Raw genomic sequence first — 57,435 nt, forward strand, 5'->3', positions numbered from 1 at the left:
CGACACTCCCAAGAAGGAAAGGTGGTCTTGACGCGGGAGATACGTCAAGATCATCCCACCCGGCTTTACTTCACTAACTGGCCTGGAGAACCCAGATAATTAAGTTTTTTTTCAGCGAAGAGGTATGGCAATGTGCCTACCCTTCCCTTTTTCAAGAGCACTTCACACAGTCCTCCCTTCACCTTTTCTGTCTTAGTGAAACTCCATCTGCGCCGTCGCTGATTGGTGCATTCAAAGGCGGTGCGCGTCTACGGCGCGCTGTTGTCGTTTTCCACTCACACAAGCCTATTTGTACGTCGAGACAGAATTCACCACCACCATAGGCACGAACGCTGGTTACACAGTGGCAATAGCAACCAGTTTGTCATTGTCGCACTCTCGCCCTCTCTCCAGCTCTGTATATCTCACTTTTGACGTCTGTCACAGCTCCTGCCACCTGCGCCACCAATTTTTGCCGTGGTAAGTGTGGTTTTCTCGCACCTTGGCAGTTCTTTATTCCTGCCAAAATGTGTTTTCATCAAAATAAATTGTAAGGAGGTACCGACACCATCTCCTTGTTATTAGAAATTATACTGACAGGTTGTCACAGAAGCCTTGATGGATTTTGTGGCCCTTCCTTCAACACGAAGGTGTCCGACTTTTGATCATGACTGAGACTATGCTTACCTGATTACTCCAGAAGGTTTCGTTTCTACCTCTCGGGCGGTCAAATTTCCTGAGGCCACTTCGAATGCTTACTCTCAGTCAAATTTGTTGCTTGAGAGAACGAGAGCCTTAGTGTGGGTTCAAAAACAAAGTTTTGCCATTTTAAAATATTTTTTGAATAAGGTTTGTCGGAATTAGTACGCCTCTAGCATTGATTGAGGAGTGAAGAGCGGGATGGGTGTCAGGTCTTCGACAAAGCAGCAGTGACTGAAATGAATTGGATTGCTTTTAGGTACTCGCCTTAACCCTATTACCACCGAATGACAAGAATACGTGCCTAGTTTTGGAGAGAAAATTCTCCGTACCCCCAATTTTGCCTCTTTTCTCTAACTCCAACCTCACCATTCTCTGTCCCTTTACGGTTGTAGACATGAAGTCGTTCCACTGTACCGAATGTGGCCGATTATTTTCACGGAAAAGGAATCTTCCAGTCCACGTGGACTCAGTTCACAAGGGTAAACCACACAAAAAATATTTTTTTCTTATTCATTTAAAGCTGCGGTAAACTGTCATGCCAGTTGTCAGACGGTTGTCATATCGATTCTTCAAAGTGAAGTTATACCGGCGATACAAGGTGGGGGTAGGGGGGAGATTACGGGTTGCTTGCATTGTCGTGAGTATTCTTCTTCTTCTTCACCTTCAGGCAAGAAGCCGTTTGCATGTGATAGATGTGGCAAGTTTTTCACACAAAAAAGCAATCTGAAGAGCCATTTGAAGGCGGTTCACGAGAGTAAGTCTCCTGCTGCTTGCCAATCAAAGTTGTTTAAAGCCCTGAGCCGCTAAGACCCCTCCCAAGACCCCAACTGTCGCTTCTATAGTGCTCTCATGAAAATCAAAAGGCTAGTAGATTTCTCATGCATTTACAATAGCGTTGAGGGTCGTTCATGACAGGAGGTAATCACCACCTTCTGTTTAGGGGTAGTAGCTCCCTCCACCTAATTTTCCGACCAAGCGGAATCACATCACGCTGCCTTTAAAGCACAATTCGATGACACCCTAAAGTAACTTTTTTTAGAGGTAAAGTTTCTCTTGTTTTCCTTCTTCAAAACAGTAAAAAATATCCCCAACATTTCTCTTGCAGACATGAAACCGTTTTTCTGTAGTGAATGTGGCAAGTCCTTCTCCCGGAAGCCGCATTTGGTCACCCACCTGGAATCCGTGCATATGGGTAAAGTGAAAACTGTCCTTAAATCTCCCAATCGAACTGAATGCCTTTACTTTTTGCCCTTTTGCATGCTTTGTTTTAGAAGGCATTCTCAAGCAACTTTAGAATTTGATCTTATACGTAGAAGGAGCAGAAGTGAATCCCCCTCCTCTCTTTCCATCTTTGAAATGACTGAGGTAGAAAATGCATCGTTCCCTTTTTTTATCCAGCAAATATTGACTTCATTGTTTCAGGCAAGAAGCCATTCGCTTGTGAGATATGCTGCAAGACATTCACACAGAAGAGCAACTTAAGGAGCCATCTTAAGGCGATTCATGAGAGTAGGTTATCAACTCCCCAAGTTTCCTCCCCTTCCCTTTTCTCCTACTAATTTACCCTCTCTCTGTCCCTCCCTCCTAGTAAATCGACGAGGCAGTCCTGCGAACGCTGATTCTGTGTCACCAACTGAAGTGGAGAAACCCCCCTTGATTGCATCGAAACGAGAAAGAGTAGATCAAAGGCCAGCCCTTGTAGCTAAGCAGGATCAAGCCCCACAAGGCGACACCCAGAAGGCATAACCCTTGTGACATTGGGGGCGACTTGGAGTGGAGGAAGCACAAAGCTATTTTACCATCATCACCAGGAAAAAGAATATTACTTAAAATTTTATGAACTTAATCTTTTAAGGCTATTCGAGAGAACACAGTATTTCTCATGAAATACATAAAGCAAGGTTATCATCCACTGATGCGCTTAACATATTGGTGTCATTGGTAAACTAAGTACAACATTGGCAACAATGCATTTGAATCTGGAGTAAGAAGATCACGTTTTTGGCGATTTGACTTAGTAAAAAGAACTTTTGAAACTCAATTGTGTTATATTTTAATAAACAATTTTGTAGAGAAGTTTTTATGGTGCAATGATAAAGACGGTGAGCGACATGGTTGGAGTAGATGGTTTGAATTAGCCAATCAGGGGGCGACTTGGAGCGGCTGTGTGAACGAAAACAGCTTCCTCGGTATGAATATCTCTAACTGTCTTGACATCTATTCACCATTTTTATGACACTCCTCTCAGCGATGACAAGTGTACGACTCCCTAGACTTCGTCTTCATCCCTGTCGCATGGAAATACTGGTCTTGCGGCCCTTCTGTGGGCCTTTAATACTAACGCGTTCGTTAAGGCCTTGACAAAATTGGATGGATCGGTTTAACACTGGAAAATGACCTCTTTTAGGGCTGCCCAGGCCCATGGTGACCGAAGAATCTGCGGAACTACTTCATTAATGCCTTGTTTAAGTCATTGTCGAAAGGCGAAGTTAGTTTTCCCTTAGAAGGAAGTCGATTTGGTTTCATCATCTTATTTAGGAAATAGAGCTAACAGCTCCTCGGGACATATGCATACAGGCTACATCTTAAGGTGGATTTCCCCGTCAGATATTAGTGCCGCTGTGGTAGACATTTGCTCAGGTGACGTAGTTACCCACGTGGGTTTTACCGGTCCCCATAAGTTTACAGGTGCCTTGCCAGTGGGTAGAGTCTTCCGACTTTTCTGACTGCTGATACCAGGCACGGCGAAATTCTACATTTGGGTTTAGCCAAATTTACAGGAACGTACGAGGTCAAAAACCATTTTGACGCAGCGGGTTATTTGGTTGTTGCTTGTTTTCACAGCCGTGGGGGGACCTGGAACTTAAAACTTCAAAGCGGTTGGTACATGCAGTAACATTGTAGGAGTCTAGGAGCAATTGTGTCTAGGGCTATTGTTGACCTTTGTAGGGGGGTGCATACATTCTATAAGCCCACAGAAACGGCTGTGAATAGGAGCTTGTACCACGGTAACAGTAAAGCGGGCATATCGCACAGCCAAGTGCAGACAAGTAATTTAAACCAACCAATAGTGATGAGGGAAGTCGGATTTCTAAGTTTCGACATGTGCGCGTAGTGGGATTTTGCAGTTCCGCCTATCGAATCAATATCGAGACAAACTGAGTCCAGTACGAAAGTGCTCGATTGTAAGATAAGGCATTATTACACTGTATCTGATTAATATCGACATCTGCAAACATGTTCCAAATTTAATCCCATTAGCAGTAGGCAGTCTCACCCAAAACAGTTCAACGAAGGGCAATGATGGAGCAAAACCTCAGTGCAACTTATTAGCCTTTCCACCCATCTCGAACACTTATTTGTATCTAGGCAAACATTTTTAAGTTGGCTACTTGACCATAAATTCTTTGACCTGATCTTGATGGCCAGAATCGTACAGAAACCTAAATTGCACAATTGTACACAATGCACTTGTTTTTGTGGCTTTTAGCCTACAAAAATAACATACTTTTTTATTAATAATTTGAAGACGATTTGTACATTTCCCCCCGTTATAATTTTGTTTTAGCAATCCATCATGATACATGGTCAACTGTGATCTAGTAGGTGACACCTTCGGTTCGGTGTACGTAAGTGCTCTGAGAATGTGTGCGTTCACCCTTTGTATATTATGGGCCCTTTTCTGTAACGTCGAATTTGCACATACTTTCGGACGGAATGTGCGTGCAAAGTTATTACTTATTACAGCTGAATACATTCCATTGAGCATTTTTGAATCCCCAGAAGCCAACTTTACTGCATTCCAAACGTTGATGGACGAAGGATGCCTTATTCCGGACATTTCCGTCAAAAACTTTACATCATCGGCAGGTATACACTCAGTTTTGTTATCCGGTGGTTTGTATCATGGTTCTCATAAAAACAAGTCTCTCGTGCCGGCGTGTGACAAGTTTCTCTTTTCGAAAATTTTGCCGCATTTTGAGCCACTATGGTTAACAAATCAGCGCCATGGAATGCGAAGCGCCTCCTTTTTCTGGCCCGATGACTACGTGGCTGTGAACAACTCTCGACCCTTCGTCACTGCTGGTATCAACCCAACCGCTCGTGGCGCCTATTTCGGTATCGATCGAATTCACCAATGGCTTGTCAATCCATTTATCACCTTCATGAGCATATTCATCCCTTCCCCATTTCACGAAAAGGATACGAACTTCTTTTCCAGCTATGTTGGGTACGCTGACGCATTCCTCTCTTCTCTTCTCTCACACATCAGAAACTCGCCTAAATTGAGCTCTTCTGTCAGCATTTTGTTTATTGGTGGTACGGCTGCTGTTGATGCCAAGTCTTCCAATGAAGTTGTGTCCATTCGAAAGTACTTTGGTTCCTGGCCGACCTCCGCCTTCGGCAATCACTTCAATCGTGGTAGATTTCTCGAATTCTGGCCCACTCCTGGTACGTCAAAAGTTCCTATGTAATCCCAATGCTGTTCACACCCCTCTTAGGAGTAGTTTAATTTTAGACGAAGAAGACGAGACTCTCTTGAGACTGCTTACGGAGGAAAATGCTGACTTTTCTGTCTGCGGTACTGCGGACTTTCGAAGGCGATTTTCCAGGTTTAATATGGGACTATTGCCGCCATATTATCTCATCGCGAAACCGGGAAAAGTGCTCCAAAGTGAGTTTATTCCATCTCTTTTGCGTTTCTAATGTTTTTTACTGCTTTTAACTTAGCAAGCTCTAAAGTCTTGAATCGCTTAACTCATTACCTCGGGCTTGATGAGTCTCCGGTCGTTCTCATTCATGCAAAACATATGGGAAGAGAAGATGGCTATTTCGTCCTGCCTAAGCTACGCTTGTACGTGATGCGATTGCTGCTACCTCAACTTACTCTCAACATTCGGTGGCACTTTCAACTAAATCTGGTTCTTTAGGCTTCTATTTCACTTTGATTCCGCAATTTACTATCCGCCAGCCATTGATATGACAAATCTGTTCTCTTGATACAGTTAGATCATTTTCCATACACTAGTCCCTCTGCTTTCCCACTTTAAGTAGTTGGATTACAAAGCCCGCATCTTAGCTATTTTAACCAACTTGAAAAGAGCTGTCTTTACGGACAGAAACTATTGTCGCATTATGTCTTCTTGAGGAGTTTAAGAGTCATTTTAACATCCTAATTCGCGCAATTTACCGTTATAGCGGGAAATATCGATGATTTATTCATTTACCGTTGAGAGATAATGAATCCTTTTATTTCACGTCCTTTTGGTTCAGGTCTATCCCATCTATTTTAGCCCCCAGATGCCACCATTGAGCTTTGTCCTTCTAATTACGGAAACACTGGGTTAATCAATAATAAGAGTGAAGTGCTTTCCTTAGAATGTGTTTATTGTAGTTCTCTATCAACCTAAGAGTTTATAAATAAGCAAATATATTGCTTTTTTCTTTCTTTATCACACACGTGCAACGTTCTGATCTTCCGGCCTGAGCTGAGCATCACAAAATTGTGTGGCACGTGTTCCCCATCTGTTGGCGATAAGTGCGGTGGCACGAAGAGCGTCTTCTGCGAAAGTCACTGATTAATTTTCAAACAATAAAATGGGCATGAAGTGGTGCTATTGGTCTGAACTTTATAGGAAAAGTAAATGGTGACAAATGGCTTACCGTCTTAGAGTAGTAGAAATCTGGTCTATTGTGGTGATCGATTGTCCTCTAAGATGCCTTATCGTCCAGATTTTAGAGAAGATGGTCATCTTTTGCATTTTTTTTACCACAGAATGGGGGAGGGATTCATTGTGCGTAGAGTGGTTTCTCATTTCTTCCATTTCGCTCGGAAGGAATTCTGCATCACCACACAAACCTACTGATTCCCTATCTGTGAATTTGCTTCTGGCAGCACCACCAGCGATTATTAAGTGTTTCAAATGCCAATCTCGACCCCTTTTTGCTATAGAACAATCGGTTTGCCTTGTGTTTCACTTTTGTTTTGCTCATTTATTTTTTCACCATGGTTTTGGTAACTGCCGGTCCGGCTTCAAAAAACCAATCAAACATCCTCCTTGACCGGCTTGACCAGATTTACCCTATCCGTATTATCAAAGGTCTGTGTGTGGAGGATAGTTTGTCGATTAGTCTAAGTTTGAGGTACACACGATTGTTGAAGTATCGAAAGCACACATCTTTTCAGAACCAATGATCACTAAACCACCTTCATGGTCTTCAAAGTTGCATAGCATACCAAGGAGTTTTTCGACTATCGAGTGGATTGTTGTCATCTTGTACGTTATCGCGGGAAGGCTTTTGACAGTCTTTCCACTGTCCTTAGACGTTGCTAGATACCACTTTCAGTCGATTTAAGCTGCTAACTGCTGGAGGGTCACCCCCTATGTGCCTTGTTGGCCCTCATCGCATATGCCTTTGTTAAACTGTTCAGCTGTCTAACTAGACGCGAATTTTGACTCTTTAAATATGGACTCTGCCGCATCAGTAACCTTGTCGCAGACTACCTTAAATGGCCCGGTTGCAAAGGTCAGTGCATTTTTCATCTCCTCTTTTGTTAGGTCGAGTTTTTATTCCTGCTACGGCTGTGACCTTCAAGTCTCCCCCTAAGATGCTGCATAATGTATCATACTGTAATTAACCGGATCAGGGTAACTTGGGCCCTTGCTTGGTTGAGGCTGAAGTGGTGTCGTACCAGACTGCCTACTTGGCGTTAAGTTTATTGTAGCTGCATTTTCTGATGCGGAGAACTGAACCTGAGACAAGAAGTCAGGTTTTTTTTCTCATTAAAGCGCCAGCACACTGCTGATAACGGAATGAATGAACGAAAGATCAACTAGAGGCGGGGGAGGGGTTAGCCGGGTAGGCGGATGAATAGGTAAGGGGACTAGTGAAGATATTTGTAAGTATACTTAAAGCCATCGCAGTTAATCCGCTATCACTGCGAAAAGTTTTAAACGCATCGGCGTGGCGAAAGGCAGGCGTAGACATCACCACTCTGCTTTGTGATCTTGCTTGTGTGTGTGTGTGTGTACGCTTGTGTACTTTAGCATCACGCTTCTCTCGCCCTCTGATGCGCAAGTGATCACTAGCTCAGCTGAAGGTATTTTTACTTTTGTTAATTATCTCACCTCCAGATTATCACAAAAGGCAGTGAGGGGATGTGTCTTGCCATCCACATTGTTAAACTTGACAAACCCCATTGATACCATCAAACAGCGGCTTGTTTCGACATCTCCTTGCTTTTTAGTAACAGGCGAATAATTGTGTCGTTTCTTAAAAGTAAATTTTTATTTTTATTTCCCTATTTCATACATTGGCGAATCTCGGGGGCAACTGAATGGCAGTGATTGTTCGGTTGATTGGATCACTCAATTGAGACTCTGCAAAGGGCTACTCTAGCTGGACAGTAACCTGTAAAAGAGGCAGTGTTTAACTTTTCCAGTAAATAACTAATTTCAAAGGGTATTCGAGCACTTTATGCAAGTTGAGTGAAACCCTGGTGCTGTCGAAAGCCTCCACCTTCTGTGCTGTAATATCAAGGCTGGAGGGCAGTGCTCAAAGTGATTGACGTCCCCTCTGCCACCCATCAATTTCATTCATTTAATGACCTGTCTCTTCTGCGGTTCAAGGAGGATGTATCCTTTCCCACTAGAACTACTTCCGGGTATCATTCCACTCGCATAATACATTGTCCATCTTTAAATGTGAGATCGCCATTTGTGTTGAAAACTGGTGTAGCTCCATCATGCAGCCTGCTCACATTCGAAAGTGACGCAAAGTTTATTACTCATGATTTGATGAGGCTTCTGTTAAAGCTGCAGAGGTGATACCCACGATTAAAAACACCAAGATATTTAAATAATAATTCATTTGAAGGCCAGGATTGCTCTATGCGAATTGGTGTAGTGAAGCCTGTTTTGTATTTCATCCTCCATCACAACTACCACATTAACATCCACCGTCACGTATATGTGGCACCTCCATTTTTTAAAACCTGACCCTGGCGTCAAATGTGTTACTCACAATCGTCAGTTTATGACAAGTGGTTGCATTGACTTGTGCTACAAACAAGTTGATGGGGCAATTTACGTTAGTCAAGATGTGGAGGTGGCGTTTTGGAAGATGACAACTTTATTATAGGCAACATCTGACACTGACAACGAACCAACGTCAGCCTCTAGAGTCATCGTCATTTTGAAATCCTCGTGTAAAAGTCAGCTTACAAATCGGTCTGCTCTCCCTCCGCCCAATAATCCGAAGTGACCACGAGAACTGACGGCTGAGCGCCTCATTTTCTGTGGCTCTATTGCTTAAGCATTGGCTGAAGGGTAAACAAATAAGTTTGTGCCGTTTTTAAAGCAGTTAGCATTGCCCTGTGTACAATCCTCTGCTGAAGAGACCAGCTTGCTGTACACACCACCTTTACAGCGAACACTTCCTCTCCAAAAGCCAGAAATTTAGCCCAATTACTTCCTTATTTCCCTACTGTCTACGCTCTTTCAGATGTCATTGGATGACAACGTAATGTCCAAAAAGTGAGAATGTGGAGGTCCCACTTTGTCTCCCTTTGAATGATTCAGCACCAGAATTAGATTTTGGACGATTTCTTCTGCTCCCCCACCTCTTGGATTAAATTTGATTTGTAAGGCAGGCCATTCCGAATCGCGTCGGTTTTAATTAATACTTTCTGAGGGTTGAAATGGTAGAGGGCAAAGTGAGGGGTTCTGGATCGAGAGACTGGCGTGTACCTATGCTTTATACTACGTGCACATCAACAGTCGTCTACACGTTCCAGGCAGTCATAGCAATGAGTTACACGAATCTTTTATGCCACCTGATGGTGGGGATATTTAGTAGCTGTTTCACGGAGGCGTCAAGCATTAAATTAATCAACTGTTATCAGTTTGGGTAAGATGAGAGGTTTAACAATCTGGTAGAGTAGTGAAAACTGTGTCTAGGCGGCCTTATTTTGGAAGTAAATATTTTTTCCCAAGATTTGGGACCTACTATTGCCCCCTGTTTGTTATTTCAAGAGGGGTCATCCACTTTTCCCAACTGTATAAGCACTCTCCTTATCTGGGAGAGTACAACGGTCCTGTAATTCCTTGCTTCATATTTAGCAAACGCTGAATGGTAAATCTTTTTTTGGCTCTGTGGATCCACTACTTATTATGCATGATGATCGTGCGCTCGCAAAATATGCAAATGGACCTTTTGATGTGTTAATCACCTGCTTCTAAGCAAGTGCCTTCTTAGATGTGCCATTACCGTGAATCACGGTCGCATATTAACTTGATGGAAGGTGGAAGGTGTGAGTGGTAGTAATAGGAATTCCCTTCCTACTGACACTTCGTCTTCCTGACACTTATCTACCGTCTGTTGAAAGACTGTTCCAGAGGAAAATGGACCGCTGCAACGCCTTGGATTGTTTGCTACTCTTGTCTGGTGAACTATTTGTCATAATTCCTTTCCTGTCCAATTTTATTACCGTTTGAGGACTAATGGGATGTGATTTTACTCTCTTCGGATCAAATGCATCACTACTATCCCTATTCCATTGATATGAACCTAACCACTACCTTTTTCATCCTACGGCTTGGTGTCATCACAAGTTTCACAGATTGCTAGAGGATGTGTACCACCCATACGTGCAAATCCTAGCAGCGATGTGTTAACAAGCTTTGAAAGGCATTTTTTTGTGTGCATGGATGGGTGAATTCATCGCCTAATATCAAAACCTTTTTAAGAGACATTTTTGCGAGTGAAATGCAATGTCGCCTGTTCCATACATAGCAATGAAGCGCTCCCACCAATAGTTACGATAGCATCTGTGCTACGGTTGATTTATGGACTGCAGTTTAATTCCACCAAAACTTAATCCAATGCTCATCTATAGAGCCCACGAGTGTGGAGGAAGTCGAACTAATAGCATAAGAAGGGCCTAGGCGTAGTTCAACACCGCCTATGCAAGCCCCACCGAATTGGGATGGCAGTGGGCACTGTAATAGCCGTACAGGTATACATGCCTTGCTTCGCTTAGAACACTTTTGGCGCTGTTAGTGAAGAAACCGTCACCACAACATCCGGGTGACTTGAAATTGACCACTTTCCCTGCGTAGATCCATTTAAAGGATGGATGGTGTTCTCCATGGAAGCGCCTCCATCACCCCAATAGCTTTTTGGAGAGACAGCTCTTTTAGTAAATGCGGTACCCCGTATTCCTGTCCCTACTCCAACTCTACCGCCACCCTAATGGTGCCTTGCCACGTATCTGAGAGGTTTCTAGCTTCTTGCAACATTTGAGAGTGACGTCTCTCACATTTACTGGTCAAATTGGTTTCAAACTCGCCCTGGCACATTTTCGGCCATCGTGCTAAACTTGAGATCGGGGTAGCTATCGAATACCAGGATACCCTCGAGAGCTCGCGCTGTAAATGTGCACAGGCCTACCTACCTAGCATTAGTAGCCAGTCACTGAAATCATGAATAATGCCGTTCTCGAAGTTGCTTCACCAAAGCTTCTGTCAAGGTGGTAAGAGGTCCGAGAAAGCAGAAGCCTGATTGGGACTATCAGGCCTCTACTCCACAGGCGGGGCGACTGCAAAGGATGAAAACCTGCTGAGGAACGGGTTTTCTCGACTGTTTGTCATGGGCAAAGCTTCTTAGTCGGGGTAGATCCATTTACATTCAGAGATGAACGCCTTCCTGGTTTGGATTATTACCTCTCTTTCCTCACTGGTTACGCCAGAGAATTTGAGAATAGTCGTATGGATGCACCCTCTTTGTGTAAAAGATACTCTCTCTCTCCCTCTCTCGGTGTCCATTAATCCTTCCTTATTCCAACATAAAATCTGCTCTCCTTTGTTTAGCATCAATTTCTTCCTTTCAATAGTTAGCGATACGAAGGGCCCAGAAGCGTCAAAAGACGCGCATCAGCTGTCGGCTTTTGCTCTTCTCTGGGGCAGTGCTTTCATTTCCAGCGACTCGTCGGATATCTGTGGCGGCAGGAATCAGTCCAAGGCAGCACTCCAACTCACTGACGTATATCCACTGGTGTGCTGGGTTCTGCGCATACCTAATCCATGGCTCCACTGGGGTCGCTTGGCACGAGTTACCCACCTCCTTCGCCAACCGCCCTTCCCCTCCCAGGTGGAGGAGTTTGAGAAGCGGTCAAGAGCATGGAGCACTTTGGCAGTTGGTGTCGGGGGTAGATTTGGAGTCTCGAAGGGAACTTTTCTTGCTGGTGAGTGGATACAGAAGTGGCACTTTAATAAGAGATGCTGTGGAGGTACTACGCGCATTGGCGAATGGCTTGCCTTGGTACTCTTGGCCAATCTAAGCACCATTTGTCGAGGTGGCAGTCAATAGGGGTAATGAGATCTAAAGGTTAAGACAACTTTAACTTCCTTTAACCCAGGTGGCCTCATATGCGCCTTCGTGGTGGTTTTCGGCATCCTTTTTGTGGTTTGCGCAATCAAGGTGAATCGACGCTACCGACGCATGCCCAGTGCCGGCGACAGTTTCGGTGGGGCACGCTACCACAGACGTCGTGTTCCTCGCGTCTGGCCTGCCTCCTCTGCCTACACCTATGCCACGCGCGACCAACGGCTCCTTAGCGGTGCTAATGGAGGTCAGGACACCGAGACGACGGAGGAGGAGGAGGTGTTGATAAATAACGACGTCCTCACTCGAAGCTGTCGTCTTGGTGACGCTGAGGCCTTCATTCAAATGCTTCACAGTCCCTCCGCGAGTCCTATACCGCGGACGATGCCGGCACTGAGTAGAGCATAATTTGGTCACAGATGGTGTTGACTTGTGCTTTCCTTTGTCTTGCATTCTTTCTTTTCTTTCACTTCTTTCTCATTCCCTCCTCTTGTGTGCTTTTTGCTATCGCTGTGATATGCCTTTTGTGGTTATTTTCTGACTTATTGGATGCTTTTGAGGCTTTGACAAGTTGTCAAACATCGTGTCTACTGTCTGTGGAGGTGCTTGCGTGTAGGCGATTTTCTAGGCCTTTGGTTTGGGGTGATACTCTTCAGACGGTCGTCTATTGGCCAGTCGGACTCACCTTGCCAGGCGCTCTGTTCTACACTTCGAATTACTAGTAGTTTGAAGAAAGCTGCTCTGAAGTACAGTCCATTTAAGAGGCGGTGCCTATAGGTCGTAACTTATGTCAAGAATGTTGACAATGAGGGTAAGGAGTAGGGATGGTTGACGTGAAGCATCAGAACGGTGAAGAGTTCGGAATAGAGCAGCCTAGTTTGACACACTGTTGCGGTCTTCCAGAATCTTCTCAGCAGTTTCAGTGGTTTTGACTGTTGCGTGAATGTGTGCATGATTGACATGAGCAGGACTGAGAGGCCTCGGCGTCCCGCCTAGGGGAGTGAGGTCTATGGAGGTCGGATAGCTCAGGTGGTTGAACTCTCAATTAAGCAGTTAATAGTACGCACTTTAAAATCATCAGGCAATACTGAATGGGTCTCACCAGAATTTCGTTACATATCTTCAGAAGCTAGAATCATCTGTCAACAGGGAATTCAGCACTAAAGTAGGCGGTCATCTCACATCCGCATGGGTTGGCCGATCTGCAGGCCGCTGAATACTTTGTCAGTAGTTTGACAGCAAAATGATACGCTTCATTCATGATCCTTAAAAACACTGAACTTCTTACCGTCTAGGCCTTTTAAGGGTTACATAGCAAATTTTAAGTGGTTGAAAGAACTGCCAACAGATAATTTGTTACTATAGTGAGTTGTTATCCCATATTGTCCTCAGTGGCTGCCCTCCTCCATGCCACTGAATTCTTTGTCAGTAGTTCGACGACGAGATGGAATATTTCATTAATAATCCCTCAAATACTGCAAAGTAGTGGGAGCTTTTTTACTACCCAGTAATAACGAAGAGTCACAGGGTAGGGACTGTGGCAGTGGCATTCCCACAAAAGGTGTGCCTAACGCATGCATCAGACGCATTCTCAACCACCGTCACGAAAGTGAGACATGCCAAGTGGAATCATGGATGAATTAAAAAAAACAGTTGAGAACCACTATTCCCCTTAATTCTATATTGATTCTACAATTCTGCTAACGAGTTTTACGTACATTTTTTAGTTGGGACATTCTTTTTACACACTAATGCTAATTTACATTTGGAGCCGTCTACCCGAAAGACATCAGTTGTATATCATCACCAACTTCAAATAAAATACTAGGAGCCAAAACTAACTATCTTTTCTAAGTAAAAGATTTTCATGCAATTATCCACTTTACGACGTTTGCAAGGCATGCTAGATCATTTGAAAATCTGGAGGGGTGGATCACATGATAAGTGGGGGAAGGGGCATCATTGATTAGGCATTCAAACTTCGGAACCCGGAAGTCAAGTCCACAGACGGTGGTCTTCCCCTCTCCCAATTCGCTTACCTCAACAATTCGAATCAAGAATGAACATGCCACAGTCCTCGAGTACCAACCAATGTAACGGGCAGCCGTGCTGCGGTCAGTCGCGGTGTCCCACCTCCTTCTGCTCGCCCCAAGTCACAACCGGGTGCACGCCTCCTCGAAATGTTACTGGAATACTGATGCCAACAATCGCAGGAGGCAGGCATATGTGTCTAAAACCTAGCCTCTCCTGCGGTGTCTACGGTAATCCTCAACCCTGCCAGTCGGAGAAACTGGAGGAGTGCCAGGTAGAGGAGAAGAAACCGGCAAAAAAGGAGTCCCCACCTCCACCCCCACCGGTAAAAGACCCATGTGCACCTGCAAAGCGTCTGGATCCCTGTCCCCCCAAGTATCCTGGGCTGGAAAAATGTGGGGCCAATCGACCTCCACAGACGCAGCAGAAGGCTTCACCCTCCAGGAAGGAGTGTCCTCCACCCAAGCCTGCCGCAGCCTCAAGAGAAAGGTGTCCCCCTGCTCAGCCTATGCAACCGGTAGCCAGAGACAATTGCGCACCCCAGAAGAGTACTGCGAGTTACAACTGTTCTCCTCAACGCAATGCTGCAAAAGGAGGAAAACGAAACGTCGGTGCACTAAGAGAATGCGCCACACCCGAACGCGCATCCCCGACTCGTTCATCGATTGCGGAATCCCCTATTAGCCCAATGAACCGCGTCTGTTCCCCTCCCAACTATCAGGTTTGTGCCCCACCACAAGCCGAAGATCCGAGGGTGAATAAGACCTGCCCCCCCACCACTTACGTGCCCCAAATGGACTACTGTGCTGACAACACGAGGGATAATCGGCAGAGTCCAATGAATTCGGAGTGTATGATCGCTACACCGCCACCTCCGGATATGCGGTGTATCACGGAGGAAGTGAATAGGAGGATAATGCAGTTGGGAAAGGAGTGTTCGGCAAACTCGGGAATGCCAAAAACCCCTGTGAATAAGCCACAACACGCCTGCGAAGCGTATGCGTCGGGAGCTGCTGCGTGTTCGGAGCCTCAGCCTGCACCTCGAATGTGCCAGCAGATGGCGGAGAGACAGACGCCAACCAACAACCAATGCCAATCGCAACCACCAGCCAACTGTGCCCCGCAGCGACCACAGCCGCCGAACCAGTGGGGGATGGACAATTGTTCACCCCAACGAACACCCAATCGGAGTCCCCCATCAAGAACTAACAATAACATACAGCACGAGGACGATAACGGCGTGATGGATAACTCGTACTGCCAGAATTAGGGAGCGTCGCTTAGCATCGCGCATTCTCAATGATGGCTATTATTTATGGTTTAATCAACTCGGTTGTGAAGTTAAGCCAAAAATAGGAGCTAATTCATTTAAAAGGAAATATCTCCATCATCTTAAAATTTTGTGTTGAGTGCCTATTTAATGAATACATATTATTTCTTACCCTTTATAGTCCGCCTCTTGTGTTGGGAAAGACCACTAGTAATCCTTGTGATGGGGCACAACCGCCTACTTATAGTTAATAAGTAGGATGGACCAAGAGCCAATAGTGGGAATCAGTGTGCGGTTGGTAATAAAGGTTGAGATCCTAGCCTCACGTTCTAGTTCGTTTTAAAATATCGGACATAATTTCTACTAATAAAAATGCATGTTTTGCTGAGGGATGGCCCGGGGGACCACAGTTGATGAGTAGCACGTGTCCGCACATCCTCCCATAATCGCGTTACTAGAGGGCCAGAAATAACCGGAATCCCAATCGATCAACTTCTAGCCATTGCTTCTCCATGACCCATAAACAGTCGCCTCACTTTAGATCGTAAGACTGTTGAATCACAGTCACACAGTGATCCCATGAGACCAACAAATCCCACCAGTGGAAAAAGACGCACAGCACATCGACATCTGGGTACCTTCCCTCGCAACTCAAGGACCCGTCAATCCGGGAAAGTAGAAGCGACACACCACCACCATGGAGAGGTGGGACAGGGCATCCAAGGAACCCATTGGAGAGGGGAGAGATATAAGAACACCAAATGGCTGCACAACGCACCAAGCCTAAGAACTGAGTTGAGGACCGATAAAATAAGCCTCTCTCCTGCGCATCCCTCCCGAATGGGCAAGTAGGAATTCCTAGAGCACACGCACACATTCCAAACATTTCTTCAGAAAAGGCAGTGACAGCATTCCAGTGCGCAATACATATTTCAAATCATGGTTTTCAACAATTTGTTGATGTAGTTTTCCCGGTTACCAAAATCACCACCCTCAACAAAGTGTTTACCCTTCTTGCGGAAGCCACCCGTCGGATTGTTCAGCTTGAAACGCCAAAGGAAGGAAGAGGCCGTTTTGAAGTTGGGACCGACCGTGTAAATCTCGTGCACCAGGTCCTCCACACACAGAATTCCGAAACGGCCGAGCCTATGTTGGATGCGCTCGTTGGTAAGTGGCAGCCTCTGGCCACGAACTTTACAGAAACCGCGCTTATAAATGAGCCGTCGGACGGTTCTTAGAGAAGGATAACCCCAGGCGATGTAGGGGTCGATCAAGCGGAGCATGTTCAGCGTAGCCTAAACGATAGATGCACAAAGCACTCATACCTTGTTTAGGCGAACGAAAACACCATTGTTGATCTGCAAAAGGCGCATCAACTGAAGAGTCTTTCTAGGTTTGGGGTGAATCCCATTGATACCCCGAATCCTCACGACGAATGCAAGCTTGGGCTCGGCGGGAACATAGAAGTTTCCAGCCTTCTGGGCACTACGCATAAGATTAATCTCACGCTTGGCAGCACGTCTGTACTCCTAGAAACAATACAAAAAACGAAACAGAAAGCTTACAATCAAGTGCTTCTGAGCGTGTTTGATGTAAATTTTCTTCAGACGAAGATACTTAAGACGTTTGATAACTTTTTTCTTGGCCTCAGATCTTATTCTGCGAGCGCGAATCATCTGCTTGTATTTAAGTTTCTCGGGCTTTTTTGGAACTTTCTTTTCACCAGCAGAAGACTTTTTCCCCTTTTCTTCTTCACCCAGCTTTCCAATATCAGTTTTAGCAGATCCCTCAATCTCAACTGTAACTGACAGTGTGGTCTTAGCAGCACCGAGTTCTTCAACCTTAGCTGCAGGAGACTTCTCAGCCTTAGGGTGAGTAGGCTTTTTAAGCTTCGAAATACACTTGGAAGAAACAGGCTTCGTAGCGGCAACAGGGGGGCCACTCTCTGCCGCCTCAGTCTTAAGGGCATCTTCTGCTTTTCTTGTTTCACTAAATTTCGAAAAAAATCACGTAATCCATTTAACAATTAAGCTTAGCCATGGACACCATCACTCACCTCATTCTGCAACCAAACGTGTCCCTTCAAAACATACACATGCAAGAAAAGGGTCGGTTGAAACAATGCACTGCGTAATCAAATATAGGCAGTCACTTTGAGGCTTTTAAATAGATAATTAGTTCCTTTATACAAATGTTTTGTTGCTTTTTTCAATAGCGAAGCCTTTTAATTATTTTTAGGTCAGAAAGAAAAGGCTAAGGCAATTTTTTAAAATAAAACTCACATTAAAAAGCAAGCATTTTATTTGCAAAATCTTTTACGTTAAAGGAGTTTCAAGTGCATTTTTAACCTTTAGCAATAAAATTTGCAATTTATAGGGACCCTAAAAACAAATATACGAAATTTGATATTATTATTTATTTTATAGTGCTTGATCTTTTATTTGAGATAGAGTTTGTAGATAATCAACAAGCAGTGCTTTTGAAACGATGACACGGTGCCTAGGCAGGATTTACATAGTCAGCATACAGTTGTGTAGGGCGAGACTCATCGGTCTCCACTTCCATGTTCCTAGCGTTCTTAGACGAGCCCGGTTGATTCATTTTGGACATATTTACTGAAGAGGAAAAGATGAAGAGGGAAAGTACAACGTTTAAGAAGGGGGAAAATTGCAGTCACTAGGTACGGGGGAGGACGATCCGGTCACGAGATTCGTATTTCCTGATTGCCTCCTCCCTGGAAGGTGCATTAAAACAACATAAGTATTTCAGTTGGATCCAGTTAATCAGTTTTCTTCAAGGGTCAGCCCACCCGGCGAAGATTTAGTGCCTAAGACACAAAGTGTTTCTTTACTACAACCTAAAACCATGCAAATGACACATATCACACAGCTCTTTTCTCTTCTTAGCGTCATTTCCGGCTCTTCTTGTGGCCAACCTCCTGTCAGCCAACAAAACTTAATGGGTTTTAAAAGAATATTTTCACGAGCCAACCATGCCAGTAGTCGAATTTTCGTGCACCTAAGGAGACACTTGTTCGCAACACCGCTGATAACCCTCACCAATTCTACTAAACCAGTGGTTTCGTTCAGTATGTGAATTAGATTAGGGGGTGAGGAATTGTGCTGTCCATCACACATGTCCATAGATAGACATGGCCACACTGGCCTAAAAGCAGATTTATATAGGGAAGGATGAGATGGGACATTTTCATGAAGGAAGGGTTTTGCCTCTGCATCTCCTTGTCACTTTGTTCAAGCGTTAGAGCTACCCAGTTATATCCAATTGGATAGTAGAGAAGTGGAGGAGGCATCCCTCATTTTTATTGTCGATATCTTTATGCACATATGTTAGGCAACTCATAGCAAGACTTTTTGAACTAGTTTGCCACCAACATTTCATCAGATGTTAATCGCTTTCCTGAAGAAAAAGGGACTAAGGCAGTTGCCGAGGGTAGACGCCGTTTTTAGCTCCTTTATTTGAAGTCATTGCTGACTCTCCCACCTATAGCATATGTACTTTTTCCGCCCCACTGTGGTTGATCATATAACAGCATAGATCCAGATACGTCCTTTAAAATGGGGTTCGTTTACTGCTACCACCGATGTAGCTCCTCAAGACTTCACCGAAGGTGAAAGAAGACATAATACTCAGACAGAATATGCGTATTTGACATGGAGTTGGGTTTGGAGCTACTGGCATACCCCTGGAACAGCTAACTCGGTGGGGGTACAATAGCCATGACAGAAAGTGGCGCTTTACCAAAACTGAGGTCCAAATAACCAAAGCATTACACAACCGTAATGGCCCGGAGGCCTTCCCATCCGGTGAAGGCACCACTGCGGAGTACCTAAGTGACCCCACAACTAAAACTAAGAGTTAAGCAAAATGCCAAAGCGTTGTAACTTTAAGGTTAAATTAAGCATAGCTGACCCGTTTTAGCACACTGCTTATGCGTTTCAAGTCAAGACAATGAAAGTTGAGAAGAGGCAGTAATTTTCCGCCAGTTTATTGGCATGCATGTTTATTAGTATTGTGAAAGCCTCTACAGACAACATTGTAGCTTGTAGTAGTTCCTCAAAGCACGTTTTTATCATTCTTTTACCATTTAAAATGCATCTTTTAAATGGCCATTTAAGTGATCTTCTAATTATAAGTAGCAACCATACTTTCACACTTGGCAGACAACTCAGACAGCTGACACGCGAATTCGCGCAAATCGATGTGGATTTTGAATTTCATCTGTGCCAGACCTTGGTCACATTGTCGCCATATTTCGCTTTTTACTTCCCATCAACAGAATGGAGTTTTTGGGTCACTTTGGCGGTAGCTGCTATATGCCCGCCTCACGTCACCAACAAATCACTGCCAGACTGCCCACTTTGGCCACCCTGCCCCCTCTAAATCCCACGCTACCAGACGCTTGTCCGCGACCTTATCCTCACCGCCGGTCACTAGCGGCGCTCGCCTATCGTCCCGCTAACTACTACAGTGCAGCAAAAGTCTCCCCAACCTATCCTCTTACTGCTTCCCAAGTAGATTCTACGAATGCAGACACTCAGCTCAACGAGGTTTGTGGCATTCGGGTCCCCTCGCTCTATTCAGCAGCTCGTACAGCTCTCTACACTCGCTACACTCCGAGGAACTGGTTCGACAGCTATAACCGCCTTTTGCAAGCAAATGACCTAGCACAAAAGAACTCGGATTGCCTAGCTCACGACTCGAAGAGGTTGGAGGAGGAACTGGCGGACAGAGCTAAGACCAATCAAAATGTATCAACACGGAGGTTGGGCGATCGGATCTGTGATACGGCCTTTTGGCAGAGTGAAGTGGACTCCGAAATAGCAAAGATGAAACAGGAGATTGACGATCAAATTCGCGCCCGTCGAGTGACAGAGAAGCTATTGGCAGAGACGGAGAATCATCTGCATGTGACACAGGAGTGCTTGTACAATAGAGAGAAGAGGCAGTGCACAGATTTGGTTCATGATGACGTGGAAAAGAGACTCATTGAGGTAAGTGAGACAATTTTCCATAAACTGTTTAGGTTAGTAGGGTCTAAAAAGGATTAGTTGAAAAAATAAAATCTTATCCCCTGATGCATCTCTCATTAAACCACAAGAACTAGAACAAACCCCTTCAATTTTTCAAAGGCATTTAAATGTGCCCAGACTTGTCATCGAGGCAAATATATTGTTTTTATTATTGACTCCCACGCTCAACAAAACCAACAAATTTAGCGTCAGGCTTTTAATTTTTTAAAACTACTTTAATCAGCAGTTCTGAAAAAAAAAACCAGTTGGATCCATGGCATCCCACTTGATTTGCATTTTAATGAGCTCATATTCGCAGCAGTTCTTGGACAGGGGTTGGTGGGAGTGGCCTTGATACAAGGCAAAGACATTATGAGTTGCGAAATACACATTTTTAGGAAGTCAACACGGTTAGGTGTATCCAGGATGAACTTCGAAGTCTTATTGACGACGCAAAAACCCAGGAACAGTACGTCGGGGAAGTGTTTTTTAATGTCACTCTAAAAATAAGGTGTTTTTTTTTCAAAATACAACAGACCCCCGTATTCCTCACAACAAAGTTTTTTTTATACGCTCAGTTCCTTTACAATTGTTTCCAGTCGTGGTTTTCGTTAATTCTCCCAATCAAATGACATCCACACCGTTAAATAAGTTGTATGGGTCCCTAAGAATTTCCTCCTCTTTACGCAGACTGAACAGGGCTGCGTTGCACGACTTAGAGGTGGACAAAGCTAGGAAATTTAGGGCCATTCAGTTGGACGAGAGCGCCCATTCAATGCACAACAGTTCGGCTCATATCAGCTACTACGAGGGTGTGGAGTGCATCGACCAAACGTAAGTTCTACTTAATATTCTGCGATCGGAGCTGTCATATTTGCCAATTTTTGGAAGCATTAAATCGGCATTTGAATGGCACAAGTACCCGTCTTGGTGGAACCACTTCATGTCTTTCTCTCGATGAAGCCTGCCTGCGCAGTGTAATAGACTGGGTAACTAGCTCAGGTACTTTTTGTCAGCCAGTGTGTTAAGCAGTAGTGAAGTAGTTGCACACCATAACTGGTAGAATTCCCCACCAATTTTAATGTCTATGTTTTCTAGGAGCATTTACGCATCCCGGTTTCGCTCATTCTTCTGATCAACTACTTGTTCGCTTATGCCAAAAGTCAGTCCTGTTAAGTTAGAATAACACCATAGTAGTACCTCTTTATGCTCAATGACTGTGCTTAAGAGACCTTACAGTCACGTTAGCCGCTTATCATTGGACGCTCTATCGATTTTAATCGTAATAGAGGGCAAATAGGCAAGAAGTTCATCTTAGGTGGTGTTGTGGTGTAAAATGGAAGTTGCGCCTTTTCAACTCGGCAAAACAACTGTCTTGCCACAGTCATTAAAATTCGGGATTTAATTCCGGCACTTCTACAATAACCACTCCAGCCAATCAGTGCCGGAGACATGGAACAAGCAAGTGTCTGATCTCATACAGCGCAGCCAGTCAGAACGTGCAGCAAGTCGAATGCTGCGTGAACGCATCGCAAAGGGGATCGCACACGCCAGCAAGACCCTATCGGACATCTGGGAGGTTGTTAACGCTGCATTTGCTCAACGTATCCGAGAATTCACTGATGCTCGTAATCAGCTGCAGGCTTCGCTTGGGAAGGTAAACTGGATTGCCTTTCAGCCAGTCTGAACAAGCTAATTTCATAGCTTCACGGCTGATGGTTTGCGATGAAAGAGAAGCCAATTTGAAGCAGTTTCTACTTAAAAGCTAAATTTTTGTGCCCATTTAAACAACTTAAATTACAAATTGGAAATAATGGAGGGAAAATTGTTCTTGGGCTAAAAGTAAGCGACTCATCGAAATACCATTGAGTATGTCTGTTGTATACTCTGGCCACAATTCCAGACACTGCAAGCAATCTTTGACACGGAAAAGGAGATTGAGGACCTGAAGAAGGCCATCAAGGATAAAGAGGAGTACCTTAAGACGGCGACGTCTCGTCTGAACACGCGTCTACTGAGACCCGGGGTGGAGAATTGTCGTGATCCGGCGATGGTACAGTGAGTTGGTAGCAGTTCATCTTCTGTTGACTTCCAAAAGCCACCCTTAAGGTAACGTCCCGCCCAGACTCACCCGGAAAAGATGTCTAAGAATAACCGGTACTCCAAGTTTAGAGGTTTTGGGGGCACGATTATGACAACGAACCGCTAACATGATGCAACGCTCCAGTTAGCCCGAAAGATGTCAAAATGAGTTGCGGGACCGAATATAGCTTGATAATAGGCGTTCGGATTGATTGAGGGACTAGTAGCACAGGTGACATTAAGGGACAAAAGTACACCTCGTATAGTAGGTGGTAGAAAGATAGGTATATAAGTGGGTGGATGGGTGAATTTATCCATCCATAGATGAACATTGAGAATGTATCCCCTTTTTGTGCTACTACTATGCAGAGTTCGAGGTATGACCATGAAATTTTGGCGTCTGTCTACACAGGATACAAGTAAGGAACGCTTATCCTCTTCTTCCCTCATTCCAGTCTAATTTGTGAGGTGAAGCAGCTAAAGGCGGCCATCGAAGAGCTGACAAAACAGTTGCGACGAGCTGAGGGTGTGCTTCAGGAGCTTCTGCATTTGAGGACTGCAAAGGAGGGCGAACTGGCCTGCAAGAACAACAGCCTCTTCATCGACCGGGAGTGTTGCCTTGCCCTGCGCACACAGTGGCCGGGTGGACCGACAGCGGGCGCAGCGAACGCCATTCCCTGTCCTGGCAACATTGTCTCCTCGGTGCAAGTTTGCACTTGCAAGTGATGCCGACGCTTCTAGGCGGGTAGAAGTAAGAAGGTGGAAGTAGCAAGGAAGCTGCTCCCATTTGGACTTTGATGTTTAGTGTATTTCAGGCTAAAAATAAAGGAGAAGGTGGTTTATAATCTAGTATGTGTGTGCGTGTCTGTGCACTTTGCATGCTGTAGTACTGTAACTAACCTAGTGTAATGTTGTAGTTTGGCATTTGAGCATCGCGTAGCGATTGCCTTTCATTGGAAGGGGGTTTGCCTTCCCTGGTGCCTGCTTCCTTCCTTGAGCTCGTTATAGGGTTCATAAGTCTAAATAGATATCGAGATAGAATTTTAGGCAGCAGACGAAGGGGAGCTGTTTGTGCTACCTTGGAACGTATAGTGTAATTTGAGATCCCAGTTTATCTCGCAAGGAGTAGTGCCTCTGGTACGAAATGGGGAGATATCGCGCTTTTGAGGGGTAGCAATTTTTCAGCAGCTAAAAAGCAAGATCCACGGGTGTTGAGTGTTTGAGATCATTATGCACGCATTCGGGGGTACTGGTTCATGAATGTCAACTAGGTACCAGAAGCTGGGCGTTGTTCAAATTGTCGCGGTTTCTTGCTTTTGTTCGGTGCGCTCTCGCAATGTAAAACAGGCTTATGCGCAGGCGCAGCTAAGTATTATCTAATTCTTATGAGTATCCAGGCAATTATTTAATCAATTTAGTGTTCTTGAAAAACGTATCTTGATCCATAACATACCAGTTTCAAGTGTTAGCTTTTCCTTGCCTTCTCTGAGTTTCCTTAGTCCCCAAATTAAATTATAAAAATTTTAAAATGTTTTCAAAACTTAAGCTGATAATTATGCACATAGGCATAATCTTGGTACAGCCTTAATGCGTTTAACATTACTGATGATAATTGCAGTTTTAGTATTTTAATTGGCGTATTTTATTCAGCTATCAGAACTCGTGTGTGGTGTGCCACGTCGACGTGTGTATCATTCCAACTCCTACAATGATTATAACAAAAAAGACGGGTAAAGAGGGCTCCAAGAGCCAAAAAACAATCCACTTTGATAATTTGTGTACAATTGGATTCTACAGGAATATCATCTTGGGTGTTACGGTGAGATACATTGGCGGTCCTCTTTCATACCTTGATTCAGTCGCACTTTTGTCCTTTGCAGCATTGATCTCAAATTTGCCTAGTAATCATTCTTTTTTGCTTGTGATAGCTACTTACTAGGCGGTTGCTTTTAGCCCAACCTTCGTTTGACCCATTCTTAAGCTTTGTCCATCTTAATCCCACAGAGTTTATACTTCCTCATTACGTACCTCTTTTTCTGGGATCGTTTCACGGCGCGTTACATTGTTCTCTCCTCTCTTTGCTTCATCGCAAACCTCTCTGCCTACCAATTCATGTCGTACCTCGCCACACCCCGCTATGAAAATGACGAACGCGGGAATAGTCGATTAGTTGATGCCGGTTTTGACTTGAACATTGGCCCCGGTAGCCTTGCTGAGTGAGTTTTGCTAAAAATCTCCCCCTCAAAATCGCTTACAGGTATACGTTTGATTAATACCTTTCCTATACCTCCTTCAGGCATGCGAAAGACCTCATCCTGACCTGCTCCTTGGTACAGGGCTTAACCCTTCTTCACAACGGCTTTTGGTTTCTACTTCTTTCCGTGAGTTATTGGCCAAATCCCGCTCTTAATATCGTTATATTTGCTGTGTACGGTGTTAATACGTTCATTGCCAGCGTCATCTAGAATATATCGCCTCAATTAACTTATGCTACCTCGTATGGTTTTTCGTATGCAACGGATTTATCGGGAAGAAAGTTGGTTACGATTTAGCCGATAAAAAATGGGAGTAGTTGGTGGAACAAGAACGGTAGAGCTCCTAGGTTCTGATGGTTCATTTTCCTCCAGGACAGTGGCATTATAATGAAGCTAGGTCATTGATGTGTTTAAAATCTGCTCTGATTGATAGATGATGTGTAGTGGCACGTGGTGGTCTCGTTCGCCTTATAGATTCCTGGTCGCGTGTGCTACCTCTTCTGGGCGCACATCCTAGCCCCGTGGATATTCGATCCCAACCAGTCGCCGCAGATAAGTGAGAAGAAGCAGAAAAAACAGGAACGTCGGTTGAAGCGAATGCAGAATGCGGGACGATGAGTTCGTCCTTTTCACACAAATTTCAGCCTCCCAGACGCACATGCGCAGACCCTCAGATGGGGTGCGTTTCTTCATTTTTTCCTTACCAAACACTGGCCTTTCCTTTATGTGTATTTATGTTGCCCCCAGACCTCGCTACTTGTGCCTGTGCGCGGTTTTAAGCTCAGCCACCTTTTCTGTGGAAAAGTGAGGAAAGGAAGGGTAGACTGTGCGTGCAGGATGTGCGCTGAGTTGGATAAAGTCTTGCTGTTAATGTCGTACTAGCTGGATCCTGTAGTTGTCTAGATTAATTGAAAGAAAAAGTGAATGAAGCTACTCTGCTTTGGGTTTGCCACCGAATTGATTACGCTAGCTGAATTCTGGGACTGGTTGGATTTTTCATTCAGGTCGTGCCGATTCGTCTTTGGGTCAGAATGCCCTCGGGGACCCGTGATGAGTCGGAAAGGTGACCTCCTCTCATTTTTTATGTGTCTACTGGAATCAGGAGCCCTATGGACATATTTTGCTGAGAAACTCACCATTCAATATGTGATCCTTGTTGGATATTATGTCAAGGCCTGACAGATGGAAGGTGTCCCTTGTAAATAGACTGGTCTGTGAAGACTTGAGACTGAAGGGCTCGTGAAATATGGTCTACTCTTAACTGTTAGTCTGAAGTTCTGCATAACCACTAGTGGGGTGACCGAGAGCTCCCAAGTAAGGTTTCTGAGACGCGATGCTTCTCAGTGCCTTGGCTGCTTTGTAACGACATTGAAAGGCTACTTCCACTTCTAGTGGGTTGCTTCTGCTCGTCTTCGTTTTCAATCAAGAAGTAAAGTCTGCTTGGTAATGAATGCATTTTGATCAAGATCATATATGATAAAACATGATACAGCTTGTTAGCCTCTTCTCTTCCCATTTATCAGGCCGGAGGCACAGTAATCAATCCGGCTGGTGCCTTGCCAAGTTGCAACTTCCCACCATTGATTAGTACATTTTTTACCACTTGGAAGCCCAAATTTTCCGGTCTGATGCCATAGTCTTCCAGCTGACGCTTGAACACGTCCAGTAGATCATTGTAGGCCTAAAACAACCCAAAAGAAGTTGCTTGTCAAATAATTTGGGATTTTTATTTATCCATCCATTCTTTCAAAAGTCGGCTAGACGCCTCATGATCCACAATCTGTGTGGAGTAGGGCATGGAAGTCGTCATAATCATCCAAAACTGGCTTGGTTAAATTATTGAAGCACGAGTGCTACTCGGTGCGCTGAGTTGAAACTTTCATCTACACCATTGATCAGCAGACTTATCACGAGGCGACGGAGTTGTGATACTTTTATTCTTATGGCGAATGGGTATATCCTAGTGTTTTTCACGAGGCTTTTTAAAGATTTGGTGTCAGTCATGAACCGTTTGTCTTTTTTTCATGCTCTGGTATCGTATCACAGTGTAACTCATGGCTTTACACCATCACATTCACGGCTCCACAGATGCCGAAACGTTATGCAAGCACTGGAGAGACCTGAAGTTAGTTTCTTTTAGTCCCATTTTCGTCCAGAATTCGCATTTTGAAACGACATGGTTGACGTCTCGAAATGTGGGTAGTCTTGCTTGTAGCCTAGAGATTTTACTCCGTTTCCTCGTTTTTATGATTAGATCGGAGAAAGGTCAAGTTGGTATGAGAGACGGACTCACCTTACACACCCTGGCAAGTTCGTAGTTGAGGTTTTTGATTTGATCATCCTTGAAGGCAAGGGTCCCCTAGGGGAGGGTAAAGTCTTCATTTAGATTATAGAAAGGTACCGCGTGGGCAGTTGATTTTCTTGGTACCCGAAGGTAACCCATATTGTACGATTACAGATTGATTTGACATCTGACACCCTCATTGTGTCGTTTTTTTTTCAAAAGTAGGTTTTTTTCACTACTAAGCTCTTTCTTGAGGCAAAAGAGGTTCTATTATCGACATCTGGTCCTCTTGACCTATCTGGCGTAGTTCATTTAGCTGATGGGGCTGATAAATGCCATCTTAGTGGAAACACGACCACTCTCTCAGTGTAATACGATTTCACTGGCTAACCATCGCTCCTTTTACCTACTACTGATGTTGGGATCCGTTACTTCAGAGCGAGAATGTTTCCGGTACTCGGCGAAGCATGCGATGAATCAAATTGTCTGCGAGTATGAACTTCCACTCCCGTAGTACCACCAGCAAATAGGTATTTGTAGATTTGAGCGTTTTTTTACCTCTTTGTGGGTAATCCAAATGCTGTCGCACGCTCATTACGTCCCTTAACCCGCGGATTATTTCCATAGCGTCCGGAATAAGTAAAATTCCTCTCCTGAGCTGCGTAAAAGTTTAAGCCTCGTTTTTGGGAAGCCACACCCAATAGGCAGAACGTACTGAGGCCATTGAATGACGTTTCCCAGTGAGAGCACAACCTGCCTGCGACAGCTACGCTGCACTATTAACGGGTGGATAAGTACCACGAATCAAAGGCTTGACTGCCCTCCCTTTTGAAGCTGTGATCGAGGGCCGGATCATAATTTTCCCTCAAGAATTGCCTATGCTTAGATAATGCCTTGTAGGGATGCATAAGCCTCATCTAAGGTGCTCGAAAAGTAATTTTGAGTCGCTTCTTTCAAGGTGTGGTCAAATGGTTGACGCATTTAGATAGGGTGATAAAGAATTTACTACGTAGACTAGTCCCTGAAAGAAGGATAAAGTGGAGGCGAAAAAGCCTTTGCTTACCGAACCAATGGCAGCCAAGGATTTTGGTGTAAATGAACAATCAATTAACCAATTTGCATTGACAGAGTGGAGGTGTAAAGTGTTATTCTTTCTGTGTGCCGTGTTCAGCAGCCCCTCCTCATCTCGGGTATTTAAGACCGACCGTAGTACTTTTTGACGTCATTTTATCCTTTTTTAGGGAAATGTCTGCCAATTGCGACAAATTTTAGCATCTAATACTCCTTACGTGACACGATGAATAACTTCAAAGTTCGAACTATTTTCGGATAGGCACGAATTTGTCATGGAAGTGTTCAGCGAGGGGTTGAGTAGATAATCCCCCGCAGCCAGACCATCCATTAGAAGAGATTTGGTATGTAGAGAAGGGAAACCATGCTTAGACGCCATCTTACGGTTAAGGAGGACCTATGTCTAATGGATGAGTGTTTTTTTTTCCTAATTCCCCTTGACGATGCGCCTCAGGAGGTGACCCAGCAAAGAGTGATCCTCAGAGTTACTGGAGCCAGTAGTAGGGCGCTAATTACAAAAGGTCCGACTACTTGGCAGTTCGAGTCGGTCCAGGCTGCAAAGTGGTGGTTACCATACATGACTCTACTTAATAGAGGGGTACTGATAGCGCTTGACATTACCTCAAGTTCTTCTGCAGCCATTCTTCCCTCCTCGCTGTCTCCTACTTTTGCAAGTCTGAGTAATTCCGCCCTCTCCAACTCCCTACCCAAACACGTCATCCGACGCTCCAGCAGGGCATTTTTCAGCCCACAGCTCTCCTTCACCTTCGCCACTGCAGTGTTGAACCGATCGTACAGTTCATCGCGTTCGCTTTCCGCCTAAAAGACAAATTTGAAGATGCGCTGTCACTTTCTGGGGAGGCGGTGACCTTGGTGTTGAACCGATCTGGTTGGTTGAAACAACAGCCGTTTACTGGATTATAGTGCAGCACGAAGTAAAGTCACTCATAATGTGTGGGACATTCTGAACTTGAACTATTTAGCCTTGGACTAATTTATTCCGATTCAGTCAACTCATAATTTACTACACGTCTTTATCCTACATAAAATCAAGATGAACGGCAGTTTTTTCTTCGCTTGTACAAAAACCAGTAAACTGTTAACGCAAATACTTAAACTGGCTTGACTACTTTTTGCAGACCTAAACAAAAATATAGAAGCCTAGGTTATATTAAAATTTCACCGTGTGTTAAATCTCAGGAGTATGAGTGAACCACTCAAGGATGAGGAATTTCAACCGGCATCCATGGGCCAGTTTTGATGACATACAATCTCCGCAGCTGAAAAAGTAGGATTAACAGTATTTTGCAGGAAGCCATATCGTCACAGAAAGCATACTGACTGCATCGGATAGAAGGCCTTCACGAATTGAAGATCTTTTGGGAGCGAACTGTTACTTACGAGTTTCAAGCGCTGAAGCAGTGCTTCATTGTCCAATTTCGTATCCGACAAGGTCTTTTTGAACTCTTTGAGTTGCACTCTTGCGTTCTACAATACCATTGGAAGCGGATAAAAAATGGAGGCAAGTTTCTGCTGACTAATTAAAATGTTCGGATGACTGACTTTCAATGCTTTCACATCTCGTTCGTGATTCTCCAGTGCCCGCTTTAAGTCATTGCACGCCTTTTGAGATTGGGAGAGATCAGTCTCGAGGGTACGGTTACGGGTCACCAACGCACTGTTCTCTTTGACAATGCGATTCTCGTTTTTCTGCAGCTCCTCGAGTTGACTCTGAGGAGGAAAAAAAGAGGTACACTAAGTAGCAGAGGGTGTTAGAAGCATGCTCACGATCGTTGAGAGGTTGTAGCACAGTAGCACGTTTTTAGGGCAATCATTGCGGATTTCTGGTAAGAGCTGGTGGTCGAAGAGACGTTTCAAAGTAAATTTACATGCGAAAAAGGAAATTTTTGGCTTCCGTACCGAAAGGTGTAGTGTTGAAGGGGTGAGGGGAGATGGATCAGTAGTGCCTTGCTCTACTATTCTAACTAATGCTTGAATCTTCTTAAGGACATTTTTATGGTGTCCTGGCTGACTCATTAGCATTGGTAGTTTCTCAGTCAGGAGACTTTCTTCGCACACCTTCGACTTGTGTCGAATTGGGTAGTAGCAAGTAAATTGCATCCTCGACTTGTTTGGCCTTCAGCAAGCAGTCTGTTTTGTCTATAGTCCACCGACACACGCAGAGCCGCACCTGCAGCCTCGTGTGGACGAAGTGGTCTGTGCCCGCCTCAGAAGTACGGATGGGTAGTGCCGTGTTGAATGGTTTGGAAATAGTTAGAAGATTCAAAAGGGCACAAAGCTGCCTCTCATTATACCGCATTTGGTTGACTAACAATCTATAAATTAAAAATCGGGGGTCTATCAATCGAAATAGGAGGTGTTCCCTCCTCATTGTAAAGGGTTCATCCATCTTCGAGGAATTTACCACCAGAATTTGGTTAACTTAACTTTTTTTAAACTATACGCTTAGACAACCGAGCGCAAGGCAATAAATTAGATGAGAGGGTACTACTTCCTCGCTGGAACTGACTTCTCAACTCAGTTTGTGGGGTAGATAAGCTCCAATCCAATCAGGTTCCTCAACCGAGAATCCACAGTTTGAGAGGTAAGCATAACAGGGCAATAGACTGGGAATCTTTTTACAATGGAACGGAATTGATCCTTTAAACAGTTTTTGATGTACATTGAAGTTTGTCGTCAGCGATTTGTCATAATTTTATAAAAGGAATCCGAACCGATGGATGTATGAGAAGAACGACAGGTAAAATGGTGAACGCATTTTTGGAATGGTAGGCTATAATAACTAGTTAAGCGTATACCTGACACAAGTGACTGGAATTCAGGATATTTTAAAGCCAAACCTACCTTAAGGTTATCAATGAGATTGACGTTATTTGCAGTGATTGAGCGGTAGTAATTCTTTATATCCATAAAATCTTTCTCATGATTCTTTATCAGCACCGAAATCTGTTCGTTTTTGCTCTCCTCTACGATTTGGATTTCCGTTCGCCTTTGTAAATCCAACCGCTCCTCCACTTGTCTCATCTTCTCCATGTAAACCTTCCGCTCTGCCTCCGACTGTTGCTCGAAACTTTGCCGCAGCTCATGAAGCTATGACATCAATGAATAGGTCATTCGCTCACTTGCTTTTCTTGGTCTAACTTCATCTGCTGCACTAGTTCATTATGGTCCGCTTGTTCTTTCCTCAATACCTCCTCTACCAATCTTGGCTGTCGAGTATTGGTCTTGGCCTCCTGAGTGGCCAATTCCACAGCAGAAACCATTTCGGCCTTTACTTCAGCCAACTGAGAAGCGTGGAAGGCCTCTAGCTGTCGTACGCGCAAGCGAAAGGCAGTGAGCTCGCGTTCGCGTTGCTCTGCCACAGTCTCTGCGGCCTCCTGGGCGACGCGGAGCTCGGCGTTCCGAATCTGCAACTGGTGTTTGGCGATAGTCCAGAAGGTGGAGACTTTGTCGCGCTCCACTTGGTACCAGTTGCGGTCTTCTCTTTCGCGCTCTAACTCTTGCCGCAGCCTCCCGACGTGGGCCTCTAGCTCCTCACGCGTCATCTCGTTCAAGGGCTTTACATCCACCATCAATGACTGCTTCTTTGATCCCTTTTTAACATTTCTTGTGGTTGTCACCTTCTTTAGAGGCTAGATATGGCAGAATATTTGTATTTTATTTTCGCCCACTCATCCATATTCGTTGCTATTTTGCAGATGGTTAAGCGTAGTTTATATATTCGAAAAGCCTGTTGTGGTAGTGCATACAAAAAGTTAGCAAGAATACAATTACAAGGAGAAATCTTAATGGTAAAGTAAAGGCAATGGCTGTATGACTTTACTAAGGGGGTGCATTACATTAATAAGTCGAGTTCAGGTGTGAAGTGAAACTATGCTGCAAAGCTAATACGAATAAAGGAAAACAACTAATCTATTGCAGTTCGGGCATTCAAATTACAAGCGCAAATAGTTTTTGGTTGCTGCTTTAATGAAATGGCGGTATGACTCAGGCACAAGGCTCAAAGTGTGTGATAACATGCTTGTAAGTGCATTGAAGTCAGGACTCACCGGTTTTTTAGTCTGATTAGCCCCAATGATGCGAACAATACATCGGATTTTAAGCAGTTTTAACACTTATGCATTACACAGAATCGTCTGCCCTTATACATGCTGTTTTTAAATCCCGGCTGCACGTTAAAGCAATTAGCTACATTTGAAATCCACCAAAAAGCTTATTAAGAAGCAACTATTCAGTTAGGTAAATTGCGCTTCATCAGTGCAAAGAAGCTCTGAAATCACTAATTTGTCGTACCATTTAACGAGTTTATTTCAACTGGTATTACTGTCACTATGACAACAAGCGGTTAGGCACCACTTGGCCATTCTTTGGTGGATTTGGTTAGCTCCAGCATGTAATAAACAAATTAAAGTAATTTTTTATATGGTTGTATAAAATATTATGTGCAAGCCTAAAAAGGGAGAGAAACTGCCCACTAACCGAGTATATTTGTTGGCAAGTGCAGCTCAATGTACGCTAAACGCCAAAAAAGCACAAAAAATGCTGGTATTTTGCTTTATTATTGGAAGACTTTATTTTTTTGGTAATTTTTGTCAGGTTGCACTGTACGAAATGGCAATACATTCAATGCATCAGAGTTGCACTACCAACTGTAACCGCCACAATAGGCTGAATACGTACTGGAGTCATTGACATATTTACAGGAATGGTGGGTTTCATTAACGATCTTCCTATCCCTCTTCTTCTTTTCCAAGACAAACATTTGCTTTATTTCTGTTATTGGCATTTGAGGTGGAGTACATTGCTTTTTTACGTAAACATGATATCTCAAATTCTGTGTTCCTTTTAGTAGCTGCACATGGATTAAGAGTCATCTAAGTGACAACCTATATCCATGTCTGCGTTGCTGATGTTTATTCGTTTTATTTTGTCGGGTTTTTTAAGTCATTCCTGTGCTTAGTCTAATTTTCGACTACTTTTAACAATTATCCTTCTTTGTTGACACCCCTGTTAGCATTGTAGTACCTGTGCCACTTTTGTTGAAAGTCTCCACAACTTTTTCAAAGCGATTTTTTAAATAGTTTTGAGTACTATAGCACTGAATGCGTACTGATTCCTAGCTGGGTGGCTCTTTTGCCCTTTTACGACAAGCAGTTGTCAAAGATTTCTTTCTTCAATTTTCATTCATTTTCGGAGTGCATATGGTGATTCGCATGCAATTTTGCCTGGTTTGTCAATGCAGTCTGGTCACGTAAATCCTTGTGCTGCTCCTTGAAACTTTTCAATGATGTCTCATACCTCTCCTTTATATTTTGTATTTAAACATACGCCATTATTATTGCCTTTAATGTTCTCTTACATGTTGATCTCCATTTTGTCTTTCGCATTCTTATGCATTCACAGGCCGTGGAACAGTCGGATCCATGGGCCATGACTCCCGATCAGAGGGCCTACTACCTGGCCCAATTCTTTCGTCTTCAACCCGATCCCAGTGGTCGTCTTAGTGGCCAAGCAGCAAAATCCTTCTTCGAACTTTCCAAACTGCCTGTCAATGTTCTCTCTCAAATATGGTAACGAATTGTTTTTGATGTGTCTCCATTTTGTTTGTGAAAATCTGTTAAACTGCGCCGGGTATGCTCTTCCATGTGCTCGCATTGGGTTCTTTGGGATTTCCTCTATCACCTTTTTCGATGTAAATAACTATTTAAGTGCATTACTTCTGGACATTTCTCTCCTACACTGGAAGAGTTTTGTATGGCCGTGAATTGGACGATATGGTGCACCCCTATCTAGTTTGCTTTGGGCATCAACCTACATTCTTCCCCATGTTTATTCGTTTATCGCTGACCAAGTAGAGCCATTGTAGGCACTTCTCTGAGGCGATTTGGGAAACTCACAACATTTGTGTCTGCATTTGCTGTCTACTAACATTTCTTTAGTGGTTTCTTCTTTTCCGCGTAGCTCCTTTGACTTTCTTCATCGGAGGCTTTCTCTTTCTTGTGGAAAAAAAATACCTCCATATTATTAGCAAGCCGTATTTTATGCGATGGTGGAAGTGTAGTTAACTGCAGGAGGGGTGGCAAACCGTGTTTCTCATTCATGCCACAGTATTGTCCATTTAACTACATTGTCGGGATGTTTTGTTCATCGTTATCAGAGGCTTTGTACATGCTTTCATGTTGGTTTTTGTGAGTTTCTGGTATGTTAAATCTTGATATTTAAATAACCAATTTTATGTAAGAAGTTATCACTAGACTTTATGAAACCAGCCATTCCAAGCGCATCCAAATTGCGCAGATAAATTCGTTTTGCTTAAGTAGTCACTAAGGTGCATTTTCTAGAGTTCGAGAACTGGACTTTTTTTCCAAAGCTAGCCCATTTGCAAATCTGGAATCTACTTGATTCCTTCGGCCGTCTGCTTCACTGTAACGTAGATAAGAAGCGATGCGGCGATTCACTAAAAATTTATGCCCATAGGGGAGTAGTAACAGGTGCTGAATTTATGTCGAAAGAGGTTCCTTTTTTGTCGAGTATGAATTAAATTCTCTTCATGGATTGCCGTAGGTTCTCTAATCTCCAAAAGCAGTGGTAGTCCCTTGTCACTTTGCCAGAGGTCTGTAGGCGAGAGACTGGATTGCTCGGTCTAAATCTCTCCTCTTTGGTCCTGTCAACTGGATGAATGCATTAGGTACCCATCCACTGATATCCTTCGACTTGTTATTTGATCAGACTAGTTGGTTATGCTGACGATGGAGCCCTGAATAGACACTGCTAGTCTCTGGTTATATTTCGGCACTTCTATACTAAAAGGAAGTGCTTTCAAACTTCGAGGATTTTCACAATTCATCGCTATAGTTGTTATGTTGCAACTTCACAATGAGTCAAAAGTAACGACTAGCTAGAGTTGTGGGAGACGGTCGCCTCATGCTTTATTGCACACCGAGCAGTGATTTACCTTGTGCCCCCCTTATGTGGGCCTGTTAAGAGCTCTCTACATTCAAGTAGCACTCTCCACTCTCTCCCTCTTCTTTTTAGAAAAACTCCTCGTCAAGGCTTATAGATCCACTATGGTAGCTATTATCTAATGGACACAATTGTAGCGGAGCGGAAGCGATGCTCTGACAGGCATATTTATTCCCGTAGGAAGTACTTTTTTTGCATAACTGTTTGAGGATGATAGTTCTTCCAATGTTTCCTCATTTTATCCTAAAATTAAGTTACGCATCCATCCTGATACATTAGGACTGGAATGGTGCCTTCTGGACGACAGGTGCTGCACTGATTTGCCGACTGACTTCCGAGATTCGGGGAAGACATGCCGGTTGCTGCTTGGTCGATGTTCAAGTAACTGGTTTGCGAGCAAGGTGTAGGGATGGATGGACAGCTATCTAACTCTGATGCATTATACGTGGATAAAAGATGAATGCATTGGTGGCTGCATGAATTGATAGAAATTTAGGCACGAGGACCGGATAGGCATAAAGACTAAGAAATAGGAGAGTAGAATAGACGATTACAAGCTCTGCCAGCACCACTGTTATTATTTTGCTCGTACCTGTCTAGGGAGCTCTCGGACGTCGATACAGACGGTCAGCTGAACTTGAGTGAGTTCTCCGTGGCGATGCATCTGGTGGTACTGCATCGCAACGGTGTAATGTTGCCCACTCAATTGCCTGAGAGTCTGCTACTCGTTGCTACCTCCAGTACCCTTTCCGCTCCTCCTCCTCCACCGCCGCCGCCTTTACCTCTACAGCCATCGCCGCCTACTCCTAACGCTTCCGTGTAAGTCTCTCACTGATGAGGGAAGCATTAGCAATTGTTTGTTCAGCAGTGTCTGAGTTACTCCTGGAGGCATTATAATGCTCATGCTTTGGTTTAGGGTTAGAGATTAGAATGTCTAGGGGACCAGTATCACAGGCATATTAAACAGGCTTCCATAATGCCGTTAGCAGGGTCAATTAAACTCATACCTTCAACCTTCTCCCGTGGCATTTCGGGCAACTAAAGAACTGTAAGAATGTCTTAGACCACTAGCCCTGCACAACGAGGTGCAGATTTGCTGCAAGAATCACTCTTACAGCAGCTTTTTTTCCCATGCAAGCAAACAATTTAACCTTAGTCAGCCCCCGTTGCGATGAGAAACGGCTTTGGACTTTGGGTGAATGGCCACACCAAACGAGCTAACACCGCACCACCCACCCACGGTTCTGAGACAGGGGCGCATCACTTCGTCCGCACAAGATCGCTCCTGCCTTGAAGGTCTGCACGTGTGTATGTGGTTTTGGCGAAGTGTAGACGAAATTGGTTGTTTTCTCACATCAAACAAAATCAATGGCTGTAATCCGCCTCCTTGATGCCACCCAACCCAACACAAGTGGAAAGTTCTTCTTGAAAAATGGCTGGGGCTGGTGAATCAGTTAGGCGACGGATAAGGCGCTATTCTTATTCGTCCACCTCAAGACCGTCTACTTTGCAAAACTAACCCGTGGAAAGACCTCATGCTGCGTTGGAGTTGTGATGGGAGGAAAGGCGGACGGGACGGAGAACGATCCTGCTTCACCTCATCCTCATTCTCGTTCTGTGTTCCGGTGTTGGTGTTTCTCCAAGCTGCTTGTGGTGATCACCGGAGCTACTCGTGGCAGTAACATTGGACAATCACTCGGGAAATGAACCCTTCAGTTACACGGCAGTCATGAAATACTTTGGCGGAAGGCTTGTTTAAATTTCCACTTTCGAGCTTCCCTTGCTGCTGCGATGATTCATCAATACTTGGTTCTTCTACAGCGGTGAATTGAAAGGTTAAACGCGACACCTCCAACCCAGTTTCCTTCCTTCCTTCCTTCTTCCTTGCTGACATTTTGATGAGCTGTGTGAGTAGATGATAGCTTTCCAAAAAATTAGGTTGTGTTGTTTTGGGGTGCGATTTGCCAGTCACCTATCCTTACACCCGGCTCTGTTGATTTGACCTGTCTGTTTAACAGATCATGCTGGTAAGAAGGAAAAAGAAAGGGTGTGAACTTTCTCCTAGTGGCACCGGTTCCACTTTTAGGCATCTGCAAGCCCTAGTTGACGGTTATCTTTCAATTGGTGGCGGCTCAAAAATTGGCCAAAATGTAACATTAATGGCCTGATGAGTCAGGTTTCGTATTTTTTATTGTCCAGATGATGGGAAAATGTGGAAGTTGGCACTTTCTCAGCAAAAATTATGGGATTTAGGGCGTCGTACAGCCCACTGGTAAAAAGCATCAGGCTATAACCTTAAATTTATTGCTCTTAGACGGAGAAAAGATTATTCACGCTCCCCTGATGAATGTGTGCTTGAATTCAATCACATGGACAACTTGCTCTTGACGTTTAATCTCTTCAAGGCAGCGCCAAATGTCAACAAAGGTCCGGATGTTCAAAGAGTGAACGATGGGACGAACTATGACCAACGGTGTTGGATGTGAAAGTAGGTTTTATATCACATATAAACCCGGGCTGGTGAGCATAATCGAAGGTGGGTAGGAACTGGAAGGAGCTGTGTCGGTGACAGGGTGGCAGATGCTGAATAGGTGGGTCAGTCCAGGTGCCTGTACCAAGTGATTGATCGCTGGCAGGTTACTTATTTCTCCAAAGCCTCTTTTGGCCCATGATTACCGCCTCGATACGTGACGAAGCCAGTGCCGAAATGTCACGTAAAACAGGATTCTAACCTAAAAGCTGTCTTGGTTTAGTTAGTATTGCACCCGTCTTTTCAATCTCAGTTGGGAGTAGCGAGAGCCTGGCGTATTGCGTTCGATGTTGCTGGTAAATCAAGCTCTGCGTAGTTTAAGACCCAATCTTTCTTTTTCATCTCCTTCTTCCCCTACTTTCGATTCATTTAGGAATTCTGATTCCCCTTTTTTGGCCAGGCACCAAACCACTCTCTTCGAGTCCGAATGCGCTAGTCGAATTAGCTTTGCTTGTCTTGAGTGTGGTCCCCTCAACCTTGGGGTGTTTTTTTCTCCTGTCAGCCACATGGATGCTTATTCCACTTACTGCATCTGAATCACTCATGATGACATCTGCAAGCAGGCGGTGGATGCGGTTTTCTATCCAAGTTGCTGGTTCGACTTGTCTGGATCCTGTTTGTTTCTCCATGAGCTACCGCAATACCCTGGGCTGATCAAAATGCGTTGGTCTAGCAGAAGAGGACAAAAAGGCGGAGCCTCTCTCAACCCACGGTTGGGACACTGTCATCATTTGCGTCGTATACCCTCGGTTTGCATTATTTTCTGCATGAATTCAGTAAATCTCCCTCGGTCTTGTCTTTCATCGCACCAAGTTCTCCTCTTTCTCATGACGATTAATTTACCCTTTGATCTAATCTGGTCTGACCTCTTCTAGAATTGAGTTGGCTTTCTGGCTTGATTCTCACTACTTCTCAACCTCGCCGTCTTGTGTGGGGACCGAATCCCCTTTCTACATTCTTTTTTTACTGTAGTGGCGTCTCTAGCACGTAGAAAGAGCCACCTCCGTCGTTTCATCGGTCGCATTTAAAGTACATTTGATTTCCTTCTTTTTCCACTATTTGAATGTCTCCTCTTATTTCCTCATTCTTGCTGGTGGTTAAACAGCAGGAATTTTGGTCACAGAATGCCTAAATCTCGCCCTGCGTTGGATCTAATTTGACGTGAAAAAAGGCTTGAGCTGGCGCCTGATTGGTCCGCCTCAAGGCCATCTGGTTTGTGCATACACACATGCCCACCTTCTGGTGTGGTTGCCAAATTCCTTTGCCAGTGCCACACGCCTTTGGTCCGGCACACTGTGGCGTCACCACTGGAGATGCCTTGAGCGACTAGTGACGCGGAGCAACGCTTTTTTTCGCGTCATTCTTATGGGCTGGCCACAAAGCCTTTGATACGTTGAGAGTCGCTTTGAAGAGTTGTCACTTGGGTCAGTAGACCAATCTAACGCAGGTCAAAGTTCCATTTGGCCTTCTCATTTCGATATCAACTTAATTTTGCATAGTTTTATTGTTTCTAGAGTTGAACGCCCACTTTATGTAGATTCTTGGCCGGGCCATTTTCGGAGATGTCGTGATTTTATGGATGCAATAATACCCCACCTTATAAGCGAGAAATTTTTGAACTAGACTTGAACTGTCTCCTAAAATTAACATATCGGGTCCATCTGTTCACCTCTAAAACAAAATGATTCGTCTTTTGTCCCACTTCACGACATTTTAAACGCTGATCACCTGGAGTCAGGTATGAATGATGCTGTGCCGTAGGCTGGGAACCATCACGGTCGGATCATCACTGACAGCCAGACAGCTGATTACTTCTGGAACGTCTTGACTAAGCGCCCCATCACCGTGTTGTGCTTGAACTCTTCTTTGGAGACAGGGTAGGTATCCACGGATCCGGGTTTCGCACCTTTACTTGCGGGGCCTTTCGTTCAATGCGGACACGCATCATAGCTACTGCTGCTTGACATCCTAGTTAACGGTGTCTGGACTGTACATGACATGATAGGCCAAACTTGTAAATTAATGCGTCCGTTACAGTAACATCTCTTCGTGGAGGGACTATACTTAAGACAGCCTAGTGATTACTTCCGCCTTCTTAATCCCACTAAAGTAAGCCCAAGAATGGGCAGTTAACCTTTTTAAGACTCGTTCCTTATCCGCCTCATTTTCTCCACTCTAGACCTGATACGACCTTGACTATCACCACAGTCACCAACACAACTGCGGCAACGGTTGAGCGACGTTTGCGGCTGTGCGAGCATCACTCCTTCGATTCGACCCTGTCGGGGTCTGTCCACGCCACTACTGCTCCATCCTCCACTTCGCATCGCCGATGGTCCGCCTCCAGCCCTACCGATAATGTCTCCCTTGCCGAGGGAATGACCTCCTTTGATGGACGCCTTGTTCCAAATGCGCAGGTAGGCCACCTACCCGAAGGTCATTTTGCGTTGTGGAAGCTTTTAATATACCTTGGCTGCTGTTTCTTTGATCTCGCTTATCGCTCATCTAAAACTCGACTTAATTTTCTTGTTCACTTCAAAGTAATGGTATTCGAAACCCATTGAAGGGGTACTTAGTCACATTTCAGCACTTCTCAAACCATCGACTCACTGCTGATTAGCTACCCGGGAGGCCATTCAGTCACACTCCGTCTCCTCTTACAGGTGCGGCATCCAATCGCGATTCGAGCCAACCCAGTTCAGGTGCACGGGGCGACGTTAGCGGGAGGTGCTCGTGCACCCACTCCACCCCCCAGGGCTAGAGCTAAGACCATGCCCTTGGACACCGTCGTCTGCCCTCCTGTAAGTCCCCTTTGTATGATGACTAGCAGTATCTCTAACACCTTCCAATCACGCCTTTTTTGCGGCATTTATGGGGCATATTTTTCAACCACTTTTATCCTCTCATCTCTTCAAAGATGCTAGGCTGGAATGGCTCCAAAGTGCTTTGAAAATGTTTGCATATCGTCACACTTTGAGTAGCTTTAGTCTGCTTCTGTCTCCTTGGCTCGACAGCCGATTTTTGTTATCTTCTGTTAGACGGCTTTTGACTTACCCATGTAGTCTTTGAGAAGCCGCCTAAAAACATCGCTTTGATAGCGCCGCAAAATCTGGCTTTAACTGCCTACCAGAACGGAGTTCACCGCTTGACAACTTCATCGGCTCACTGCATTGGCAAGCTAATTGTTACTCTCCGACTCACATTCGAAGGTACCATGATCTGACACCCTAGCCTTAGTTTCGCAAGGGTTACAATTCGGACCGCATTAGATGTAGCGGTTCATCCCTACGGAGAGCCGAGTGGAACGGTGTCAGCATTGCATTACACCGACCTCCGAGTGATTTGAATGCATTGTCTACAGGAACGGAAGTACTTTGTTGTACGACCACTGGAAGCGCTGGTTCAATTGGGCTTTTCAGATGCCGGATATTGCAATTGGTAAATTGGATGCGCTCAATTTCACATTGACAGTTACTTTTATGGGTAATTTGGGGTGGATTTATCCGGCAATTTAAGACTCCATCATCGCCATGACGTCTGATCAGATCTGTCACGTGGTTCATAACTCATTTTTCAGGACCGTTTTTGTACTCGTTTGTCGCTGCCTCGAGGTGTTTGCGCTGTACTGTTTCACTAGTCGTAGACCACTCTTGAAGTCGATGATGTTGATGAGGATGCAGCTCTGCCTAATAGCTGGGAAAAGAATCCAGAGGGAAGTCAAAGGACAGAGTTGGAGTGAAGGTAGCTTCACATTTGACATTTTGTCACCTCTTACATGACCTCTGACCACTTACTTTCAGTGTTGACGTGGCACGACTTGGCACCACCTTGGACAGCATAGCGTCTCGTATCTTTGCCGTTAAAGAGGGGTGCCAGTTGCGACCCATTAGTGGGAAATGTAACTGACCCTCCTCATAGGCGAGTAAGCCATCTGTCCTTATCTGCTTGAATGTGAAGGCTCCGTTTTGCGGAGGCCCCTCTCTCCTCCCTTTCGGCGCCATTTTGACCACTTTAAGTTTTCCATCGAATATTACCTAGACGGTTTTCTTTTTACTCTTGTCTGTAGAATTGCCTTTTCATGTATTTTTATCTCGTTTATTGTAGCAGTAAAGTGGGGCCGCTTTTATCCGCTGCCCACTTTCCTGCATAATTCATGGCGTGGCATGCCATAAACCAACTTGAGAGCGGGTGTCGTAATGCCAGAAGTTGACATTACCCGAAAAGGTGTGGCGTTCGCGTAAGGCTTCGAATGCAGCCATATCTACCTCTTGAGTAGCGGCACAGGTCAGGGGGCCCTCGGTGTTGTGAACGCACCTGTCCGTTACTCCCATAGCAATGCCCAAGAGGAGAGATATTCGTAATACGGTCAATGATTTCTTTCGACCCTCCCTCCCTCCCTGAAGTGGTGCTGTGTCATACGCTTCGGACAGTCTGTGGTACTTCATTCTCAGACCGTGCAATCTGTGTGAGAAGGAGAGGAGGCTAGCTGAAGCCCAGTACTTCAGATTGAGGGCTTGGCAATCCCCCGAAGATTAGGATACTGACCACTGCAGTTGAAATAAACCCTCCACTGTTTGATATAGGTCCCGATGAAATACCATATTTTTGTTGGTGATTTAATTGGGCAAGCGAAGCGTAGAGAACGCCTTTTCCTCTTTTTCGCCAGGGAGCAAAACGCTCCAGGCAAGAGGCCTTTTCCTGGTGTTGAAAAAGCCTTATCCAGTTGCAGTTGGTGGCTGAGATAGTGCTAGCAGGTGGATCCTTCATCATCTCTTTTGGTCCCGAACATTCCACCTTAACGCTTAAAATGTCTGCCTACCCAAACTTTTCCTCTACTCCCTTCGACTGAGAATGATTTGGCACTGTGGCAGCAAGGTATTTCGAATGGTTAAGTAAAGTTTAAAGCCATGTGAACTTGCCAATTTCAGTTTATTTCTTCGACCTAGTTAGATTTAATTGAACCTTCCCTGTTATGTGGCTTACTTAATTCGCCCGTCCCACGTGTCACATATGTGTGACACGCGGCTCTGTGTCAATTGGTGATGCTCGTAGCTACGCCACCCTGTGTCGCCAAACATACTGCTGGAGCTTAAAGTAATAAATGAGTAAATTTGATAGACATTCCTGTTTTCAAGATGCATATATTTGAGTAAAATGAAGTGCATTCTCCTTTTCCACGTGAAATTCATCACTGTTTTTTTTCTTTTATGATGTACTCTTTGCGCTCTAAGAAGGTCGATTAAATACCAGCATCATCTTAATTGGTCTTGCTTTTGTTTTTTAAATAAACATGAAACTTATGGTTCCAGGCACTTCACAACGCTGAAAAGTGGCGTTCTTTTTTCATCTCGAGGAAACGTAGCACAGGTACTTCCTCTGTGGACGTTGTTGACTCGTTTAAGCTTGATTTTGGACTTGGTAGTTGTTTTGTGCTGGGAGTTTGCAGACCTGGGCATTCACGAAGCATCCCTTCGCTCTGTGGCATTTTCGTTGGTTGGCTAAATCGAGATTGTTACTCCTCGGGAGTGGGCGTACTTGCCGCTGCCGCTACCGAGGAATGTTACATCCGACTTACTCTTGACGATGTTGAGGCATATGGTAGTAAGATTTTTTCTTCTACAGGCATGGAAGAGGGTTGGGAGAATGGTTGCTAAGGCCATGTGAATAGGTTCGCGGGAGATCGGGAGGAATCGCGTAGTACTATGTTAGGGTTCCAACGCCTTCCCCTTTGGCAAGAAATAAGCAGAACAATACTATTGTCAAGATAATGACGTAGTTGGCACTGGTGTATAATTTCTGATACTTTTTTTTTCTGCCTTTTAGCTCCTCCGCCCACCTCTTCCATTGGCACCGCAGTAAGTCCGCTACAGCAAAATGGGATTCCTCCCTCGCCTTTATGAGTGTATGCGCCAATAAAAGGGCATTTTGGCGTCTGACCCGATCGGGTACCAAATTTAATAGCACAAGCGAATGCTGACGCAATCAGCCGACATTTATTTCTTCCAGTTGCCTTTCAGTTAATGTGGCAAACATAAAAAAGGGTATTTGGGCAAGTCTATAGCGTTCGTGTAGGCGCTTTTATCCCATCGCCTCAGCTGTTTGAGAACCTGTACCCTTCGTTGCTCTTCCATTCCCCTTCTCTATCTTGCAATGTGTTTGCTTTGAGAACAAAGGAATTCATACAGTCTGTTCTCTTCCAACGATTTGTGTGGAGTGCGCTTGCAGTTGCAGACAAAGCGGAATGGAGCTTAGGTAGGTGTCATCATCAATTGACATGCTGTCAATTGACCGCCAGTGATTTTGTCATGGCAACTTGGTGAGTTGGACAGTGAATCCCCGAAGAGCGAACAAGTTGTTGGGAGTCCCCATTTCCAGGCGGAAGGAAAAGAGGACTAAACAAATAGCGCTCGAGGTGGGGATACGGTGCCCCATATTTCCATTGCTTGTGTCTGATCACCTGGGGCGTTTGTTCCCTTTGGTAGGCTTCTAAGAAGCAGTTTTCCCCTACAAGAGGATCATGGCTACCCACTTCTACCGAATGGATTTGGGTTTGCATTTTTTCCCCCCTTCTCCAATATGATGCTTGAATAACTGAGAACGTGGAAAAGAGATTTTCTCGTGAAAGGTTTTCACACTCTTGGACAAAATGAGGTCGACCAGGAGCCATTATCACCGCCGTCCGTTCCCGGTATGTTGTCTTGGCTGGAGTCTGCGCGTCACCTTGTTGTGAGAATTATATTAATGACGTCCAGCCATGGCCACCGTTTGACAGCTAACACTACTTTTCCCCGCTGATTTTGTTGGCAGAAATGGAAGTCCAGGAAATTAATTCAGTTGATGATAGCCTTCGCCTTTCAAAAAACTAGCACTACTTTTGATTGCAGACAAGCGGATGAGGTCAAACGGGAACAGTTCAAGTAGAGGGACGTCTTAGCACAGTGAACTATAGTTGATCTTAGGCGGGTCCATTTTAAGGTTTAAGGGACCTTTGTGTTATCACGAGGTGAGGGAAGCTTTTGAAACTGCCATATTCCTTCATGAAGCTTCAATACTACCTCATTTCTGGCGCATTTGTGATCGAGGCGAAAGTCGAGACAGTGCAGCAAGCTGTTGCTTCTGCAGTGGTGAACCGGATCCCCAATTTTCGTCATGATACAAGTCGCCGTTCGCGCACCAGCAGTAGCAGTTTTGCAAACGTTCTACCACTAATTGACATTTTGACCTGCCTTTCCGAATAGGACAAATCTCAGTATTGTCACGGCCGGCTGCTACTCCTCGGCCTACTGGTTTCACTCCTCCTGACGCACATCTGAATAGGCGATTTAAGTAGTATTTACCACTGCAATGCTCATTGGTGAAGGCGCCATCATCTTACTCTGTGTGGGGATGAGTGTATGGACTTCAAAATTGATTTTCCTGTAATCAAAATCTTTCCGGATTATTATTATTTTTTCAATTGTCAATATGACTGTCTACTATGATCTGCTATAAGTAGTATCTACTCCATCCTTAAATCCTCCTCCTTTTTTGTGTACAAGCGACTCAACAAACACTCTAATTAGTCGGTTCCTAATAATATCTTTTTCTCAATCATTAGGTCTTCACTTGCTGTAGGCATTTTAAGTACTATTTAAGATATTAGCACCTCTCATTACCGTCATATTGTCTCCGCATCCACCCCACTCAAAAGTGCGCTTGCCTTTTTTCCTTGGACTACATCATCGGATATTTTGGATTTGAATTCATCCAGGTAATCTCCAATCATCAATTCCTTCCAAAATGACCGCTCTCTTCATGCCTACCTCGAGTTGTTGGGAGATGGTTCCAGTAGCACCTCATGATGGGATTGCTACCAAATATGCGAATATACTTTATTTTTGCGTGCTAAATACCCCCACGACGTCTTGATTTAACGTTCAGTTTTCTCTTCACTCAGACAGGCGACGTCGGCAGCGGCAGTAGCGGCGTCCAGCGCTGCGAGTGAGCAGCACTTGGAGCACCTTCGAGTGCAGCAGTTGACTGAGGCGTTGGTGCCACTGCAAAAGGAGTGCGAGCGCATTGTGCAAGAGAACAACGTGCTGACGATGGAGTTGATTGCATTGCAAAAGCGACGCATCGCGCTGGAGATTCTCCTTGAACGTCTAACGCCTCTGTAAACAGCCGCCCTCCCTCGTTATCACGTTAACGTTTATCCGGTACTCCCCTTCTCATGTTTACATGTATTTGGTGTACTTAGTAATACGAAGTCTGATTTTGACTAACAAATCTGTATTCTAGAGCTTAAAAGAAATGAGGTAGCCTTAGAGACTTCCTAGAGCAGGAGAGTGTAGAAATGTCTTTACCATGGACGGATGGAATACCTAGGCGGCTAGAAGTATGGATGGCATTGAAGGGATCCATATCACCACAATGTTTTTCTGAATCGCGGAAAACTGTAAGGTTCGTGGATTTAGATGTTCCACCTCCAAAAAAGCCCCCTTTCTTTCATTCAGGATCCTCGGAATTCTCCGTTGTTGCCCTTTTTCTTCATTGGATGGTTTTCAAGAGGATTTCTAAAAATCACCAACTATTTTGGCAGGGAGGCTAGTGGTAAGGCCTCGACAATGGCTCTTGACAACCATCTTCTGTACACTAAATGCTTGTTATAGAAACACTTACCCTTAGGTCGCTCTACACAGTTAGGTCATTCTTAAAGGCCGACTACCGCTTGTTAGAATCCGATCCCGCTCACTTACACTAATTGCAGAACTTGAGGTTAGAGTGGTTAGCAAAAGTTCACGTGAATTTGACGATGAGTCTCCGCTGTAGATTACTTTGTTCTGTGACGTTTCGGCGAGAAGTAAGACTGCTTCTAGCACGCCTGCCTTCGGACAACGTCTCCTACGTGGTTCCTGATGCGTTTGCAGATTTAGAATCGCTTCGAAGAAGGACGGTCCTCACCCCTTCCATCGGCCAAAGTAGTGTTATTGCTCTCCATCCATTAATCGACTAGCCACCTCGTTTGTTGTTGTTTTGGGCTCCTATTTGAACGATGTTGATGATATTGAGGCACGACATCACTTCCCTAATAACAAGAGGTAATGAAAAAGGGGATCTACCTCTCCGAAATCGTCTGGGTCAATGTAGTTGTGCTCGGATAGAGAGCATTTCACTACTCAAGGTGGCTACCAACAATTCCAACATTCCTCCATCTCTTGCCTTGGAACAACGCAAGTACCAAATGCACCTGTCAATGACGCACAAAGCTGTCAAATACTGGTCAGATTTTCAGCCGTCGCAACACTGCCGAATAGGTGAGTATGCGTTGGAGAAAGTGACCCAGAATTTTACTCCTAACTGCAAAATTTCTTCCTCTCAAGCCTTATAAAGATAGTCTAAGGTGGGGAATGTTGTTAACCTGGAAAGTAAATCCCAACACCACGGCTTCGAAAGTTGCGTGTATGTGGGAGGGGGGGGGGAAAAATTTCTAAAAAAAAGTAAGACGAGGAACTCTGCACAAGCTCCACCTGATATTCAGGGGAAGGCAGGGCATTTTCGAAGTAGCTTTAGCATTGGCTGAGTCGTGAAGTCCGGTTCCAATCTTTATCTGGGAGCTGTTAATGGAATACAGACGTTCTCAGAGCCATCTACCGTGATTGGAAGGTAGCATCCACCCGATAGGTAGTCAGACGGATTTTAAACTAGAAGAGGAACTTAAGTGACAATCGGAAATTGGCGCAGCCAATGGAGAGGGCTGTTCGGGTACAATGAGGATCGTGCAACATCACCCCAGAGCTGTCGGGCCCTGGATTAAGGGATTTGCTTAGAGGGGGCTTTTTAGGACGACCGAGCTCCCTTTCATACGGTCTAGAGGTGGATGAAAGCTGTTCTAATCGTGATTTTAATACCTTGTCCAATTAGAGCCAGGTCCTGGAGCCTGCAGTTGAAGGGGTAGAACCTTCTCCCCGGGGAAGAACCTTCCCCATGGCGTCTAATACGCTTCAGGATCCAAAAGGGAAAAGCTTTTCTGGTGCTTAGCAAGCACCAGGCCCTGCAAACTAAAATTTCTTGTAGATGAAGATTTGGTTCACCACTTTCCCAGGAAGAATTGCCTCCGTTTCGATTTCACGGCGCTGAATGCTCGTTCGTTGGTATGAACGACTGCTGCACTGCGGGCTAGGAACCACCACAGTCGGAACCGGCCACGACATTGGCGAGGGAGGCCACAGTAAAGGCCACGATGCTGGGAAGCTAGATGCATCTATGTTGGCCCCTCGAATTTCATCGTTCAAAGTACCCGTGAGGGTCTGTGCGCAGTTATTGCATTCCAGTAGCATTAATCAGTAGGGTTCCGGAAGACTACAAGTAATTTTTTTCTCCAGAGAAAGCCATATCATGTCAAATGTCGCCCCTTTAACACTCTCACAGTCTAGTTTCGTTGCCCTCCCCCCGCAATACATGAAACCGAAACGGCTTTGTCATCGGTGGCGACACGTCAACTCGGCCGGGGTGATGGAGATGTTGGAGGCTTTCAAACGACCACGGGGAAAAGTCGTTCACGTTGGGTTAAAAGATCTCCACCTTGAGAGGGGAAGATGTGTTAAGAGGTTGGGAGTGGAGCGGCTTGAATGCATTTGCGGTAAGGTTGAGTAAAACCAATGCCGGTCGTCAAGTGCCGTCGGAGACGTCCGTTTTTTCTCCACCAAGAATGGAAGTATCTTCGCGGACTTACCAAGCGTCCCGACGATTTTGGGGAGTAACACGACTAAGGATCGAAGAGAGCTGTTAAGCTCTGGTCCGAGAGCATGGCCTAAGAAAAATCTGACGGCTTTGGGGCAGATTGCGCCTTCGCATATAGCCCGAACAACCCGGATGTGAATAAGCAAAAGCTAAAACTCGCTTGACTACCTTTGAGAGGGATGCCCAACACCCACGTCCAACGAACTAGGAGCTCCGCGTGACTTCAGCGGGTGAGGTCGACATTTGTGTCGAAGTGGTGCTTGCGGCCGAGGGACTGCGATGATATCATTTTATGCGGAATGGCGTGTTGCAAACTATGGAGGAGGCATTATTTTTCCTCCGACCTGTCTCCCCTACAGCAGGCATTTTCTCCCAGGCGACCAATGAAGGTCGTGCGGTTTTGAGTAGGGTTTACGAACATGGATTGGGATAGCCTACGGGATCAATCCATATCGGAGGCAGTTGCAATGGAAGTGGTAAATGGATTAGTTGCAAGTCACGTCCACATTGCGCAGGGCGTTCAGGTTTAAATTAAATTTTTTGAGGTGCCAGAAATTACACTTACCACTCCTCAGCATTCGATGCGGAAGGAATTGCCATTCCGGCCGAACCACCATGGAACAACCTGCAGGTGAGAACTTTCCGACAGCGCCAATGATTACGAGGAGGCACATTCACCCTTCCCATGGGAAGACTCGCCTCCCACCAGATTATCCGCAATCGGGCGCTTTCAAGGTTCACATAAATGACCGCCACGGTGGTAGTGGGATAGAAACCACCACGGACGGGATCGTCATAACCTGGTCACCTTGGGAACATTTCCACCAGTGCGTAACTGGGCGCTTCATCGATGTACTGTGCTGGGACACTTCTTTAGAGGAGTTTAAGGCCTCCTTTCACAAGAGACTTCAATCCAGACCGCAGAGTGTCACCATCGGCGCTACCTGTCATTGATGACAGGCGGTGTTTGAAATGGCCAGTGCTCCTGCCTTTCCGAGCCCTGGAATCCAAAGTCCCAAGTTGACTTGAACCATAGAGGGATGAGATGTAGTTGCTTGCCTTGACGCTTCACCTTGAGAGGCGAAGTTTTCCAGCACTTCTGACTGCATAAATCTCCTAGCAAATCACACCCTGCCAGTGTTTCTTTTCAGCTTTTCAAGTGTGTGCGGGTATCGTGAATCTCCCCCCAGCGTGCCCATTCCCCCCATGTTGGCAAGTAATCTAGCCAGGAGTGTAAGAAGCGGGAATCGAGTACTCCCATAATGCATTCCATTACTAAAAACGCGACAGAATTGCAGATTCTTTTGTCAAGAAAAGGCAACAAGATCTTCAGGAATAGAACGCTACTAAAGATACTGCTGACAATGAGTTGGGTAGATAACAGTGGGCCAAAGGCAATTAAGATAGATGACATGGAATGCATTGCAACGAGGAACAACAGCCACAGTGACGTTTCAAGTACGCATACCTCATGAACAAGGTGAAATGACCGATCTTCTCAACCCCGATCAGTAGACGATCTCACGGCAAATGGAGGCGTCAGTAGTTAGCCGAGTTTACCTCCGGGTACATGCATAATGAAAGAGATCACGAACCTTTCGAAAATAAGAGTATCAACGATTGATGGACACGTAACAACTTGCGGATGCCTCTTCGAACACCGAGAACTAACCTCGATGCCATTTCTCGACAAGTAGTAGGGCTAAACCTGTACAACTACCCGCACGGGCTCTTTCGTCTGCGCAGTTCCGATTTGCACCCTGCAGTCGTGGGGTTCTAGGCATGGCTATGACCTTCCAAATATTCTGTAGGTCAAAGACAAATCTTCCACTCTACTGGTATCCCTCCTCACGTCTAGTGATACCTCGGCAGCATCTTGATGGAATTTCGGCCCCTTGTGAAGCATGGGGCGACTTTTGGCGGCGCCTTAAAGTAGTCATACAGCTGAATAGGTCGACCGAGCGCTGCACGCACAGTGGATGGCAGAATTCGCGAAGACGCAATCTAGTCGAGCCTCCAGGTAGTAAAATATGGGCAGGGCATCCCGACCTGAGTTGTGGGAATTTCAGAGCAACTCTAATGGCCGACCAGAAATCGGAATGGGGTTTAGAAGCTGCTTGGAATGACAAAAGAGTTTGATTTTCATTCCCACGAGCATCGCAGACGGACTTCACTACAATCGACAAGGAGTGTATTGCTGTTGACGATCTGAAAAAGTGGACGCAGGAGACCTAATAACTGAAAACCACGCCTAGAGGAAGATTGAGGCTACGACGAGTCTGTGTAGCGTGAATCCTCCGCCTTTTGCTATTCGACTGCGACGGCAGTACGGGGCTCTGACTATACCCGCTGGACTACCAGCCTTTCAGCCCAGCTGCAGGTAGGCAACAACTCTACCGTCTGGTGTTTCCATGGATGCAGCTTCTTCTGCTCATAACATCGATTTATGCTCCCCGTCTACCAGAAGAAAACTGGCAACAAGATACGCGCGTTCAGTTGGAAGGGAAAAAAAGGAAGGTGGGGATAAGAGCCCAGACATACGGACCAATTACAGCACGGGCGAGGATAGCAGACGTACGGCCCGCCATCAATCAGCCTTTCCACGGCGGCGTAAGCGATGCAAGAGGTGACGAAACTGATAGCGAAGTCGCAGTCACAATGGTGGGGCGGATTCAAAGGAGGATCTACAAGGTGCTGCACGGTTTCAGCCCGCACACGACATCTAGGGCTAACACGGGCAGTGGGGCAAGAGCAGTCCCCACCGTAGTTATGCTAAAATTTTTTTTTCTTCGTTGAAGATCAATCCCCCCGATCAAAAATACGGCATCTACTTCCACAGAAAAACATGTGACATTAAAGGCCATCGCCGAAACCTAAAGCAAATGCGCTACTCAAACACGACCTTGTTTCAGCCTGATCCCATCTTGTCATGAAGCTGGTAACCAGAACCGTAAACTATTACTCACCTCTAGTTACCCTGATTTGAACCACAAAGACTACTACGTCAAAGGGGCGTCAAGAGATCAGTACCGGGGACTCGTTGATGTCTGGCCAGGACCGCTTCATAGGAGGAACAGAAACTAACACACCAAACCGCTAAAACAGGATGGAACCATTCGAGACTGCACAAACACGCACTTCTTACTCAAAAATTTCACCCATATTCCCCCAGCGAATTCAACAAAGATGAGAAGTGTGAAGAAAGAGAAGACAGCGCCAGGATCATCGATGTTAATATAGTTCATTACTCTCAACGATGCTATCAGTCTTCGCCTCTACTCACTCAGACACAGAGCAATACGGAGATGAGACCGAGAGAGGGAGGGCCATGACAGCGATAGACCAAATGAAGAAGAAAGTTAAGAGAGGAGGAGGAGTGGAGTATTAAAGGTGTTGCAGAGGGAAGGAGAGGCGGTTAAAGAGGAACGCGCGCCGCTCTCTAGGCGCCTCTACAACTGCTACAACCACACAAGCAAAACTATACACGGGGGATAGGAAGCAGGCGAAAAGGAACAAAACCGAAGATGTGCTTTTTAGGATAGAGGGGAAAAGGGGGGGTACAACAATGGAGACTCGTGAGCGAGCAAACACATTTCTCGTTTCGGTAGGAAGAAATGAAAGGACTGCGGCGGTGTCTATCTACTTGTTATTGCCTCATCAGCTTTCTCCTCTGTTTCCAAACCCTTCTAGAGCATAAACTTGCCCACAGCGAGAGCAAACAAGAATGTGATGAGAAGGTAAATAATCGGTGGGACGTTCATCCGCAGCGTCTCCAGGGCACCCGATGGCGCTGCCGCAGTTACCACTGGCTGGGAGGAAATCTCGCGACCCAGTTTGTTCATAGCGGCCTGGCACTAATCGTAGAATGAAAGAAAAAAGAACAACAACTACTCTCATACGCAAGTACCGACCTATGCCCCTTTTGCGGGCAGTTTTAATTCAAATTGTCAAACATGTACTAGATGGGCTTACAAACTTGATCAAGAAAAAAGCGAGGATGAATTTCTAACAATGCGAATAATTACAGCTTCCCCAATGGTGAAATCATAAGCGTAGACACCCATGACCAAGGAATTAAGAGATCTACTAAAAGCAATACCGGGCTGAAAATACTTTCTACAACGGATGATTGGAAGGAAATGACGAAAAGACAAGGGTAGAAAGATACGGGTTGAAGCACGGAACTACCCAAAGTCATCGAATAAGCACTGGGGGAACATACAACACCATTACCACACTAACGCCTAACTACCTCTCATCCTTAATTAAACGAAACTCACTAAAATGGCCCTTAAGAGAAAGTTGCATTCTTCAGTATGCAGACACGTGGCACAAAGCACGAGTACCACCGTGATCGGTTGTTAGTTTCGTGCAAATGAGTTTGTTACGTGACAGAAGTGCATACCACAAGTTTGCATCCACTTTTGTGCTCAAACGTCTCAGCATCATCATAAAATACAAGACGAAAATGAACCCAGTAAATGGCAAACAAAATGATTCCAAAACTTATGGAAGACCTCAAATACGAGCCTTCGAGTCAGAAGAACGTGTAATTTGGCCACCAATGCAAATAGATAGAGAGCAAGAGAGCACCAGCAAAGTTTACTTGATACTTAAGGGGTCAATTCTGTGAAATAAGTAGGTCATAACAATCAGATGTGTGCGCGCATGCACAACCGTCTACAACACGCAACGACGAATAATGCAGGCACCCGGTGCAACGTGCATGTAGAGAGAATAGCACAGCGTGAAAAGCATACTTAATGAGTAATTAAAAGTAAGGCAGGAATACCAAATGACTTCCACGCCTGAGTAGTTGAAAACTTAAGGGAATGAAAGTGGAGGTGTAGCGAATCTAGCTCACAGGCGGATGATCAGAGATTGATTAAATCGAAAATGCTGGTAAAACTTTCAGAGAAAATTACAAAGAGATTGACACAACGGCAACAAAGTTGACGGACACACTAATAGAAAGAAGCCAAAGAAATCACACACCCGCACGCATGTACCTTTAGTTCCTCATTTTCCTTGCGAAGTTTCTCAATCTCCTGAGTAAGCTGACCAAGTGCGCTAGCTGGTGCGGTAGTAGTAGGCTGTTTTAACCGAAAAACAAGGCGGCATAGGTATTTGAAAGAAACACGTCCAAAGTCAAATTAAGCTTGAAACGAACCTGTTCTTGATTAGGGAAGGTACATATGAAGAACTTTTCTGAAACCCGAGCTTTGTCTACCAGCTGCCACTAGACATTAGGAGAGAGAGTATAAAAGGGGGAGTGAATACGAAGCTTACAAATTGGTTGAGGGAAGGAGGCATCTCATCAGAAGCTACTGCGGACAACAAAGCTAATCGGTCCCGCGATTCACCATTTGATTCAACACCAGCAACAGTCGAGACTTTGATAATTCTCACTTCACGGGCCTTGATAACATCCTCATTGGGAGTAACAACGTATCGTTTGGGAGCGTTTGTCTTGACTTTGAAAACCACATCCCTTGGAGACGTGTTGCGCACGGTTAAGGTGCAAGTAGAAGATTCACTAACAGGACCTAGACCTCGTTATTAAAGCAGAAATCCGAAGTTACCTTCAAACACAAGCTCTTCGGGTTCACATTTCAAGAGATCATCGGGCATTCTAAGAGTGCATTTAAGGCGGGTATCGCTAATCTGAGATTGACTAGCTTCTCTCCACTATAAGTACACACTAAATAAGTTAAGGAAAATTACGATTTGCTCCAAATTGCCCGCAGGATCATGATCAAGAATCATAGATTGGATCATAAACTTATGCTTGTTTTTCTCAGCTCCATCACAATCGAAAGGTTGCAGCATAACTTCAAGAGATAATTCATTAGTAAAATCCTTACCAGCTACATTAACAGTCTCTGAAGGTTCAACGATGCCGCAGCTGGGACGCACGCAGTAGCGTTTTGGAACCGTGGTCTTTACTTTAAATGTAATCCTATCATCAGAAGGATTTGTTAACTTAATGACAGAAGATTGGACATTCACAAAGGGACCTATGAGAATTTGTAAAAAGAGTATAAAGAGAATACCGAAAAAATCAAGCTCATTGCTTGGCTCGATCTTCAGCAAAGACTTGTGGGAACCGGCCATAGCAAACTGAGTACCTTATCAACGCTAATGAAAGCATATGCCGCGGCGCTTGCTGATTGGTCGATGGGGAATTTGCGCCAAATTTCGAAATTAGGTCTACATATTGTCAATGTGAGAATGTGTTATTTTATGAAAAGATCGCTTTAAAATATCAAAAAGCAAATACAAATTTTAAAAAACCACATTTTTCCTAATAATGGTAGGCCATTACCGGAGCAGATACGGCAAACACACCAGATAAATTTTCGGTATTAATGACTGCTAAAGAAAAAATTGTGAACAGTTTGATAAAAGTATGACTGTCCTGCTACTCAATTAAAGATCCAAAAACTTTAACTACTTGATTTTGGCGAAGTTTTAACTTAAAATCTTTTGGCTCTTCAGCAATATCTTTTAGATTTGAATTCAATGGTATGTGAGCCCTTGTACACGCACTTGCAGGGCTCACCACCACTAGAAAACCATATTAAACATTTTTCACTGACCTGAAGCATTGCAAATTCAGGCGTGAACTAGGGCGCGTCAGCCAAATTATTTTAATTCTATTAACTCTAGGGCGTATTTGACCACTTATCTATTCGCAACCCAGCATTTTATCCGGATACGCTGGCCTTTGGTCTAGGCCAGTAGCCCCACTCCAGTCAGAACTGTTATTTCCATTGACCTTTTTATGGAATTCTTGCGGCGCTACAGCAAAACATTCTGTATTTAGGAAAATTCCGGTTATTTATTAACCACAGATAGTTCGATTCCCAAATGCTACAAATTTATTTTTTCTTGTCTTGTAAGCTCATTCTCTTAGGATCTCATTACTTATACGTAAGTAGCCATGCGCTGTAGTAAACTATTGGATGCAATCATTCATTGCATCAGTTGCAGAATCATAACGATGGCACCTTAATTTCCGTTGATTTCCCGTAAATGTTTCCGGTTTCGGAATTAAGTGTTTACAAGCACTTCTAGACCATTATAAGCCTTTTGATCGCTTTGTCTACACTTATCTGACCAAGATGTTGAAGTTAGAGTGAACTTTTAATTAGGCTTAATTGTTTATAATTCTGTATTGAGTAATGTTTTGCAAACCCACTGTCCCTGTTCAAGGAAATAAGAGTTAAGGCCACCAATTAACAGGGTCTAAGAAGTGCGCTGTTGGGTATTTTGTATTTATTGTGACTTATGTTTTTTTGATATTAAATTGTATAAGTGCATTAAATCTGAAGTGCCGTTAGGCAACCTCGCAACCGTGCGTCAGAATAAACACTCCTTTGAAAGCCGGTATCTCTGAGGTCGCATTTAAAGGGGCATAAAGTATTGGTATCCTTGTTTTTTGCCTAGGTCTAGGTATCCCGTTTTAAACGCGGTTGTCAAGGCTTACCTGTGCCCCTTTTCTACAAATTCTCTGCCTTCATTGCGAGACAGTCTATTGCCCAAACTTGACGATCTCTTACGTCCATCTGACCAGGCTGGGACCCATCTCAGATTTATGTTCCGTTGAGCATTTGTTAACACTTTGTTGTGACTGTATGCAAGTATAGTAGCTTCTCAAGTCTTTCCTGCTATAATATCGAGGCGTATCAACTCTTAATGGTTTGTTATTAGCGCGTAGCAGGGCCGGAGCTACGTGCGCATGGCAACTCGGTCGTATGTTTGAGACAGAGTGCTGTATCGAAGGTCTGGGAGCTTGTGTGTACATATGATCTATTCAAATAGTGCTGTTCCATTAATCCGATGAGTGAACAGGAGGCGCTGCAGTTGATTCGCGTCAATGACTTATTGTTTTAATGTCATATTTTCTAAATAAATGCTAGTATTTAAGAAAGCAAGGAATAATCTTCATCAATCTGCCACTGTCTGCCAAGACAGTAGCCTCTCAGTTCATATTTATCGGATCCAAGTCCGAAAATTCCAGTGAAGAACACCACTTAGGGGTGGCAGACTTCTTTTAAGGAAATAAAATGAAGATTGTAATGCTACGCTTCTGGTCGGGGTGGGAGAGACGATGTGAATGCTTCTAATCAACTTTGTTTGACGCGGTAGCTATGGTATTAGCTCAGGCCCTACACAACTCTATCTTCATCATGCGTAACTAAAGCGCGTCTGTAGATGGCTGCTGTTTCTGCCCATAATTGATATTCCAGCCAATGTGTCCTTACCGGTTCTATCAGAAGGGTTGCAGGTAACAAGGTTCCACTTGAATTAAAGCCACCGAACATCCGCAGATGTCAATGCCAATGTGAAAAATCAACCAATGGCAACTGACGTATTTCATTACAGGGTGGGAAGTATGGTTGTCTTTAGGTAGCGTGATGACGTCTTTCAAAGGTAAACAGGAGGGAAATTGTTGACTTTCACACCACAGTCAAGCATTTCCAGTCCTAGTAACAAAGCAGAGCCAACCCTGGGAGGCCAATGATCTGATGTAGGGGAGAGGCATGACCACCTACAGTACTAAAAGGAAGCCCTTAATTCTATTGTCCAGCTCGCTTCCGTTCCTAAGAAACAGAAAGTGAAGCTGATTCGTCTAGACTATTAACCATCATTGGGAAGCTCTTTCGCTACTACCCTTTCTCGTTCAGTGAAAGAAGAATGCATCACCAGTCATTTCAGTCTGCCACCACTCACGCATCTTACTTCTTAAAGAATCAAAATGGCAGTTTATGGGAGAAAATCCCCCTCACTTATCGCCAAAGAATGTGCGCATAAGAGTGTAGTGCATCGGCTACACCAATTGTGAATTTTGTCCCCACGTGGATTCCTTCATTGCTTGAATGCAATATGAAAGGCCAACTTGCTTTCGATTGTGCTCCGAAGGAACTTTACAGCAACTCCAGAACTCCAGCCTTCGCAACGAAGTGATTGGCGTTGTAATAATTTGATCGTCTGCTTCATTATTTTGGTTACGCAGAAATTTAAGTCTCCGCTTTTGTACCTCCACTGGGCGATATGGTCTCCGGGCCATGCCAGTAGCCTCCTAACCCTACTGTAGCCCAAAAGTACAA

General features: G+C 44.7%; 8 protein-coding genes across 8 annotated transcripts; 5 read left to right on the forward strand and 3 right to left on the reverse strand. All coding sequences in view use genetic code 11, as the record gives it.

The window, feature by feature from the left end:
• Positions 1–14,125: 14,125 nt before the first annotated feature.
• On the forward strand, positions 14,126–15,367 carry EGR_05183 (hypothetical protein; the record flags this gene model as incomplete). The annotated part of the gene is made up of 1 exon (XM_024494432.1): positions 14,126–15,367. One exon carries the CDS (start codon positions 14,126–14,128, stop codon positions 15,365–15,367), a length of 1,242 nt encoding a protein of 413 aa, XP_024351218.1.
• A 932-nt stretch (positions 15,368–16,299) lies between these two features.
• EGR_05184 (60S ribosomal protein L7) lies at positions 16,300–17,977 on the reverse strand (the record flags this gene model as incomplete). The annotated part of the gene is made up of 4 exons (XM_024494433.1): positions 16,300–16,662; positions 16,693–16,896; positions 16,933–17,356; positions 17,895–17,977. The coding sequence occupies 4 exons, from the start codon at positions 17,975–17,977 to the stop codon at positions 16,300–16,302; spliced, it is 1,074 nt and encodes a 357-aa protein (XP_024351219.1).
• A 1,724-nt stretch (positions 17,978–19,701) lies between these two features.
• Positions 19,702–25,352, forward strand: EGR_05185 (Tektin-3; the record flags this gene model as incomplete). Its single annotated transcript, XM_024494434.1, has 10 exons — positions 19,702–20,379; positions 20,796–20,866; positions 21,088–21,231; positions 21,832–22,054; positions 22,301–22,455; positions 22,935–23,201; positions 24,130–24,298; positions 24,484–24,695; positions 24,776–24,860; positions 25,209–25,352. The coding sequence occupies 10 exons, from the start codon at positions 19,702–19,704 to the stop codon at positions 25,350–25,352; spliced, it is 2,148 nt and encodes a 715-aa protein (XP_024351220.1).
• A 901-nt stretch (positions 25,353–26,253) lies between these two features.
• EGR_05186 (Growth arrest-specific protein) lies at positions 26,254–31,682 on the reverse strand (the record flags this gene model as incomplete). Its single annotated transcript, XM_024494435.1, has 7 exons — positions 26,254–26,415; positions 27,028–27,093; positions 28,711–28,908; positions 29,428–29,577; positions 29,653–29,820; positions 30,955–31,200; positions 31,233–31,682. The coding sequence occupies 7 exons, from the start codon at positions 31,680–31,682 to the stop codon at positions 26,254–26,256; spliced, it is 1,440 nt and encodes a 479-aa protein (XP_024351221.1).
• Positions 31,683–33,501: 1,819 nt separating this feature from the next.
• On the forward strand, positions 33,502–35,896 carry EGR_05187 (RalBP1-associated Eps domain-containing protein; the record flags this gene model as incomplete). The annotated part of the gene is made up of 2 exons (XM_024494436.1): positions 33,502–33,680; positions 35,674–35,896. 2 exons carry the CDS (start codon positions 33,502–33,504, stop codon positions 35,894–35,896), a joined length of 402 nt encoding a protein of 133 aa, XP_024351222.1.
• Positions 35,897–36,272: 376 nt separating this feature from the next.
• EGR_05188 (hypothetical protein) lies at positions 36,273–41,045 on the forward strand (the record flags this gene model as incomplete). The annotated part of the gene is made up of 6 exons (XM_024494437.1): positions 36,273–36,377; positions 36,571–36,726; positions 39,365–39,480; positions 39,783–40,020; positions 40,267–40,404; positions 40,965–41,045. 6 exons carry the CDS (start codon positions 36,273–36,275, stop codon positions 41,043–41,045), a joined length of 834 nt encoding a protein of 277 aa, XP_024351223.1.
• A 1,768-nt stretch (positions 41,046–42,813) lies between these two features.
• EGR_05189 (hypothetical protein) lies at positions 42,814–45,759 on the forward strand (the record flags this gene model as incomplete). The annotated part of the gene is made up of 5 exons (XM_024494438.1): positions 42,814–42,837; positions 42,913–43,201; positions 43,427–43,458; positions 44,647–44,799; positions 45,544–45,759. 5 exons carry the CDS (start codon positions 42,814–42,816, stop codon positions 45,757–45,759), a joined length of 714 nt encoding a protein of 237 aa, XP_024351224.1.
• Positions 45,760–48,545: 2,786 nt separating this feature from the next.
• On the reverse strand, positions 48,546–54,436 carry EGR_05190 (Vesicle-associated membrane protein/synaptobrevin-binding protein; the record flags this gene model as incomplete). Its single annotated transcript, XM_024494439.1, has 11 exons — positions 48,546–48,636; positions 48,888–49,122; positions 49,995–50,127; positions 50,669–50,779; positions 50,864–51,094; positions 51,353–51,418; positions 52,030–52,176; positions 53,332–53,415; positions 53,493–53,561; positions 53,612–53,874; positions 54,187–54,436. The coding sequence occupies 11 exons, from the start codon at positions 54,434–54,436 to the stop codon at positions 48,546–48,548; spliced, it is 1,680 nt and encodes a 559-aa protein (XP_024351225.1).
• Between the last annotated feature and the right edge of the window lie 2,999 nt (positions 54,437–57,435).

This window comes from Echinococcus granulosus, assembly GCF_000524195.1.
Source record: "Echinococcus granulosus chromosome Unknown EG_S00036, whole genome shotgun sequence".
NCBI classification, from domain to species: domain Eukaryota; kingdom Metazoa; phylum Platyhelminthes; class Cestoda; order Cyclophyllidea; family Taeniidae; genus Echinococcus; species Echinococcus granulosus.